This window comes from Pangasianodon hypophthalmus, chromosome 3 (genome assembly GCF_027358585.1).
Source record: "Pangasianodon hypophthalmus isolate fPanHyp1 chromosome 3, fPanHyp1.pri, whole genome shotgun sequence".
NCBI lineage: Eukaryota > Metazoa > Chordata > Actinopteri > Siluriformes > Pangasiidae > Pangasianodon > Pangasianodon hypophthalmus.
This window is the reverse complement of record NC_069712.1, coordinates 10,156,884-10,217,215: the sequence shown is the minus strand read 5'-3', so window position 1 is coordinate 10,217,215 and position 60,332 is coordinate 10,156,884. Positions and strand designations below refer to the sequence as shown.

The 60,332-nt window shown below is 37.1% G+C and overlaps 3 protein-coding genes across 6 annotated transcripts in view; 1 reads left to right on the top strand and 2 right to left on the bottom strand.

Annotated features, from left to right (window-relative positions):
* Window positions 1-5,161: 5,161 nt before the first annotated feature.
* hnrnph3 (heterogeneous nuclear ribonucleoprotein H3 (2H9)) lies at window positions 5,162-10,841 on the top strand. Its single transcript, XM_026934239.3, has 10 exons — window positions 5,162-5,304; window positions 5,947-6,060; window positions 6,190-6,345; window positions 7,297-7,440; window positions 7,856-7,994; window positions 8,474-8,664; window positions 9,355-9,566; window positions 9,662-9,797; window positions 9,923-9,979; window positions 10,106-10,841. Exons 2-10 carry the CDS (start codon window positions 5,973-5,975, stop codon window positions 10,180-10,182), a joined length of 1,200 nt encoding a protein of 399 aa, XP_026790040.1. The 5' UTR covers window positions 5,162-5,304; window positions 5,947-5,972; the 3' UTR covers window positions 10,183-10,841.
* Window positions 10,842-11,859: 1,018 nt separating this feature from the next.
* Window positions 11,860-31,376, bottom strand: rufy2 (RUN and FYVE domain containing 2). Of its 4 annotated transcripts, none has more exons than XM_026934220.3 (19): window positions 31,238-31,376; window positions 30,550-30,720; window positions 26,116-26,289; window positions 25,058-25,175; window positions 21,624-21,725; window positions 21,024-21,147; window positions 20,551-20,615; window positions 19,790-19,855; window positions 19,612-19,681; window positions 19,419-19,520; window positions 18,787-18,903; window positions 17,741-17,908; window positions 17,527-17,624; window positions 15,218-15,337; window positions 14,834-14,963; window positions 13,981-14,075; window positions 13,816-13,864; window positions 12,629-12,709; window positions 11,860-12,273 (listed from the first exon to the last, which is right to left on the bottom strand). In XM_026934220.3, exons 2-19 carry the CDS (start codon window positions 30,623-30,625, stop codon window positions 12,130-12,132), a joined length of 1,899 nt encoding a protein of 632 aa, XP_026790021.1. In that variant the 5' UTR covers window positions 30,626-30,720; window positions 31,238-31,376; the 3' UTR covers window positions 11,860-12,129. The 4 variants fall into 4 exon arrangements, with proteins under 4 accessions (XP_026790021.1, XP_053088633.1, XP_026790012.1 ...); XM_053232658.1 differs by lacking the exon at window positions 31,238-31,376 and adding an exon at window positions 31,137-31,152; XM_026934211.3 differs by lacking the exons at window positions 30,550-30,720; window positions 31,238-31,376 and adding an exon at window positions 28,017-28,551.
* An 8,804-nt stretch (window positions 31,377-40,180) lies between these two features.
* Window positions 40,181-60,332, bottom strand: part of tspan15 (tetraspanin 15) — a 36,054-nt gene continuing 15,902 nt past the window's right edge. Inside the window, exons 4-8 of the mRNA XM_026932787.3 lie at window positions 59,195-59,290; window positions 55,882-55,995; window positions 52,021-52,071; window positions 51,585-51,701; window positions 40,181-43,851 (exon numbers count right to left, since the gene is read on the bottom strand). Coding sequence (XP_026788588.1) covers window positions 43,699-43,851; window positions 51,585-51,701; window positions 52,021-52,071; window positions 55,882-55,995; window positions 59,195-59,290 — 531 coding nt within the window. The 3' untranslated portion in view covers window positions 40,181-43,698. The remainder of the gene's footprint in view (window positions 43,852-51,584; window positions 51,702-52,020; window positions 52,072-55,881; window positions 55,996-59,194; window positions 59,291-60,332) is intronic.

Genomic DNA, 60,332 nt, shown 5'->3' with positions numbered 1-60,332 from the left:
ATTACGCACTACACTATGGTCATCCGCTCAATTAATTCAGTGCGAGGCACCACTGGAGCTGACTGCATCATGAGTAGTCAATAAAAATGTTTTAAAAGGCTAAATAAATTATTTCTATTGAAATCTACTGTTCAAGATCATTATAGTCAGATGTCAGGGTAATGGCTCCTTTCTCTCTATCATACAAGCTATTGGTAAGAGACTGCAGGAGGAGCACACTGTGATTTAATGAAGGCAGCACACTGGCGTTGTGCCTGGCACCTTCAATAAAAATCTCCCTGGCTTCCTTGAAGAGGCTCATACTTAACAATGGTTAGAGCAGTTTATAGGCCTGCTGATGTCTGAGAACATAACCTACACTGCAGAGATAGAAGTCTGTATCAGTAAACAAACTACCAGGGAAGAACAATATAATTAGAAGATCTATTTTAAAATATATGTATTGAAATACTACTATGTGATTTGTATTGAACTGTATTTGTCCATAGGAACGCAGGGAGTAGCGCTGCTAACTCACACCTTCAGGTTCCTCAGTTTGATCCTGATCTCAGGTTAGGGTCTGTGTGAACTTTCTGTGTTTTCTGCCCATGTGGGATTCCCACCTCCCAGTAACATGGATTGCTGACTCTAAATTGCTCCTGGTGTGACTGTGTGACTGTGTGTGTGTGTGTGTGTGTGTGTGTGTGTGTGATGGACTGGTGTCTCATCCAGGGTGAATTCCTGCCTCGCACCCAGTGTTCCTGGGATAGACTCCGGATGCACCCTTAACTGGATAAAGCACTTAATGGAAATGAAGGAAGAATTCATGATAATGTGATATTTGCACATTTATTTTCATTAGATATACTGAAATGTAAGGTTTACTATAAAATTGGTAGTTTAACCACTGTCTAATCTGTAAATCCAAAAACAGCTCTTACAATTTTCTGTTGATATTTTCCCCTTTATGCTTTTAGTGGGTTGTCTATTTCCTCAATCTCAGAATAACACAAAACAAAGTTATTTTGTGCGTCTCAAAATGCAGCAACTGAGCGCCAGGCCATGATTTCTAATAGTATGTCTGTGTTTAAAAATACTTATTTTCAAAGCTCTCCTCATCTTCCCCACATACAGTAAAACACATTTAATGGACGTAAGCACATTTTGTGTAGTGTCTGCCTAATCTTACCTTTTTATGAAATATGGAAGTGCTGAGAATATAGAAAATAATAGTAAATAGAAAAATGTCACTTTACAAGAAAATGTTTGTCAAACAACAGCTTTACATTAGTGGTTCACTTGACAACAAATAATTTACATAGTTATGTTTTTTATTTCACCTAACAGTCAGTATCCAGGATACCTTCTTGTGCGCATGCGCACGCATGGTTGTCTAGGGGCATGTTGAAATGTTATATTAAAAAAAATATATAAATGAAAATATAACCTCAGCTCGTTTGCAACTGCTAATGTATTAAACCTGGGAGAAAGTGCGTTTCTCACTGGAAAAGCATTTAAGTTTATTTTAAATTTAAACGTTAAGTTATGTTCGTTTCTCAGGAACAGCAATGATGTTCCTGGGTCAATTTGACCCGGGGCATGTTTAAATATCCAAAGGTGTCATAAACCAAAAAATCTCAATAAACATTATTTATATCTCATTATTAACTCCATTACTAACCATTTCAATCAATATTTAGTGCAATGGTGTTCTTTACCTCTCATGGTTTAATGAGGATAATTTTTAAAACTTTTTTTTAATGTACATTGGAAAGACCCACATATAAAATACAACAGTTTTACATGACATTGATTTTTTTAAATTTTATTTTACATTTTGAAAGTTTTTCTTTTTATGGAGTGATGTAGATAAATTTACACGAGACACCTCTTCTGTTCAGGGTCAAATTGACCCGCTGACTTAAAATCAAGACAAATGAGTCATGAGGATTTGTATTGAAAGTAACCTTTATTTAAGCACTGTTTTTGAACCAGAAATGAACAAAATAACAAAACAACAAAATAAGATGTTTATGTATGGTATGTATGTGTCTGTGAGTCTCCACTGCACACATGTGACAAGTCGTCACATTGTGATAGTAAACACTATGCAATGTTTAGAACCAGAAATACATAAAAATGAATAGGTGGAAATGAACAAGGTGCATGTGTGTGCATCTATACAGCACATGAGGGACATGTCATCACAGTGTGCTTTGTGCAAATGAATTTTGCACATTTCACACAGGTCATGCTCATCTTGACATCATCAGATGGCTTGCCCAGCTCCTTGCCTTCCCCAGCTCCTCAAGGAAGATGCGCCTCTTGTACAGCTTTGACACATTCCACTCGTTTTTCGTCCAAATGACGAATGCGTTGTAGGGTGATACATCAATCATGTTGTAAAAGATGACCAGCGGCCAGTGCGCAGTCATTCGCTTGGTGCTATAGGAACCCGTGACTTTGTCCAAGTTGTCCACCCCACCTTTGGTGGCATTGTAGTGTAGAATCATACTTGGTTTCTGGTCCTCTCGTGTGCTGATTTCAGCATTTTTGTGCAAAGTGCTCATGAGCACAACATTTTTCCCCTTTTTGGGGCACTAGGGCTGTCATGTCTGTGAAGGCAAACATGGAAGACTGAGGGGCCCTGTTCTTGGTTGCCAGCAGCTCAGCAGGGAGTTCAGCCCTGTTTTTTCGGACCGTTCCGACCATTGTGAGCTTTCTCTTTAGAAGCTCCTGACCCAAGTTGTAGCTTGTGAAAAAATTGTCACAGGTTATGTTGTGCCCCCTAAGACCATGTGCCAGATCAAGCACGACCCTCATACCCTGATTCTTCTCTGGGGCTCCTCCAATCGGCTTTCCAGTGTAAACCTGCATGTTCAATGCATAGCTGGTGTTTGCATCACATGCTGCCCAGATTTTTATACCATATTTAGCTGGTTTGGAAGGCATATATTGCCTAAATGGGCAGCGACCTCTGAATGCCACTAGCCTTTCATCCACTGTGACATTAGGGCCTGGGTTATAGAGTAGTGGAAGTCACTAGGATGGCAGTGAGTCACACGAGTCACTGCCATCCTAGTGGGCCCTGGCACTGTCTTTATTATGTTTTCTGCAGACAGTTTTGCCTGCTGTGTATTTGGGAATGAAGACCACTGTATTTCACCATTTTTTGATGTGAATGTCTTGCTTGGAGGAATATGAATAGCAGTTTCCTCATCTGGTTCATAATCAGAATCATCAGATTCAGAATTGACCTCAAGATGGTCCTCATCTTCAGACACATCCTCCTCTATTTCACTTTCATGATCAAGGATGAGTTTCAGAGCCTCCAGGTCTGCCATCTTTTTACCTCTGCTGCTCATTTTGTAAATCTTCAGACAGAGAGTATATCATATGTAGCTGCAGAGTGTAATGTTGGTAGGACTCCCTTGCAGAGAAGCTTTATATGTTTTGCCCCTCCCCTGCTGAGTGTCCACTCAATGTGGGTGGAGTTTGCCCACGGGAACAGAAAAGGTTCCCGTCAAAAGTCATAACGACACCTGCATTCTCGCACTTTCAGATGAGGTCAAGAGAATAGGGAAAGAGTGTGTGTGTGTGTGTGTGTGTGTGTGAGTGTGTGTGAGAGAGAGAGAGAGAGAGAGAGAGAGACTGGGGTGAAAAATGTCTCACAGCTGTAAAGAAATAAATAGTATTTGACACTTCTGCCCCTTTTAGCCTCCACTTTCACTGTGAAACTGACCGGAACAGTATCTCTGTAATATAAACATGCAGGGGCAAATATGTGAAATGAACCATTTTCATTTTATATGTAGATTACACTTATTAAGCTAAGCAGAAGAAGTTTCATACTGAAAAAATACTTTTAACTATTATTTTTAGATTTTTAAACTTTAAAATGGGTCAATTTGACCCGCAACATAACAAAACTACACTTGGCTGAATAACCTGCATTACCTTTATCCATGTTAGCGTGAGGAGTTCAATCTCTGTGAACTACACCAACCTGCACCCACAGAGCTGCCTGACTGCACCAACCACCCGGGGCTAACGAGAAAAACTTCACGTCTCGCGAGATTTCTGATGATGGGTTGCCAGATTGTAGGAAACTCACAACTGAGATGGATTTTAAATTAACACTTAAAATTCTTCATTTTCTCGATCCACGAGGCAGCATCAAGAACTTTTCAACAAGACGTAAGGTTAATATATACAATACACACATTGTATGAATTACAGTAGCTCAGTGTTGCTTACAGCTGCTTTAACGAGCTCTACAGTCTGAAAAACAGCGCCACCCAGTGGTTACAAATGGTATTTATTTGAGGTACGTAACTACAGCTAAGGCTTGTCCTAGTATTCTAAGTTTAAATTGTAATTTCCATGGATTTAGATAAGAAATTAATACTTAGAAATAAACATTTGCACACTGTGATTATAGAACTATTGTTCCTGTTTTACTTACCAGTTTGCATTATGGTAAGAGGTATTAAAACCTACAGTATAGTTGCGATAAACAGTCCTTTGCTCGCAGCCTCTCTCTCTCTCTCTGTCTTTTATTTACAGAAAAACTGTAAAGTGTAAACATCTCTGTCATTAAGATTTTGAAACTTTGACTGTTACACTCACAACCGAGACTCCTTCCATAAATAGTAAATAAGGGGCTCTTAACAAAAGCGTCACTATATCAACGATTATATGTTTTATGCTGTTAGACAACACATTGTTATAAATCCATTTAGTATTAGTCTTAGATTATGTACAAATCCCTGTGTATGAACTGTTACTATAGAAACTATAACATTAGAACAAGCATATTAATATTAATCTATTGTTCATGTTACACCTGGAACTACCTGTGCTGTTATACGAAAACGATGCACACCTCCTGACCAATCAGACTGGAGAATTCAAGTACGCTGTGGTATAACAGGAACTAACTTGTCTCCCACAACATTAAATGTAACTATAAACGGATAAAAAGCATGAACATGCTACTAAATTATAAATTGTAATAAATTGTTGGCAATTTGTTGTAGTATAAGACGAATAAATCACTTTCAGGACGTGCTGTTATTGGAAAATAATCAACTTCAGGATGGTAGCAGTAATTTCGCTTCGCTCCGGGTCGCATCACGCCACCTAGTCGTTGATTATTTTCCTGTAACACAACTCCAGTATGTGTTATTATTCCTTACTTAATTCTTAGAAACGGGGAATTATGTAGACGGGTCTGGCAACCCTGTTAATGTTCTGCCGTTGGTAACTGGCTCTTCACTACCTGTAGGGAAAGGACAGGCTTCAGACGGCGGAGAAATATACCAGGTAATGTTCAGTATAGAGTTACTCTTCTGTTTTGTGTAGTTTTGTTGTATTAATAAGGTCTAGATACGGGAAAACATCGTATGAGCCAGTGTTAATCTTATTTGTTGCAGTATTTGGTGTGCAGTTTGGGCCAGTTTGCTAAGCTAGCGTAAACTAGCGCAACGCAGGCTTGCTAGCTAGCTAGCTAACTACTTCCTGTGCTCACAGAAATATAGTGTTTATACATTTCTTGGGGAAAAAAAACCCGCAACTTTGTCTAGCTCATGGCGAATTTGAGTGAATTGTAAAATTAACGGACAAACAGCTAGGTTTTTACTTGCTTGTGAGAGCTTTGCTGGGCCACTTTGAATGGAAATGGTTGGCGGTGAAAGTTTTTGGTGTGTATGACATTAGCTGGTCAAGTTAAACTAGCAAAGCTGAGTGAGATGAAAGAGCTAGTTAACTGCTGTGAAAACACGACTGAGCTTCATTAATAAGCCATAAAAATGTCATATATGAGCAACATATTTACTCCTGAGTTCTAGTTATTTGTTCTTCGTGATACAGAATGCATGGAGTCTAGCGAAATTGTTGCCCTGAAGCCTTAAAAGAATACCTCTCCACTGTTTTTTTGTGATTTGTTTGTTTGTGTGTGTGTTTCAGTGCCTGCGCTGAGGTCAGATATTAACATGTCTCACAGCGACGAGGGATACGTGGTGCGCATCCGAGGCTTACCCTGGTCCTGCACCCAGGAGGAGGTGGCCTCGTTTTTTTCTGGTAAACTCAGACAAAAGTCAAAGTTTGTTTCACTCCTGGGAAAGTGTAATTGTGATGGACTTGTCTAACCTCTTCTCGTGGAATCCAGGAAGCCCAGATGTCCTGACTGTCTTCTTTTCTGTCTTGCAGACTGTGATATTGTAGGGAAAGTGAATGGGGTGTGTTTCACCTTCTCCAAGGAGGGAAGGCCCAGTGGAGAAGCTTTCATCGAGCTAAAAACAGCAGAGGACTTTAAAAAAGCCCTCTCAAAAGATCGCAAATATATGGGTCATCGATATATTGAAGGTAACAGACACACCATTTCACGTGTTTAAACTGAAAACGTCTGGCCTCTTGTTTTGGATGAAATTGAAATGTACATGTACGGAGTTGTCAGATAAGTGGCAAAGAAATCAGATTTGCTTAATGTGTTTGCACGCAGTTAAGCGCGCTGATGATCACTACTGGCTGTTTGCTGTAGAATTTAGAAAAAGTCACTATTTCACAAGCGTCATGTTAATTTTTTACGTTAATGGTATTTGTTGCTCATGATGCAGCTTTTCTGAATTTGATTGTCAGCACGTATTCACTGAATAAGGTAACGTAAAGAAAACGTGACAGGATGTGCTGTTATAGGAGGATAATCAACACTAGGGTGGTGTGATGTCCCGAATTGTTCTGTTCACCTAACACCACAGCAATCTGACAAGGATTCAGGTTTTTTTTTGTACTAATTAATGAACAACACATTGTACTTTTTTAAAAATCATTTTACATTTACATGGCATATATGCAAAACATGTTCCTGTAATCGCTTACAGCTATGAACAGTCATTTCCTCAACAGCCCCTCCCCCTTTTTTTAAACCTCTATACTGATGTTTAAAAAATTCCACCTTATCAAAGTGTGTGGAGTGTCCAGCATACAAGTCCCTATGAATTAGCTATAGAAGTAATGTATTAGAATGAGCACATGTGTGTGTGTGTATATATACACACACAATGATTTGAATTTTAGCCAGCACTGTGTAAAAAATTAATCAACACCACCTGATCAGTCAGTTTGGAGAATTCGACAGGGTTGAGTTATAATCGAAATGTCTCTTTTAGAAGACTTTTTTTGAAACCTGATGACTGATTAAATCCATTTTGCTGTTAACATGACCACTTGAATGAAGTGCTAACTGCCCAAATCAGACTACGAGCGGATTATGAGTGTGCCTGTAAATGCAGTCACTGAGTGTATCACACTGTGCAGTGTTCAAGTCAAACCGCAGTGAGATGGACTGGGTGCTGAAACGCTGCGGCCCGACAGATTATGACAGCAGTAGCGGCTGCATGCTGAGGCTCAGAGGACTGCCTTTCGGCTGCAGTAAGGAGGAGATAGTTCAGTTCTTTTCAGGTATGCTTTCTAACCCAGGGTGTTGTTTTTTTTTTTGTTTTGTTTTTTTTCTTTCTTTTTTTTTTCTTTTTTTTAAGTTCTGTGATTTTGTGAGAGTACTGTCTTCTATAAACTCAAAATTTTTGTTAACATAAGACTCATGCATATAAAAGATCAACATATGTACCTTATACTTTCCCAAATGTTGATCTTTAATTTGTGACTAACATAGTCTCACTAATTAACATACCATGAGTAAATGTCAAATACACTTGACTGTTTAATTTGTACAGAACTGTTAGTGAATATGTTGCTAAGGATTAGTTATATGGGATGATTTAAGGGACTAAATTTGGGGGGACTTTCTTTTCTACACATGAGAATGTTGCTATTTAACATGTCCCCCTCTGTGGGGTTATTTGTCCTTGGGTTAAAGGGTTGAAAATCGTGCCAAATGGGATTACATTGCCGATGGACTACCAGGGGAGGAGCACAGGGGAAGCCTTCGTGCAGTTTGCCTCAAAGGAGATAGCAGAAAAAGCTCTGGGGAAACACAAGGAAAGAATAGGGCACAGGTGGGGCTGGCAAGACTGGGCTGGGTGATTAATGCTATCTGTAATGTGGGATTGGGGGTCATGCATCTTTATACATTAGAAAAAGATGATGATGTTGTTATTATAATGTTAATCTTGGCATGTTTCTCACATATTGTAACATGGGTGGAAAATGATCTAAGAAGGAGTAATCTATATGTGTAGCATTATCTTGTGTGTGTGGGGGGGGCATTAAACTGTATCCAAAGGAGCCTTTTTAGGATTGATTTTTAAAAGCTTTAAGGGCTGTTCATAGTAAAGTTTTGGAGTGAGAGTAGCATTAGGCCCTTTGTCCCTTCCTCTGATCTTTAAACATCCACTCATTTTTGTTTGCTGAGGTAATTAAATAAATCATGGGTTTTTGGGACATTGACCCACTAAGCTCTCGTCATTTCTGTGAATCAAGTGCAACATTTAATGTTTTTATGTGTTGCTAATACCCTGCATTTTAATAAACTCAGGTATATAGAGATATTCAAAAGTAGCCGAAATGAAATCCGTGCATACTACGAGGTCCCCCGGAGGATGATGGGACAGAGACCTAGCCCATATGACAGACCGGTGATGGGCCGCGGGGGCTTCTTTGGTCCTGGACCTGGAAGAGGAGGTGCTGTTCTGGACCAGATGCGCAGTGGAAGCAGTTACAGTGGTGGTATGTATTCAGTCAGAATTGGACTAAAAAGCAAAAGGACTGTAGTGAGATATGATATGAACAGACATGTGAAACCTCAGTCTAAAATATCATTTCAAATCCTATAAGCATACTGTTTTCATCCAAAATTTAATGTCTGAAGCTCACAAGGAAATTTTAGCATGCGTCAAACTAATTGATAAGCACTCATTTGTTGTAGGCCTGCATGTGGGTCATCTTTTTTTTTGCCCCCAAACTCAAACATGGATTCTGTGCCCCGAGACTATTTGATTAGATGACTCAGTTACATCAAAGGATGTTTGGTCAATAGTTCAATTCAGACTTGGTAAACAGACAACAGAAAGCAATTTTCACAGTGCCATGCTTTAAAATATTAATTATAAATGCATTGATCCAAATCAATCAATGAAATCCATGTTAAGATGGTGCCTTTGTCCTTATTCAGACTCATCTTAGTGCCTTTTCTTCTTGATTTGAAATTGATGCAGACATGATGTATTTCATGTTTCTAGGAGTTGGTTTTAAATGCAAAACCGTGTCCTTTGTATTATAAGATCTTTGATTCATTCTTAACCCAGAGAGAAACTAATAATGCTAAGGTCACAACATAGCTAAATAATGCTCACTTTGTTAATTTACATATAAACTCTATATCGAGGCTTTGAAATGTAACTTGCCTCTGTTCTCCAGGTTATGGTGGTTTTGACAATTACAATGGTTTTAACAACTACTGCTTCGGTAATGGAATGTTTGAAGAGCGTGCAAGGGGAGACCGAGGTGGAAGAGGAGGAATGGGAGGTCATGGCTACGGTGGCGGGGACACAGGCTCGGGCTTTCACAGTGGACACTTTGTGCACATGAGAGGCCTTCCGTTCCGTGCAACAGAGTCAGACATAGCCAATGTAAGACAGACCACAGGGTCCTTGTCACCTTCAGAACCTTCCTTATGACAAGCTTGATGGTTAAAAAAAAAAAAAAAATGTCTCTCTTGTTCTAGTTCTTTGCACCACTGCATCCAATCCGTGTGCACATTGATGTCGGACCCAACGGCAAATCCACAGGAGAGGCAGACGTAGAGTTTGCCACGCATGAAGATGCAGTATCAGCCATGTCGAAGGATAAGAATCACATGCGTATGTGCTTCCTGTTTTTGTTCCTTATCATATCTACAGTGTCCTGATTTTCATATCCATATTGCAATTTCAGAAATGGTGCATTTCTCTTCTTATGGTTTGCCTTGTTATTCCCCTCCCCACAGAACACCGTTACATAGAGCTTTTCTTAAATTCAACCTCCAGCGGAGCATCTGAAATGGGTGAGTATCACTTTCTCACTGCTCAAATTGATTGTGGAAAAAATGATACCTTTCTAACAGGCAGCTGTATATAATTATTCCTTTTGTTCTATTTAAAAAAAAAAAAAAAAAATTATGGATAATCAGGTCGTGGAGGCGGCAGTTACTATGGCAACTCTGGAGGCATGGGCTCTCGAGGAAGCGGGCCAAGGGGCATGTACTGAAGACACTGTTTTACAAGAAATGATTTTCACCTGGAAGTTGGAAAGTGTTTTTTCGTTTTGTTTTTTTGTATAGAGGCGTTTTCACATATTCATAGAAAATTGAAGCTGAATATTTTCCAGTCAGAATGGAGTTTAAAGTATAAATGAAGTATATAAATAAGTATATATAGGTTGACCAGCTACTGTACATTTTGCTTAAAAAATTTTATATCTTATTCTTCTGTGTTTGAGTTTTACTAGTGTTGCTTTATTTGTCATCTATGTAGCTCTGCAATCTCAGAGGACACTGTGATGGGCTGCCATCTAAGCCTTTTCCCCCCCAGCAATGAACATTATTTGGCTGTTAACTTTTTTCTTAGTTATGTTAAATGCAGAGTTCTTGTTTGAATTCTTGTTGTTCATATAATCATTTGTTGGCCGTTGCTTTTAATACTTCCAAAGTTAAAAATGTTGGTTTCAGAATAAACATTTGTTTTGTGTTCAGTCATTGCAAATATGTGAATGAGTGAGACCATTAAGACTGCTTTATTTAGAGATGTCAGGAAACTCACTTCTAATCTGTTGTATGCTGTAAAGAAATGGCCATTTCAGCCATTTAAACCTATGTTACAAATGTCTGTGAAATTAAAAATTAAAGAATGTTTATATTATTTGTTGAATCATGAGGATCAGTGAGTGGAGTCCTTAGCAGATCGTAACTAAGAAATTGCTACACTTCATGTAGCTTATTCAAAATTATAATGTATAATTTGGACACTTTGGGGAAAATGTGTATTCTAAGTTTTTATGGAGGAATTTATATAACGTACTATATATTTGAATGGATATTCTGGGTAGTTAAGCAGATAGTAATAGATCCTGCACTGTACCAGTGATTTAAGAATTAATTCAGCTAAATACATGCAGTAGGCAATTTCAGATTGGTTCTAAATATATTTTAGATGCTATAACGCTTAATTCTGAATGAAATTTGTGCTATAAACTTGCAAATACAGGCAACCATCTTGCCGGTGTTTACCTTCATGCATAACATACTATTCCTGAATTTTAGGTGTTTAATCTTAACCAAGTGTAAAAATAAATAGCATAGAGCACAGAAGCTGTAAGTATTTGCTTTAGTGATTAAAGAAATGTATACAGCTCCATACATTGTAATATGTGAAAATTTCATTTTAACAACTGTTTCCATAACAGTTTACAATTAAAGTCATTAAGATGAAACATAATAAACATTCAAGGCAAGTAGCAGTCTAGATCTGCACTTTTTGAAACATGTCTTGGCATCTAAGTACAGCCTGTAATTTACTACAGTGTGGAATAATACTTTGTTCAGGACGTTGTGATTGCTATTTCATGGATCCGTCCCAATCAAACTTGAGCAGCATTGAAAACATTAGTGCCTTATGAAACAGTTTTGCCTATGTGAGAGGCATGGTGCTTCTCAGACAGGCACACGTTCATTTTAATACAAAATAAACTTAAATAAAATCCCCACTGTATTTCCATAATACAGCTTTTTGCTTTCTTAACACTATATAAAGAATGTACTGTTCACCCTGCATTCCTCAGAGCAGAGACTGGAATGTCGTTCACCTGTTTGGAGTATTAGTACACTTTAGTGCTGCTTAGTTGTAGTGCTAAAGGCAGTTGACTATCTTTTTTTTTTTTTTTTTAAAAAAAAAAAACAAAAGAAAATAAATAAAAAATACAAGGACTTGAATCAGTATGTTCACCATACCCACGTCCTTCACTGGGCACTTAACGTTAAACAGCTACCTCACTTCCACGCTGTCCACGGGGAGTACTGCTGTGTGAAATGTAAACTTCAAACACTGGGAAACAGCCATTTTGGTCACTTGTGTTATAGCTTGACACATGGCAGGAAATCACGGCACTCCGAGTTAAAGCCAAAGCCGGCCGCATGGGCAGCACACACTGGTGTACGTCTTATGTGGCATTAGAAGAGCAGCGCTGGAGGAGTAGAGCATGGCACGTATCACACACTCGCACAGGCTTCGGAGAAGCAGGGAGGGGTAACTCGTTATCTGAGCAAGCATTGCAGAAGATTTCTCCGCAGTTCCTACAGTGATGCTGTGAAGGGAGGAAAGAGCAGTGATGAGCAGAATGATGCAAACAGCACTGAAGTCTTTCACTGGAGTTGCATGGCATTCTTTATTTTACTGCGGAAAATGTGTCAGAGATCTTTTCTTACTAGAGGTGACAGCCTAAAAGTAATTAAATTCTTAGAATAATAAACAGACCAAAGGTACAAAAAACATTTACGAATACATTGGTAAATCTTTTCACAGTTCACTACACTTAAAATAAATTTTATTAAATCATTTATCATTTTTATTAAATCACATATTTTTCAAGTACAACACATTTTTTGGAATGTAAAGAGAATGTAAAGAATAAAGATCAGGTTGTGGGTTGTGGCTCTGACCTTTCTCCTGGAGATGGAGAACTCTTTCTCACAAAGTTTGCAGTGTGTGGCATCTTTGTCCTTAAGCCATACCTGCCCACCCTAAAATTACAACCAGCATACAATACAGCCAATCTGCATTAAATTAAACTACAATTAGTAATACATCAATCCAATTGTCAATATTTTCTCATATCAGAGCTCTGGGTATTGGCCAATGCTACTGAGTAGTTTGATCATTTGAATTGTGCATGCATATTTATAATTAATACAGAATAAGTATTAAAAAATAATTTAAATCATGTAAATTATAAATTATGTTAAGATAAGTAATATTAAATGTCAGCGTGGCAAATTTTATATCTTGATCATTATTACTTAATTTACACATTACTGATGGGTCCGAAAGTTCAGGAACCAATGGGACATCAACTACATATACATGTGTTTGGATTTATATTTGTGTTTTATTTTTATATTTATCTTTTCTTACAGGTGAAAAATGGCATTAACACTGGATGAAATAGAGATAGTGCTTCTTGGTACTTGGTACACTCATTGGTTCCTGAATATACCCTGTATTATTATACTAACTGCCTGAAAGGAGACTAGGTATACAAATTAAGGCAAAAATATTACTTCATAGAAACAAAGTGTAAGTGAATAGACTAACAGTTCCCAATTAAACATGCAACTCATTGTATAGTGGGCAAAATGCAGGATAGTTACTGAGACAAGATGAAGTATACATTATAATCTGTACAGTCAAAATGACAGCCACGGATGAGGTAGAAATACTCAGAACCTAAAATTACCTAATAACATAATAGTCTTCCTAATACTGATCTCATAACAATGTCAGACTAAGATATGGACTAATTTAGTGAAAGCCAGGGATCAGTAGACATGGGAGTAAATGACCATCTTGGACGTTCTTGTGTTAAAACTATTTTTGACCTACGTGCACTGATCTGTATCATGTTAGTCATCACCACTAGGGCATGAAATGTGTCAGTGGCTCGAACTGCAAAATATGCCAAACGTGCTCCAATGTCAGTCCAGAGTTTCAGGCTGATATCAGCCTCAGTTCCTATTCTCAGTATCGGCTCTGTGAATCACTAGTTAAAGTTAAAACATGCGCTTCATAATCAATCACAATTCATACTGAATTAGATCAGAAAGGTCAAAAAGTTTGCTGAAGCATATACCTGAAGTGCTTTATTGGCCTCCTTTATGTCCTCAATTTTCAGTTTTGACCTAATATGAAACACAATTGGTGCAATATGGATCACAGTGATTTTCTCTTATGACACAACTAAGCTGAAGTGTAAACAATAAATCCAGGTCTAAAGAGTGCGATTATGAGAACTCACTCGCTGAGTTTGCAGCCCAGCTCTTCTAGTGCTTTTTCTTGTTCCTCACAAATCCCCTTCAGCTGTGTGTTCTCATCCTGCAATCTGTGAAACTCCTAAAACAGAACAACAATTTACACTTCATTACCATGAGCATGAGACTTGTTTTCATAAATAAAGACTTATGAGCATAAAACTATTCTCCACAAAGTAATAATTACTGTTCATATGAATGCATACTACATACATGTAAAAACTGTTGTAACTGTGGGTATTTTGCTGACATGGTTTGGCTACACTCGTCCCCTTAGAGGGAAGAGCCAGATTCTTCTGCCTGTAATTAAATGTTTGTATCATGATGGGAGTGGTCTCTTCCATGATGACTCCGCCCATATCTACAGGGCACGAGGGCTCACTGAATGGTTTGTTGAGAAAATGATGTAAATCATATGATATGACCTTCCAAGTCACCAGATCTCAACCCATTTGAACATTTTTGGAGATTTTGAAAGCACTCTCCACCACCACCAGTGTTCTTCCCTCCAGTACAGCCAGAGAATGGTTTTTCCTTGTCCATGTCACCTGTCTGTCAATTTGTCAATTGATTTATAGCGACTCTTCCCTCAAAGGGACAAATGGACCCAAACCAAGCCAAAATGCGCTCACGCCATCCATACTTTTTAGGTGCATCCACTTATTTTATCAGTATTTGCCATGCGTGTGTGTATGTGTATGTGTGTGTGTGTGTGTATAAACACAGCCGAGAACAAAAGCTAAACTCAAAAATTAATGCATCCTTTTACTCGCTTTAAATTTGACACTGTCTGTATTTCTAATCAACATGGTGACTTTCTTGGAAAGCATTTGTGTGTACCTTCTTGAGCACATTAATATGCTGTGCTTCAGCCCTCAGTTGGCTGACAGTCTCTTGTTCTCTTTCCAGGTCGTTCTGTAGAGTTTGTCTCCACTCCCTTTCGATTTTCAAGTCTGTTTCCAGCTGCAACCTACAGAAAACAGGAACATTTCAAATGAAACAGCTCATTTAAAACCATTTATATTAAGAGAGTTCTAGTATTTTAAATGTTTAGTAGTAAGTCAACACATCTGACAGGCTTCATCAGAATGTCAGTTGCCTTGACCTATTCCTGCTAGTTAAAATTAATATGTTTCACTATGTGTCATTAGAACCACACACACTGCACAGACTAAGAAAGAAATGGCTTTAATGAATTTTAAAAGTTTTAAAACAACAACTTACATCTGCTTCTCTCTCTGGGCGATCTGCTTTTGGAGGCTGTCTGCTTTGTTGGCAAAGTCCTGCTTGAATCTGCGCACTCCGTCCTCGGTGCTGAGTCGATCCCTCTCCGCTTCCTGCAATCTGGTGTAAGTCAAACCAACTGGGTAAAACTGAGGCTCCGATCACAAGGGTAAAGGGGGTGGGAATGGGATGGAACAAATAAGAAAAAAGATGGCTAAAACTCAACAGGCAAGCTACCTCATGATAGACCGCCAACAAATATGCCAAAAGCCAGATGAAAGAAAAAAAAAAAAAGCTGAATTGAAATCTGAAAAGAAGTAAATTAAAATGTAAGCGCACTGGGTTTGCTTTACATTCACCGAAGCAGTTAATATGTTTAGGTTTTACGTTAAAGAGTTAGAGAGTATGTTAAAGAATGTCTTCAATAAGAAACAATGGGATTAGCATTAGGAAAATACTCATCAAATAATTCACTAAATAAATCTTTATGATTATTTTAAAATGTCAAATTTATTGATGATCTGGATAAAAGACAAGATTATTCATAGTTTTGCCTTAAAATTGTACATTAGTACACTTGTTGTGTTACAGTGCCACAAGAAATAAGTTTGATGAAATCATTAATTAATCAAATGGAAAAAACAATATCCATTAAACAAGACCTAAAAAATGCCACTATAGGGAAGTAAAACCTGTTACTTTCACAATATTTATACTGCCAAATATGTTTTGTTACAGGAAAAAGAATAAATTTATCTTAATTTCAGAAAGAAATATCTTTAACAAGTTTGTACTGATGTTCTGTATCTGTACTGGCACATTTTACAAATGACATGGCAAGAGTTCGTGTCTGGCTGAGCAGATCTTTATCACTAGTTTGTTTAACACAGGAAGAGTTTTTAAAACATTATAATGAGGAGAGACAAAAAAATTGGTGTAAAATGACGGTGTTAAAATAGGGTAGTGGATGAGGAAAAAAGAAAAGAAAAGAAAGGGGAAGAACAAAAAGGGAAAGAGGATGTAAACATCAGTGAATTTTCATGTCATCCAAAGCTCTGAAAAGTCGTTTAGCAATGCATTCTTTAAATAAGCACAACCAAGATGGTGGTAAATCAATGAAGAAGAAAAGGGAAAGATGGTGTGTGTGTGTGGACAGAGACATCTCTGCTCTGACAGCATCACGCCACACAACCAAATAACACAAAAACACTAACGCATGAGTGGCCACATGGAAGAAAGAACTTCAGTACTAACATGAAAAACACAACATGCAGAAAGAATGTGCATGCCAGTCTGGCAGAAACGAAATGCTGGAGCCTCTTTAATCAGGTGCAGTTAGACTTACGCTGACCTTAAGTCAACATTAGCCTAACACACACACACACACACACACACACATATATATATATATATATATATCCAGAGGTGCATTGTAATTTTTTATATGTTTTATTGTTTTTTTTTTATAATAGTCTCATGATTAAAAACAGTTAAATGTTTCTGTATTTTCTTTTTTTTTGTTACACAATTTTTTTTTACGCAATGAAAGTGCTGTGTAATTGTAATATTAGCAGTAGGGCTGGGCAATTTTTTTCAAATTTCTTTCAGTTCGTACATAATGCAACTGAAAAATAACACAAGTTAACAAGAAATTTTATTAGAATGGACTTTGGAAAATGCAGATGTGCAAAAATAGTAACAGCACCATCTATAGCAACTAGTGCAAACAATCCTTCTAAACGAAGGATATTTAAATAAAGGACATTTAAATGAAGGATATTTATGAAGGAATTACCACTCACAAGGTAAGTTGAATGCAGTATTATACTTCACATGAACTTGTTCAACTGACTTCTCAAACCTGTACAAACTCCACATCTCTGAATGACACTTCCAGCTTTCTTTGCTATGAGCACAGTCCTCAGTGAAGTGCTGCTTGTTTACCTTGGCGGGGGTATTTTGTCTACGTGCGCACAGTGTTTTGGAGTATCATAGGCTGTAGGATGCGTTTATCACATTAAGAAGGCTGTTTTTGCTTCTTGTTGGTTAAAAATTTGGAACAGCATTTATAGATTTTTTAAAATTAAAATTAAAAATGTCTATGTAAACAAGTACAACCTCAATTATAACATTTTGAAAATACATTCAAACATTAATTTGCATTAATCGAATTAATTGAGAAAATCACCCAGCACTAATTAGTAATAGTTGTTTCCTACTGCTCAAACAAAGCTGTTTGCACCTCTGGAATATGACTTAGCATTATGCCAGACAAAATGTCATTCAGTATGATATTAAATGTCACTCACCTTTGCTCTAGCTGTTTCATCGTAGCCGTTATCTGATTGGTCTTCTCCTCCAGTCGTGCAATCATGTCATTCTTCTGCTTCATGCCATCATCAGACGTCTGGCGACAATTGCAGTAAAGGATTATTTTTACTGTGTGGTCTTAGGCTTCAAAGAAAAAAAAAAAAAACAATATAAACCTTTCACTTTTAGAAGTGAAAATGGTTGCAACATTACCTGCATTTTCTGGTACATTTCCACATTGATGGCTTTAACCTCGTCTAGTTGTTGCCGAAGTCCAATCAAAGTGTCCTGCTTCTCATGGATGTCCTTCTCTAAGAGCTTCATGGCCAGTTCCATTTCCTGCTTCATGCTAACCTGCACCACCAGCTCATTCTCCACATCCTACAATGCAGTGGTTTCACTAGTTATATTAAAATAAAATTGAATACAAGGAGATTAAAGGAAAAGTCCACCATGAAACATGTTTATAGTTTAAATTCGTGATGTTTAGTGATTCTGATGCTAATTTGTTGGTTGGTGCTGGTATTTTATTATTCCCGTGGGAAGTTAGCAAGTGTGTGTCACACCGACATTACAGGTAGACACTGCTACAACAGTTACGATGGTGTTTAATTGCAGAACAAATTTCACTGATCGCAAACATAAGTGATAACGGTCCGGTTACAGCAAATGCAGGACTCAGCGTCCCAGAATGCAATGCAGCTATATGATGCAGTTATGCTGATGTTATGTTACAGCAATGGTTTTGAAGGTGGTGTTTCTTATGAAAGTTGAATTTTTGAAACCCACCATGTTTGAGCAGAGTGTAAAGATATGGAGGTGAGAGAGCTGGACAGACTAAAGGACTAAAGCTCTGCTGCATCACTCTCTTTAGTGTAAAAGGACTAAAAAAAAAAAAAGACTAAATCCCACTGGCACCACTGTGAGCAGGTAGCTGATTGGCATTGTGGGTAATGTAGGCAACCGTAAACCAAAGTAAAATGGACCATGTCAATGAATGAAGCTTAAACTAAAATAGTCAACTCAGTATTATAAAATAAATCCTGGATGCCACTAAAGATCACATGTTCAATATAAAAATTTATATGCAAGTTGTTCAGGGTGCATGCTTCCTTTAAGTACACACTGTAAAATTGATAGCCAAAGCTTATAACTAAACCGTTAGAGAATACATGGTTGACCAAGCGTTTAATGTCACGATGTCCTGATTTTCAAAACATACTAAAAAAAAAACCACTGAAGGTCATTTAAAAAGAGACCTGCCGGAGCTGACACTCCTCCTTAAGCTGCCTCCGTGCCTCGTTGTACATTTCGTCCAGGCCCTGCCTAGACTGTTTATAGGTGTCCAGCTCACAGTTTACGTCCCCCTGTGTAACCTGTGCACAACAGAGCAGCATTTAACTTCAGACTATTTTCATTAAAACCACACAAATTGTGAGAGGCCATATTCCATAACTGTTATCATAAGCTACTTATTCAGTTTTTACCACAGTTTTCTCCCAATTTTGGTAATTTTACAATTCCCATCTACGAACTAGCTCTCCCCTATCATAGCTACCAACCAGGGAGGGTGAAGGCTAACTCGTTCTTCCTCTGAGACACTTGGAGGAAAGTACCATCTGCCCTCTTCGGCATACATGAGCTCACAGATGCCCATGATTGGCTAGTATCAGTGTAACTGACAAGGGACACAGAGTATGCCATCCCTTCTACCCAGAGAGCACAGCCACTGCTGCTCTCTTGGGCTCCTGGCCATGGATGACTAGATGAATATGGCATCTTTGGGATTTGAACTTTAACTGGCTTTGTATTCATTTAATCTAATTAAAGCAAGAACAACAATATACAGATTTTGTTTGCAGAAAAACACACAACACATTCAATGCAGTACCTCAAGACGGCGCTGAGCCTTCATGATAATTAATGAATTCTCGTTTCTTAGCTGGTGGTTCTCTTCCTGCAGTTTGATGATGTTGTTTTTTGCTATTGCCAACTACAGGAGAAAAACAAAACTGCTGAGATCATATCCGACTTCATAGCTGACATTGAGAATTATTCTACGATGTTACTGTAAGCCTTCCTACCTCCTCAATGAGTTTGGAATTTGATTTCTCTAATGAGTCCACACGCCCCTGCAGACCTTGAACAGTGGAACTAAGGTGGGGAAATGGTTTGTTTCAATTTTAAAGGACCTTAAATATTATGGATGAATATTATCATACACCTCTTACATGCTGATCTTACAGAACAATATATGCTTACTTGAGCTGCCTGTTTAGTTCTTCAACGTAGTTCTTCTGGTCCAATATTGCCGCAATTTGACCATTTCTATTTAAGCAGTGATAAAGTACAAAGCATTATTAGTCTGGTAATTTATATTTAATACTCCACTTTGAATGAAGTAAGGTTCTGTGGTTCTGCTCATAGTACAAAATGAAGACTGGACATGAACATCATATACACGTCATTAGAACTACACAATTAATCATTTTAAAATCAAATCAAACGAACTTGCTAACATTAGATAATACTGGTGCATTAAAACCCAAGTTCCCAAGCATTTCACTGTGTGGGCGCATACTCAGCTTGCTTGCTTATGTATGAATACATGTATGTATGTACAATGTGTAGTTATATTTATTTATTATACTTGCATTTATACTGAGTATTTAAAAGATACACTCAATATAGCGAAGTTAATTTTAATTTAAAGATTTCTACATTTAAATATAAGCTTGAATACAAAATTACAGACTTTATTAGAATACAAGAATATAGGCTTATAACGTACAATATAAGAAAGAAGGCCTGGTTTTTGGTTATGTAAAATGATGAAATAAAATTGCTTTGGCCCCAGATTTTGGTCTCTAAATAATTCTGATCAACAATCTTCAATTCAATATTAAACAAAATAGCCACAAAGGCCATTTTAGTCATTAATGTGTAGCTCTATGTCTTAATTTAGCATAATAATATATTAACTAGAATCTATATATTTCTGGAAGAATGAAATGACCTCTTACCTTTCTTCACTTCTGTAGTCATCAATATCATTTTTTAAGTACATGGAGAAGTCAATCACCCCAACCTGAAGAGTTCATATAACTTAATATAAGTTAAATAGAAAACTTATATTTACTTATGTAAAATATAATATTTTTATATTTACATAAGTAAATATACAATATGTTCTTTACATAAAAATGGCCTAAGTTTTCTACAGCAGATGGTGCTAATCTGCTTTTATATTTTCCAACGAATCTATAAAGGTTCCTAACATTAGAAATGCTTTCAGAAGCACATATTACCTCTTCTGCAAGGACCTTTACCTGTATCTGTATTATAAAATGTATTAACCAAATGAATTATGGTTTTAGGAAACCTAACCAAACTAACCCAAAACTTCTGGGCACTAGAAAATGTATATACTGTATATCAGATAGCTAATAATGTGGACCCTAGTAGAAGAAAACAAATACAAGAGAATTTCCCCTACTTGGGTGTCAAGGTCCTCGCCCTTCACACACAGGTTGGCATCGATGACGTTGAGTCCCACCAGGAGACCAACGATGACGGCTCCCTCCTCCTCCAGCATGACTGCTGAGCTTTCATAGAAATCACTACACAACACAAAACAGGGCCAACAATGAGCTTATGACATTGACTCATGCTTCAAAACAGCTTTACGGGAGTGGGAGTGGCAGCTTGATGACACACTCTTTGGCAGGAAATGAAGTGTCAAATCCTGTGCCGAGGAAAAATGGATTTACACTGGAGCACTTCAGACGTCTCTGCTATTCTGCACACAATGTCCAGTGTGATACTGAACAAGAAAAACAAGGAATTTATTTCACTGCTTTACATTTGCAATCCTCATGACTCCTCATTTACTGTGCTATTTGCTTTTCCTCTGCTCTCACTCAACAGCTGATAAAAAAGCTTAATAATTACCAGATGAGTGTTTTTTTTTTTTTTATAAAGTGTTGAACACACTCCAAGGCTTCCCCAGGACTTGGACACACAAAGTAAAGAAATTAAGGACATACTGTAGATTAAGGTCAGCACCACGATGCATGTAAAAGTTAAAGTTTGTTACCTCAGTATGTCTTTCCTGGTGATCAGTACACGCAGGTAGTCTGCTAATCTCTTCTGCATCAGTGCCAGACGCAGCCAAGCCCTCGCTCGACCCAGAGGAGTCCTGACAAATGTGCATACACACCTCATGAGGGAAAAAAAAACCCTTTTCTACACAATCCACAGTTACCTCAAACACTGTGTACTAACAAGCTAAGACATTTGGTGCAAAGTGTTGGCAGTTAGTAGTAGGAGTGAATGATATATTGGTTATATATAATATGTTGAATAATAATTGAGTAATTTACATAATTGGAATTACAGAAAGCATTCACGTCTGATGCCTTTATGTCCCATGTTTTGCAATGACACACAGGTGAAGGTTGTTCAAGTCTTCAGCAGGGCACAACAGACTTACAGCAACATGTTTAAGTAAGACACAGTGCAAACCACAGTCAAAACTTTCCATACCCCTAACCTAATTAAACATTTAAAAAGTGACATACATAAAGAAAATGAGGCTGCCAGCAGTAGCAAAGAAGAAAATAGCAGTAGCAAAAACAACACTGTCTATCCATCAGAGATAATACAATACAAGGAAATGATCTTCTTTCTCCTTGTATTAACTGCAGTGTATGTTTATAATAACGTTATGTCTGATTTAGTTGTGTCATAGCTATGTACAGTGCATCAGTGGGACATCTTTAATAAAAGTTCTGGCTTGTCTTACACTTTCTGTATTTTGTATAACAATTTTAAAGGGGCACTAAAGGAAAGTAACCGGTTGTGGTTATCAGCTCTAATAACGTGTTAATTATTGCCTCTCATTCTCAGCTCAGAAATCTTTATATAAATTTATCAATTTTATGTTACGACTCCTTGCTAGACATTTATTATGTAAGGAATAAAACACGACAGGATGTGCTGCTATAAGAAAATAATCAAAGACGGGGTGGTGTAATGTTACCACTCCAAAGCTGATTATTTTCCTGCAACAACGCATCCCAAACTGGTTTATTCCTCTTACGCCACAGTAATTTGCCAACGCTTACAATTTTTAATTTACTGACTAATGACACAATGTATGTTGCATCTGCTTATAGTTACTGTATGTTTAGTGTTAATGTGGAACATCTGTGAAACAAGTTAGTTCCTGTTATCACTCATCACATACTATGGCCGCTATAAAGAGTTGTTCCCTCAACAGCCTCTCTTTTTTTTACTCTCTTAAAATCAATAAAAAAATTTTTTTTAAAAAAACACAGCTTGTTAGGTTACAGAGAAACCCCAAAACCCACTGTCCTTAAGACTTTCCCAAACTGGAAAGTTACAGCTTTATTTCTGACTGTTACAAAGCACAAAACATGCCTCCGCATCAACACTTACACACATTATCGTTAATCATTTATATGGAGCATCTGCCAAAAAAGTCCCTGTGTAAGTTGTTATTCTAGAAATGACAATGTATTAAACCATGTGCATTAATGTTATAACCCTGTGATTTGCCTTGCAGCCAGAACTACTGTCAGAGCTGCTGTTACAGAAAATTAATTCACACCTTCTGACCAAACAGAACCAAGAATTCAGCAGTGCTGTGGTATGAAAACACTTATACTGTGGCATCTACTGACTATGTTACTGCGAATCATTCTCTAGATTGTGAGTCCAAATTTTACACATTCAAATTTAGATGTAGAAACATATATATAATTTTTTTTACTGAATGCGAACTCACCAGTATAACAGTTAAATAGCTTCATACAAAATAACTGGCTTGAAAGAATTATGTGGCTTTTTATGCTTGCAAGTTTCATGTGTGTCAGGGAAACCAAACTGACATTTACACTTCCCCTTTCAGTTTAATTTGTCTCTAAAGACCAGTCCTGCACACAGGAAAAGGACTGTTTTCCACAGATGGGTACAGGTTTCGGTTGCCTGCCAAGCTAGCTATTTTGATCTAAAATGAACGTACAGAGAATACAAGAGAACAGGACAGAGGACTTTAATAAGCTCTCTATATGAATATATAAATGACACATATAATTAATATTACATATTGTAATAATGTTATGTAATCGTAAACATATGGGCTGCTATATAATTTTATTTTACTACATTTTTTAAAACTTTCTAAAACAGTGCAATTTTCTGGAAGATACTGTGTTCAAAATGAATGGCAGCCCAGATATAATATTTGGTGAAGCCTCCCCTGAGAGAACAACAGCACTGAGCACTTTTCTGTGATGTCCAACAATATTGTAGACACTTATAGAGGAGTCCTGGCCATTCCTCCATGCAGGAATTTATATTATATATTTCTATTCTCAGTTTTGTGAATGTGGATTGTCCTGTTTAATTCAGACTGCAGGTTTTCAATATGGTTCTAATCCAGAACATAATGCTACTGCAGAGCATAGATTATGCATCCTGCAAACATTTCTGTGTTGATTTGGATGTATGTTCAGAATCATTATCTTGTTGAAGTATCTACAGCCAAGTCTTAACCTCCTGGCAGAGGCAACCTGCAAAAAATAGCCTGGTACATTTGATGCCATTAATCTTCACATGACCTCCTTAACCATTGGCTACAAAGCTTCAATGATGCATCACTATTATAACAACAAATTTGTTTCGGTGGCTTTCAAGTACTTTTCCTTTTTTTTTTTTTCAACTAATTATAACACTTTTTCATACAACAATAACCTAGTGTGACCAGCCAACCACTTCTCTTCACAACACATCATTCTAATTGCTGTTCCAATGTTGCTAGGAGACGTTCCGGCACTGAATTTTGTGGGTTGCTCTCTTTAAGAGTTTTTTCTTTTTTCATTGAAACCATTACAATTAGCTTGTTGTTATAGAGGCAGCATATAATAGTTGATTTTGAAGCTTTATTATTGGAACCACAATAATCAGCTAAACTGCGCTTTTTTTTTTTAAACATGGTCTTCAGGGGTCTTCTTTGCCTCCTCAAAGTGTGCTATGCCCCTGTGTCCTTTTCCTGGCAAATGTGTGACTGTTTAAGACTTCAAATTTTTTGTGATGGTATATAACGGTATTTAATCTGATCATATTTATATATCCATTATTTGCATTATCAACAATCTGTCAATCATCAGGGAAGAAACAGTAATCCTCATGAGAGTAATTTGTTAAGGGCAAGTAGTTTCTAAAGTTGCTTGAATGAAATTTTTAAATTATTGAATTCATTTTTACATTGTACCATATTTTTTGGCCCATTCTCCTGAAGGATACAAATAATTATAGAATGACTAGAAATTTGCACATGCAAATGGCCAGAGTCTGAAGTTGCTTTTCACTGAGCTATTAGTATTTAATCAAATATACAAACGCTAAATTAAATTAAAGCTATCGCCAAAAGCAGTGGTGCTGATAGCAATAAAATTCACTTTGCATGATGACTATGGCAGTGAGCGACTGTGTTTATGAGCGTACTTGAGGCCGGGTAAGTCTCGAACACTGGCTGCAATCTCCCCTGCCTCCGGGCAGAGCTTCTCCACCATCTCCAGAGGCCCCCACAGCGACTTGTTGTATCCAAGAAACGTCTTCTTCACTGAAGCAGAGACAAACTAGTTTATTGCACAGGACCAAATTCCTAATAGCAGAAGCACAAGCAAGTCACGAGTTCAATCTATCAGAGGCATCTCTTGTGAATCGGTCCAAACCCTGTGATTTCAGTGCTCTCTTAAACAGTGTATTCAATGTTTCCAGAGATGACAAAATAGGTTCCTATGATTCAGTACTTACTTCCTGGCATGACTATCTGTCCAATGGTAAAAATATTATTAAAAATAACACTGACAAAATTTGACTTGTGAAAATTTAACAAGAATACCTCATAATGAACTTTAGCTACAACCAAACTTAAAACATTTTCCGTTTCCAGATATAGGATGAATTAATGCGGCTTTTGACTAAAGCTTGAAACTCAGATTTCCATTTCTGACTAAGAAAAAACAAAGCAAATGCTGCCTCAATTACAACACAGAAAATCAGATAAATGTCCTCAACCCCACGTTCAGTACATGGCGTTATATCGTCATGGGTGCTCACGGCATAAACTGTAAACAAAGTGGCAGTTTTTCACTTTTAAATGAGTTATACTGTACATACTAGTATTTACTTCAGATTAACATACAGGCATATTAGCTAGTTAAATCTATTACGCTGACTGTACAGATTGCTGTTTTGAGGAGGTAAATATACATCACTCATATCACTAACATTAGCTGGCTAGATTGTTGCTAACAAAAGATGAACATGGAGGCATCCATGTTTCTTCCCACTTTATAGCTTGAACACATGGAAGTCCAAAATGACATCATTACAAATAGTGACTTCTCACATTCGAGTTGATCACAGCATTGGTCCAAGACCATCATGGCTTCTAACTGCAATTCCCCATTCATTGTAAAAATTATTCTGGAAAACTGTATCTGGAAAACTGTGCATTCGTTATACAGGGTGACGGGGTTCAGTGCTGACTGTTGTACCTTTAAGGCCATGCTTCAGACAGTGCTCCATGACCACAAAGAACTGCTGCAGTGGGGGATAATCAGAGTCCAGCGTACGACCAAAGCTCAGAGCCGACTCGATCAGCCCTTTAATGCTGAGCTTGGCCATGTTCAGCAAGTTGGCCCTTTCCATAGCCATAGGATCCCGGAAGGCTAGAAAACAAAGCAAAAGAGAACTACATTTGGATGTAGTTTAATAATAAAATGCTGTGTGACTGAGAGATTTTTAGTTGTTTAAGAAATGTATTATCAGAAACTAGAACAATACAAACCTCCGTCATGTGGCCAATCAGTAGCCAACTCAGCTGACTTAGCTAAAAGGTACACTTAATCTTTAACCTTTAGGTAGCTGTGTGTGTGTGTGTGTGTGTGTGTATGTGTGTGAGTGTTCGCTGATGTGTGAAGCAGTAGTATGCAGTTTGGCGTCACATGTACTTTTTCCTTGCCTGTTTTTATGCCAATACCTGAATCCCAAATAAACACATGGGAAATAATGCCTTCCGCAGTGCATTATACAGTCAACTGGAAAAGCTTCCATCCCCTTAGGACAACATGAAGCCTATTCACAGATGTTCCTTCAGTATCACAAGTAACACAATTGCTTGAGTATTCCTTTGTTAATATATTAACATATTAGAACAACATTTAGATATTAGTGTAACTAATCTCTAAAAAATGTGTCTTTATAAATGCCTAAAAAATGTCAAAATAAATATTACTGAGAGGATATACAACAGCTGTGTATCCTCTCAATAATATTTATTGCACAACCTGCACATTCTTCCTGATATTTCTGTCCGACTCTGCCAGATGTCAGACACTGCCTTCTTCACATCAGATCCAGAGATCCAGAAGGCCATGACAAGACTTTGCTTTTTTTCTCTTGGTTCTTTTCAAACATTTTTTAAATTTTGCGCTTTGTTTTGGATTACTGTTTTGTTACAGGATACACATTGTTTTTTTCCACTCAGAAACCATGTGACATGCAAACATTTTCATTCAACTGTAAGTCCAATAGATTGGTGGTTCTCAAAGCGGGATCTGGGAACCCCAAGGATCCGTGAAGCCAGAGGGTCCGTGATTTGTTTTTAAAACAGTAGTGGAAACCACAACCCACCATTATCAAGGTTATTATAATTTACTGAGCTTCTTGTATATAGTTTTTAGCTTATACAACCGGCCGTATTTGATCTGAATGAATTTATATACCACATCAAAACAAGTCAGCTTATAAATAATATTATTAACTAATGACTTCTGTGGGAGGAAGATTCAGTACCAAAAAACTCTGTATACAATAAATAATCAGAATATAATTGTTTACATAAGGAGCCTATTTGAATATTTTGAATTTTGAATAAAGCACTGAAGGGGTCAGTGGTATTATTTTTTAGTTAAAGGAGTCTGCAGAAGGTTTAAAACAGAGTAAATTAGTAATCTGCCTTTAACAGCTGGTTCAAGATGTCGTCATGCGTACAGATGTGTCCGAACACGCTGATTGGACAGAATCTCTACCACGTGGTATGCTCCAGCCTGACTACTCCTCATCAGCAGGCCGAGTCCCGGATGGCTCCATCCACAATGCCAAGGGTCTAAAATAAAGGCTTTTACACCCTGTGCACTATCCGCCCAAATATAAATGTTTGCTATTTAGCCTACTTTAAGACCTGTGTTTTGAAATGAATTTGACATATTTAATATTACATAACGTTGAAGCTCTTCCATTAAACGTTATTTGGATTTATCAAATAGGCGTGATTAATATTAATATTAATATAATCACAGCCAGAATAATACACAGTACAGCTTATACTGTATGTCTATCGCGCTTTTGTCCTATTTTTGATTTTTTATGTCTTCCTCGAAATCAAAAAACTCACCCTTGACACTCCATTCCTCTGAAAAAGGGCACACTTTAGACTCGGCCACTTTGGGCAGGACGTGAATTCCGCTTGAAATGGTTTCCGAGGCTTTCCGAGCTAAAGCGAATATGGGCGCCTGCCATCTCCCGTCTGTCCTGCTGCTGCTGCTGCTAGCACTAGTGCTGCTCACAGCCTTCTCACCGCCGCATTTACTCTCCTCCTGCAGCCGAAGAATCCCGAAAACCTGCGCTTTGTCTTTACCGGAGTCCGCCTCGGCCAAGGTGAGCTCCTGCTCTGCAGGTGCGGCCATCGCTGCCCGGGAACGCGCCTGTCACACGGCCGGGAGCAGCGGCGTCTTCAGCTCCCACACCGCGGCGGACATGTTACACGACGCGGAGAGTTAATAACCGACACCCCCTAAACCCGTGCTAGGAGACAACACACCTCAAACTACGACTTCTATTCATACAACAGCGACTGTGCGGACAGGGAAGCGCAGGATGAAGCGCTACATGGGAGATTCTGTTTACAGCCAGAAAGAGAGAGAGAGAGAGAGAGAGAGAGAGAGAGAGAGAGAGAGAGAGAGAGAGAGAGAGGCGTTCACAACTACAGCTCTGCGCGCTGACGTCACCCTGTAGAGAATACAGCGGGATCTGCTTCCCTCTGCTGCTGGCATCAAAATCAGCACCTACAGCACAGCACAAAGCCATCAACTGTACACAAACACTTTCCACAAATGTACACCATGTGTGTGTGTGTATAATATATATATATATATATATATATATATATATATATATATATATATATATATATATACACATACACACAGACACATATATATAGGGGGTGCCATTTATTATATATAAATTTGGGCCTTTATTACACAGAGAACCAAAAAGGACCATAACATTTGTGACCCCTACCCCCCACCCCCACCAAATGGTTTGTTCCCAAATGTGAACAAAACATGTTCAGTGTTTGCATTTTTAATCTTTTTTTTTTTTTTTTTTTTAGACTAATGTAGGTCAGGGGTTGTCAAATGCTTTGTAGCCAAAGACTGTAAAATAAATCCCCTGACCCTCTCAATTTAATTATTTACAAATATTATGGATATTTACTGGAGTTTTTTTTTTTTTTTTTTTAAATTAACAGAACACATTAGGCCCAAGTTGATATTATTTATAGGTCTGAGTCATTGAGTTTTGGATTAAACCTATTCAATTCAAATAAACTCTCAAACAGTCTAATAAGTGCAACAATAAATATAATAACGTTGTATAAGGCTGGGTTATGATTTCCTCCACTGTAACTAAAATCACTGGCTATGCTTCACAGATCCCACTTTGAGAACCACTGATGTAGGTAACATCATGCAAGCCAAACAGCTAAGCAATTACTCAGTTGCAGGGTTATTTCTTAGAAAAGTATATAATTTATGGAAATATGAAACACTTGTTTCCATGCCTGACAAAATACGGAAAATAAGAAACCATTCTGGAAAATAAAGTATGGCATACTATTGTCTCAGACACTACAGTTCCCTATTTTCTGCATTCATGTAGCCTCATTAGTGCAGATTCCATTTCATATTTTTATTGTTTTATGATAAAGGTAATGACCTTTAAAAGTCAGCACAAATAAGGAACTGACTTTTGTTTACAAATCTGGTAAAAGCCGTGAAAAGGATTGTAGAACTCCTGAAGGTAAATAACCCACAAAACTGTGTCAAGTATTAAAATACTTTTAGTAGTGTCTGTTGTATGACATACTTAAAAACTTTAAAAACGTATTTCTTTTCCTTAGCATTTGACCTGCCGTAGAGATAGTTCTATATTTGTTATATGACTGTTACATATATTTTTTTATTTTAGTTTTTGTATTTATTGTTGTAAAGCACTTTGGTCAACCTATGTTGTTTTTAATGGTGCTACATAAATAGCTTTGACATTGACATTGACATGCTGTTATGAAGCCTATTAAAATGAACAAATGTTGCTTACAGAGCAGCTGAATACCGTAGCAGAAATCACTTTACGGCTATTACTCACTGAATTACTAATAAACCAAGGTCTTTTGAGCCAATTTTGTGATGCATGCAGATTTGTTTAATCAGTGGTATTATTTAGCTATTTAGCTACATATGTTTGTCTGTGTTATGTGCTATCTGAATGAGTGCAATTAATCCTTAAACCATTTTAAGATCTTGTAACTGAGTGAGATTACTGCTTGTTAAACTGTATAATTGTAAATTATCCAATTTGACTGCTCTGAAATACATTGATGAGCAAACCTAATATGAACATTTTATAAATTATTAGTGTTTTCTCGGTTACTATAGTGCATGCAAATGATGGCTAGGGACAACAGAGAGACATCAGGCATCACTTTGAGTTAATGATCATAGCGTCCTCATTTGTGTTCACATGTGTCGAATGTAGCTGATAATCCAAATCGGAAAGTCTTTTTTATCTCACACTTGGATCATTTTCTCACACTGATTATAGATTAATAGTAAAGAGCAAACCAAACTTACACTGGCGTGTCTTACCTTGACAGTAGGCAAGGCGCTCCATGCTCTCGCTGTGGGTGATGCCCCAACGGTGAAGACTCTGAGGCGAGTACATGACTGCTCCACCTCTGGCCTTGTCCTTTTCCCACAGCTTTAATAATCCTTACTCAGACCTCAGCCTTCGGGATCCAGTTCACTGATTCCAGTGACCTAACACAAAGAACACTATTCTCTTTAAATTGATATTGCAGAAAATTCTCTGCTTTCTCATGTTACATGATGCAGCTTTCTACCTGAAGCTTATCCATACAAGTTGGACAAGACATAACATGTCTTAACTGAGGATTTTCTCCAAATCGCCTTAGCATAACTAAGCAGGAAATACTGAGTGTAATGTTATTATGAACAACTGCTGACTTGGATCTGCCCCTCAGCAGGACTTACATAGTGAACACCATGTATTCATGCTGCCCTGCCCTTAGTGTCATATGACTTGTTTCCTGCATCTCCTTCCTCATGGATTGGGATTAGCACAAATTTGAACTAGAATAAAAACATAGCATTTACACAACACCAGAGAGCTATGTATGGACACATGCATGTTTACATTAAACATGTATACAGACCTGGAAGCAATGCATCTTCTGTGGCCATGAAATGCACACAACCTCACACAAATCAGTCAGTGAAGCAGCACACACACACACACACACACACACACACTTACCGCTCTCAGGCTGAACCCGGATGCATGAAACTGGCTCTGTTTGCACTGCCTATGCAATGATGGAGCCTCATTTGCTGCAGTAGAAGTGGATGATGGGGAGGAGACGTCTCCTGCTGGAACGCAGCACAGCACGATGGGGGAGAGCACCAGCATGGCCGGAGGCGGAGCTTCACTCCCACTGTAACAAGGGGCGGGCAAACCAAAGGGGCGGGGCAACAGTGCGGGCTTGCCAGCCAATCAAACGAAAGCTCTGTTATTGCGGAAGTGGAACTGACAGAGTGACGGTGCACTACATTTGGTATTTGTTTAGCTAAGCACAAAAAAGACAAAACAATGTTTCGAAGACATTGATAAAGGAAGAGAATTATTAAACTATTTGTGTTAGACTTCTATTTGTATCTGAGTATTGAGAATTGTTAAAGAGTGTATAATTATTCTTAAAATGAAATAAATAAATGAACAGTAAATCCACACTGCTACAAATTGTCCAGTAATGCTATACAGATTTCGAGGCTGATTACAGATTCCTTCATATGAATCCAATTTGGGGCAAATGGAAAAGCTCAGACATGTTAATAATAATAGAATAGGTTAATGTCTGTTGGCTGTTCAAGTCAATCAGCTAATTGAACTCTGATCTACAGCATGAATTGAATTGAACTGAATTTAAAACAGCCAAAGTGTACAGTTTAAAGTACTGCACACAGAGACACACCTATTTACATTTGTCTGTGTTTTTATCTTTTTCAATTAGAGATAGACAGAATGTTATGTGTAGCCTATAATCAGTTTAAATATTAGTTTTGACTCTGGACAAACCTAACTTAGTAGGTGGTGTGGCATTTGTAATCCAGAAGATGGCAGTGTTTACCAGAAATAAGATTTTAGCATTCACAAGAAAAGCCCATTTTGGTACTTATGCCATAATATCCTGTATTACTCTGCCCTAACATTGTGTATACTTCCTACACTAGGACTCTTACTGCAACTGTTGCATGCATTTTAAACAAGTCATGCAATTGTTTTACCACCATTTTAAGCAGGATTTCTTTTCACTACCTCTTTCTCTGCCCTGATCACAGGATGCCAACAGAGGCACACAGGCTCCTGACATCCTGAGGCCAACAATGTCTTGCTCCTGTCCTGGAGACTACACGTCCCTGCCTGCTTTACCTATAAAATAATGATTCCAGTGATAACTCATTTACTGAGATTTTTATTGATAACCATCAACATAATATTCATTACACACAGCTGGAAACATTATATAATACCAAAAACCCAATTCCCATGAATTACCCTCAACAGGAGGATAGGGTCGTGTGGTGAGTCTTCATCCTTCATCCTCTACCTCATCCTTGGCTTGTGCACTAGGGGGTAAAGGCACTGATGATTATAATATTGCTTTGAGACAATCAATACTGTTAAAAAAAAGTGTCATAAATAAGCATTAGTCTGAGTAAGAAACTATATTTAGACCATTTACACATGGATTAAAAAAAAAGATAGACTTTGGTTTTGACCTCAGGTGTCATTAATAAGCACTAAACATAGCAAATACTGTATGTTCACTATTTTGTGTGTGAGCAGATGTAGACAAGTGAAACGAGCAAGTTCTTGTTTCTTTTTAACTTTCACCTGTAAGATAGCAGATTGTAAAGCCCAGAGCTACTGATATAATCTGATTTTTACTGAAAGGACATTAAGAAATGGGGGGTTGGAAAAAGCAAGAGCTGATGAACAGATTCCATCTGTTTAATCAGTCAGTCATGATTTTCAATTGACTATTAGGTGTAGTTCTTATCTGACTGCAGTGAAAGCTTGCAGCCACGCTGGCCCTTTGCTGATAAGCTTGAAGACCCCTGATCTAAACCCTCCTAAATGTTCAGGTCTGAATATTAATAATTGAGAAAATAATGTGTGGGGTACTAAAAGACACTTTGAATGACCTGAATTAAGGACCAGCTGCAAGCTTACTACAGTATGTATGTATGTATGTATGTATCTGTCTGTCTGTCTGTTTTTACTGAGGAGCTATTAAAACCTAATGAGCAGGATTATGATGGGTGAAATGTTGACAAAAATAAGAAACATAACTATGATTGTTTATAAGATTTACACATTTGATAATTCTGAAATGCCTAATAATGACTAGAAGAAATATCGTTTGATACCTGGCACCTGTAATAGCAATTTAGATTTAAATGTAAATGTCTTGTTTCTGTTATCTCGTTATGCGCTGATCTACACGGTTCCAACATGCTTCAAGATTTAGCACCAAATATTTGCTTTAAAGCAAGAGTGCATACACTTGATTCCCTGATCTAACCTGTATGCTAAAGGCTGTGGTGGATAAGATAGCAGCTGTGAAATGTTTAAAATGTCAGCTTGACTGGATAAGAAAGTTTCCCAATGTACAGAGAAAATCAACAGTACATGTATTTGGATTTCTATTTGGTAATGGCACGGACATGATTGTTTTGTTTTTTTTTTTCAAGCAATTTACCAAAGTCAGATAGATTGGATTGCCTTCTGCTAAATTGCTAGAATACTAAATGTGGTCAATTTGCAAACAAAAACATCTAAGAGCCTGCACTATGGGTTTGCTGCCTATTTAAATCACCTCTTGAGATCCACTTAAAGTCATGTTATAATTCAGAAGGTGCAGAGGAAACAAGGGATCCCAATCATTTTCACTCCTTTTTTTTTAAAACATGAAAACACATTTGATTGAAACTGGAGGGTCCTTCAGGCATTAAACCTAGGGCATTGGTTTGATTACACTTGGACTCTCTGTTCTAGTGTTGTGATTGTGTTTAAATATAAATAGCATTGCTCTTTCACACACACACACAAATTAGAATGATAATTTTTCACAACTCCTCTGGGTGAGGTAGTACAAATATGATTCTTGATTAGATACTCCTGTGCCTCGTTGTAAATGTGCAAGGGGGCAGAGCTGGAAATCATAAGTAACCTTGGAGTTTCTTTTATTTATGCAGGCACAAGGGATGGCTGATGGGTTATATTTAGAACCTGTGCCTAAAACATCACTACTCTTTCAATATTATATTCAATACTATATATTTATAATCTCCTGTCAGTGGATTTGTCAGTGTGAAAGGTCAGAGGCAGCAGTCACCCACTTTAAATGCATTCAGGCATCTTCCATGATATTCAACAGTTAATTATTCCTACAAGTATTATTCAGAAGTATTCAGATAGACTGTCTATTGCAGACACAAGCAAAAGCTAATCCCAGTCTGTATTTCTGTTCTGTAATGAAAGGATGTAATCAGTCAGTTTTCCCCACAGTTATTTCCAACACCAAATATTCTAAACCGAATCCACACAGACACAGAGATAATAGAGACCACCAAACGTCACCACTGAGAATAGATTCATTAAGCTGAAGTGGAAATTTGAAGTTCAAGACTCAAAGAGATCTGCTGGGATCAAATATTAGAGAAGACAGCATCATTATTTACTTAAAATGTTAATTACTCTTGAGATTATAAATAACTGAATTTCTTAATTGAAATGTAAATTGGACAAATGTCAAATAACTAATAACTAACTAATAACTGATCATTATTAAAAATGTTTAACTGAAAGCCATTCATTTTGTTTGACGAAAGACTAATAGGGAGTGATTTCCTGAGGTTGAGAAGGGAATTCTTTACTGAGACAGTATTGAGCCTTATCAAATTAGCAGAACACAAACTTCATTAAAATAAACAAAGAGCCTCAATGGACCATATGGAACTTTTTGGATCTGGTCATTAGTTACTGTTTATTTTATTTATTTGTTTATTTATTTTTTTTGGTAATTCTGTCTAAATTTATTGGCATCCTTCATGAAAATGAGTACTAATGGCTGTCTTAAATGAACATTACAACCTTTCCCATTCCAATTTTTCACTCAATAATTTCTTTGTTGATAAATTGTGTATATATTTGCAGTCATTATAGAAAGATGTAGAAAGATACACCCAAGATTCACCTTCTGGCAGAGGCAACCAGGCTCTATCTAATATTTTATAATATTCTAAAATACCCTGGTATATAGCATAATTTATGATGAAACCATTATTTATGAAAACCTTTAGAGTCGATGCTAGAGATTTCCAACTGCAATGTTTGTGTGATAAACCAACACAAGGCAGACAGTCTGGCAGAGGAAGCAAAATATATTGAAACTTGGCAAAATCCATGAATGCATCCATCTTCTTTAGAGTCACAAATCTATAAAACATCAAGGACTCAGCACCAATAGTGATACTATTTGCTAAACATGCTGATAGTGTTCATGGCCAAACAAACAAACACACACACACACACACACACACACACACAAATAAATAAAATCAGTTTTGGTCTCATCTGACAACATGCAATTTCATTTGTAATGTTCAGGCACTACATTTAGTGGTTTACTCTCAGAAAGGGCTTCATCTGTGCAACTCTCTCAAACACAGAGACGTGTAGCCTCATATTCATACCATACTCATATTCAGAGACTGTGTAACTTCATATTCATACCACAGAGAAACAAGATATGGGCAAAGGCAATGTTGGCAGCAAGGAAACCATTGTTGTTCATTCTCTTCGGTACCAGTTGCTGCAATAAAGCCCATTCCACAGAGCTCTGGTGATATTTACAACCAAAATCTGTCTTGAAATGGAAAGTTCAAGTGTTTTTCATTATTAGCATTCATTCTAGTCAGCATTAAAGACTAGAGCTGGGCAAGTTAACGCATTAATTAATTAACGCGGACAATTATTTTATCGTGTATTAACGCAGTTTTTTAAATTACTACTTTATTTCGAAAGTCTGTTGCTCACTGGCTCTGAATACACATACAAAAAACGATGGGTCACCAGAGGGGTGGGATGTTGATCAGTACTGGCTTGGGAAGGGCGTCATCACGCAGCTCAACCAATGAGAGCATTTGGGGTGGGTCTAAGACTGCTGAAGCGCGTGCATGAACCAGGAAAACCGGAACAGAAACATGGAGAACGGTACCGAACTTTTACATGGACATTTTCAGTTTAAATCTCTTCCCTGACATGTTCAGAACATGTTCATTTATAAATGTTAACTTGCTGTTGCTCTGAAGGTGTTATAATATTATGATTGGGGCTCTGGGCTCTGAGCATAACTTGTTTTTCTATAACAAACTAGACTAAACGTTAATGCCCTGGCAGATAGCTTTGGTTTTATATTTAATTTGATTACATTAATGTTTAAGTTGAGATTTACAAGAAATATTTTAAATTAAAATTTTTAACTGCTACTATGTAAAGGGAATACTGCTGTAAAAAGCACCTTATCTGTTTAAAGTGTTTGCAAACCAAATGTTATTGCACTTTTGTATATATAGCAGTACTTTTAAAATAAAAGTGCACAATACACTACTTTTGAATTGATTATTTAATATTACGCTTAACAATGCGATTAATCGCAGAAAAATTATGCGATTAATTGCGATTAAAAATTTTATTCGTTTCCCAGCACTATTAAAGACACAAAGAGTGTCTAAGCTGTAGCTGAAATATTCACAATTCCACCTTTATTTTAGATTCAAAAATACCATGAGGTTGGTTGTAAAGTTTTTTATGGCATTTTTAGTAGATTCTATCTCATTATATAGCTCTTTGAAATTTAAACGTATTAATTTATTGTGTCAGAGTGAAAATTGTGAAGTGAAATTATATGAAATATGAACTAAATGTAAAAAAAAAAAGGGGGGGGGGGGGGGTCATTCTATAACTCTGCCTCACAAAAGTTGTTATATTTTGTGGAAACGAATGTTTGTTGTTGAAATCCCCTTAAGGCATGTTTCAGGAATACAGACACTTCTTATTTTGCCTAACCTGTGTCCTTATCTCTGAAGGGTGGAAGTATATGCTTGATAAAACAAAAAAAAGCACTGTGTCCCACCTTCCTGGCTGTTGGATGAATCCCAAAACACACCAACTGCATTCATAAATTTGTCCAATTCTTCTTTTCGCTGAGAAAAACACATTAACACATTTACTCCTGCTGCTGTAAGACTTTATAATGAACACTGCTGATTTATTTATTTATAAACTCTCATTGCAGTATTTACACTCACATTTATGTGCAATATCAGTGTGCAATATTTTAATGTGCAATACCGTCACACTACTGGCAAGCTACACTATTCTCAACCAACCTGTACTTATGTGTATACACCCCTCTCCCTTTTTTTTTGTTTTGTGTTAGGATTTTTGCTTTAGCACTATTTAAGCCATTTATGTACAGAATAGTTTTTAATCTATCTTGTTCTTGTGTGCATACTCTTTCTGTACTGTACCCCTGCTGTTGCTAAATGCAATTTCCCCACTGCGGGACAAATAAAGGAATATCTTACTCTTACTTACTCTTATTAAAAACACTAGACATCAGGAGGACATTTGGGACAAACGATTGCTACTTACTTGTGTCCAAAAGAAACAGAGTATGTGTAGGACTGCAGAAATGAAATTGATTGTTTCACGTCTTGCAAATATAAATCCTTGTCCCTGTAGGGCAGTGGTTCTCAAAGTGGGGTCTGCGAAGCATAACCAGGGGGTCCTGATTAAAAAATATTCTTACAACCCATCATTATCCACATTGTTATATTTATTATTGAGTTCTTATAATCTTTAGCCTGTTTGACTGCTCACTTGAATCCAGTGAATTTAATCTAAACCTCAATAACTCAAAAACAAAGTGGGCCTATAAAAAATGTCAGCATGAATCTAATGTGTTCTCTCAGTGGAAAGTCCAGGATTAAAAAGCTCTATGACTCCAATAAATAACCACAATATTTCTGTACACATTTGAATAATGAGTCTAATATTCAAATAGTAGAATTATGTTCATAATATAAACCTGGACTGAGTGGGTTTGTGATCTTAATTTTACAGTTAAAGGGTCACTGACTGCAAAAAATTGAGAACCCGTGCTGTAGGGAATGCAGTCAGTATTGCATATGTCGAATGTTAAAATATTTACTACTCTGTATGATTTCATCAAATCAGAATAACAGTTGTAGTAGCAAATAGAAGACCAGCACCTGGGAGGAGTTCGTGTATAGGAGTCTTATCCTGACCCTGAACGCAATGTAAAATGTGTCTGCACACATACAGGTTGCTGTAAAATACACAGCAGTAATTGTTTGATCCTTTTCTTTTTAGTGTCATTTACAGCTCCACTAATACATGAAGAGGTTTAATCTAATCTCAGAATGCAATCACATGACGCTGTTTGATAAAGCTTGTTCTTTAATCTAAATGTACAAACAGCCTGGCATCACTGCAGCATACGGAAAGCAAACATGATTGTTCTCTTGCTCTTGGACTTCCTGGAGCACGACATCACAAGCACAGCACATTTCAACACTGTAATGTAAACAGCAAATTGTAGCAAGTATGGCAGACAGCCACCCACCCACCCAGGTGACCTCATTTCCTGTAGATCTGAATCCTGTGGGACACAATGGCATCGAGAGGCCTTGATGCACCAAACAGGCAAAGGTGAGTCATGTTCCCATGCTCCTGTGAGCTGAATGGGAGAAGGCTGACTTATGAGGAGTCACCCAGGGAGCACTATTAATGTCAGTGGGAGTTGATTCCCATATCCTGATGCCTGGGGAGGCAGATTCATTATACGCTGTTAAACAGTGGGGGTGAAGAGGAGATGAGGGCCGGAGTTGATGTGCAGCCGGATAGCCCCTTGGCTAATTAGAACGATATCCCAACCTCCCATGAGCGTGACCCTTATAGACACAGACACCGACAGGAACAGTGCCCTTTTGTTCACTTAAGGGAGAGACATGCACAATTTCATATGATGAGAGGAATTGGGAGTCTGCAATAATATGAAAAGCATATCTCTTTACTAGCTGTGCTTCAGTGAGATTATAAGAAATTTTGAGTAAGTGTTAAAAAGGGGATTTCACTTGACTTCTATAAGTCTGGCTTAGAAGTTCAGTTATATATCGCCTAAAGGTGCTGGACAGAACATCATATGTATGGTTAGTCTTCTACAGACACTAAAATCAGCTGTTAAGCATGATTAAATCTTGAGGCAGGCAGCTTTACGAGGTGATTTTTAACATAATAATATTGTTTCCCCCAAAATACTGGAATTAAGCAAAAATCTTCCATTAAACACTTCCTGAAATGTATTGTTTGCAAACATTAAAGATATTACACTGTCAATGCACAGTAAAATGAGTAGTGTTAGTTATACTGATAAACTCTTACCTGTAGTTTTATCTAATTTACGTCATCATGACTCTGTATGAATCCGACAGTCATGCTTTAGTGAGTGGACAAACTTTAATGACAGTGTCTATTATTTTTTATTTATTATTGTCTAGAATATTTATTGTTTAATAGAGCACAAACAAGTGAGAAAATTAAATAAAGCAGAAAAACACCATTCAGCTGCTATTATTTGGAGTGTGTCCTTGAAAAATCGAAATTTATACATGGGCATCCTCGATGCACAGTGCACACAGCAAGTCAATCACAGCAAATAAGAAAACCTGCTAAAATAACCACAAGCATTCATTCGTTCTCCATTCTGCTTATCGGCATGTTTAGGTCATTACACCCTGTGGGCTTATACGTAACACATTAAGATGTGATATAAAGAAAATGCCTGTAACTAAATATTAAAACTTATTTAAAACTTTAATTCCCCCCAATAATGATATTCAAAATGCTATGATATTCTTCAATTCATATCAACACTCAAGTCAAGTCAACTCTATATGTAAGAAGTTTAAGCTTAAAGTAAATAAGCTTCAAAATGAAAGGTAAAAATTGTTCTTTTCCAAAAATATTATTACTCTTATACCACAGCAATTAACCAATTATTACAATCTTTAATTAATTAAAAAAAAAAAAGACACATCATACTTTTCATCCATTTACTGTTGTAGAAAATCTGTAAAACAAGTTAGATCTTATGATCACATATCTTATAGCAGGAATAAACAATCATTACCTCACTTTTTCTTAAAGGTAATATACCTAAAACAATGCACTTGCTAAGAAACTCCTGTCCTGAAAACTCCTGTAGCATATGTTTTATTTTATTAAATAACAGAACATTTTAATATGTTTATTATTAGGCTTATATCATGTGGAGCATCCATCCCTCTGAATGAGCTGTTACTCAAGAACAATTGCATTAATATTAACCTGAGATTTAAATTATTGCCAGCACTATTGTCAAAACTGCTGTTACAGAAAATTAATCAACACCTTGTGACCAGTCAGAAGTGACAATTCAACAGTGCTGTGGTATAAGATGACATTAAAATCCAACACAGTGCTTTATATCACTTTCTTCAATAAAACAATTACATGTTACTGCATTATTTTTTGTGTATTTATTTATTCATCATATTAAACATAGAGAAGAACACAAAGCATAGTTTATATGTTCATTCAATTTCAGCTAGATTAAGACTGTTGATTAGAGGCAGACAATTAAATCAGTAGAAAAAAAACAAATTAAATGTTTTATAATTTCATATTCATCCGTAACCCGTATGGCCAAAAATACAGATATTTAAAGAATAAATAAACAACTGAAATCTGTACCCTGTTTTTATTATAACAAATACACTGTATAGAATCTAGCTTTCCCCAAGTTTTCCCCGAGTATATAATATACACTTCAATATAATAGTATGCAGAATTATGGAAACTTTTTAAAACAAAGTAGTGAAAATTATAAAAATCAAAATAACCCCCAGCCGATTTTACAAGAGCGACAAATGTCATTAAATGGTCATTACAGTACGAATTAAACAGTGGCAAAGGTGCTGTGGCGAACGAGAGCGAGTGATCATGCAGGTTTAAACGTTTGCTCGGATGTATATTAACCTCAAGGCTCTGAAAGAGAACGGAGACAGTGGACCATGTCAAATACACCATATTCAGGGAGTAAAATGGTCAAGGCCAAATACACTGAACATTTAGATATGTTAAATGAGAATAATCAGGATTGCTTAAATTTGGAGCGTAGTATGTATGATGATCTAAGAAAACCTTTCCCACTGTGAAATTAGAAGTCTGAAATCTACATGAAACAGAAATGTTTCCCTTTGGCATCACAAGTATAGTTATAACATTTTAAAATCTGGTTACCTCAAAAAGTGAAGATGGAGAAAATTTCTGAGGCATGGTGGATAGTTTGATCTGATTATGAACTGAAATGATTAGATTTAGGCACATTTTCTATGGCACGTAACTATCCAACAACTTGATTGAAGCCTGATTGTGCACTGTGTGAAGAAATCACACTAAGGCAACATTCACATTACCAGCTTCATTACACAATTCCGATTTTTTTGCTCAGATATGTCCATCTTGACCGTTCACATTTGCAACTGTAAGTGACTTATATATGTCTTTAATGTGAAAGCACCCATCTCTTGAAAAGTCCCACATCAATATCAGCATTTTATGATTCACATCAACAAAAAAAGGTCATATTTGTTATGACAATCCATTATAGTAGAACAAGAAATAAATGTGCTAGTAGCATGCACCGTAATTTGCTCTGGAATTCAGAAAAACAGCTCGTCTGATGTACATGATGTAGTTGAGAAAGCGTTTTTGCAGCTATTGCTGGCATTGCTGTGCCGAGAGTGTGTGTACGGGAGAGGAGGTGGTGGAACTGCAGTGTGAAGAGTATTTATATGAGAGAGGACTTCTTTAGCATTGTAGCCACATTTGTTTTTGGCTATGCTTTTCCACTTCTTAGGCAATTGTTTCGAACAGTACTCAGTGTCAGTAGCAATTTATTCAATTCCCGAAATATCAAGGAAGTCACTAGTTTCCCCATCCTTCCACTGAATATAGTCACTGGTATTGGGAACATCCACTGGGTTTTCCCAGACTGCCATAAATGTAATGCAGTGAGAGTTAAGTGGTAGGTTTTTTTTCTTAATGTTTTAGAAAGTGGTTAAAGCAAGATACGCCACTTACAGTACTAAGGCTTACACCAATCAGCCATAACCTTAAAACCACAGATGGGTGGAATGAATAACAGTGATTATTTCGTTACCATGGCACCTGTCAAGGGGTGGGGAGAACAGTCAGTTCTCACGGTTGATGTGTTGGAAGCAGGAAACAAGGGCTAAATTGTGATGGCTAGATGACTGGGTCAGCAGAGCATCTACAATACAACAGGTCTTGTGGGTGTTCCCAGTATGCAGTGGTTAGAACCTACCAAAAGTGGTCCAAGGAAGGACAACCAGTGAACCAGTGACAGCCCATCTGGTATGATCCCACAGAAGAGCTATTGTAGCACAAATTGCTGAAAAAGTTCATGCTGGCTATGATAGAAAGGTGTCAGAACATACAGTGCATTGCGGCTTGCTGCTTATGGGGCTGTGTAGCAGCAGACCAGTCATCGTGCCCATGCTGACCCCTGTCCAGTGCCGAAAGTGCCTACAATGGGCATGTGAGCGTCAGAACTGGACCACAGAGCAATGGAAGAAGGTGGTCTGGTCTGATCAATCACAGTTTCTTTTACATCATGTGGAAGGCCGGGTGCGTGTGCATCGCTTACCTGGGGAAGAGATGTCACCACAATGCACTATGGGAAGAAGGCAAGCCTGCTGGGAAACCTTGGGTCTTGGCACTCATGTGGATGTTACTTTGACACTTACCACCTACCTAAACATTGTTGCAGACCCCTTCATGGCAACGGTATTCCCTAAGGGCAGTGGCCTCTTTCAGCAGGATAATGCGCCCTGCCACACTGCAAAAACTGTTCAGGAATGGTTTGAACATGACAAAGAGATCAAGGTGTTTACTTGGCCTCCAAATTCCCCGGATCTCAACCCAATCGAGCATCTGTGGGATGTGCTGGGCAAAGAAGTCCTATCCATGGAGGCCCCATCGCACAACTTACAGGACTTAAAGGACCTGCTGCTAAGGTCTTGGTGCCAGATACCACAGCACACCTTCAGAGCTCTTGTGGAGCCCATGCCTCAACAGGTCTCTGTTTTGGTGGCAGAAGGGGACCTACACAATATTAAGCAGGTGGGTTAAATGTTATGGCTGATCTGTGTATACAAAAAACATAATCTTCTGAGAAGCAAACCTTTAAACCTTGATATCCCTTATTATAAAAGGCACAATTTGATGTGTTGAAAACGTATAAAAGTGTTGTACAATGTATAGTGGTTCTTTTATTTTTTTAAAAAACATATGAATAATAAAATTATTCTAAAATGTTAAATATTCTATGTAATTATCTACTTCTAAAACCGAATACAGTTTATTTGTCCAGTGCAATTATGACAAAATGTCAAAGCCCATTTGAATGTGAAAGTAACGCTTGTGTGTGGTTCATGGTGAATAAGACCATGTACTTTAAGCTGATGCTCTTTGGTTAGAGTGTTTCCAAGGTCAAAGTTCACTTAGTCAAACAGAGGCATGCATTTACAGCACTTGGCCAGCTTGCCCTGTTTCTTGGCTTCTCCGTTTATCAGGATGTCCTGATAGTTTCCGTACTCCTCGATGGCATCCTCCACGCGAGTGATGTACAGCCAGGTCACAATCACACCAAAGAACTGAAAAAGAAAAAGAGTAAGTTAGACACAACTACTGTAGCCATGGAGATGTTAAGTTGGTTACGATGGCAGGCAGACTGGCAAGTCTGTAGATTCAGGAAAGAGAATTTGGTTCTGAAATGTAAATTTACTGACATACTACTTGTCTTCTCTTGTTCATTTGCTTTGCAAGGAAAGAAACAGAAAACCAGATAATATTAATAATAATCTTTTATATCCAGACCTATATCCTAGTGAGGGAATTTTCCATTTCTTTGCAACTGTCGATTAAATTCAGGAACATTATCTAACTACTTTATTATTAAACCCATTAGGCAAATATATACCATGTTATTTATTAATATTGACCAGCAGGTTTTCATTTCTGAACTTTTTACCCACAGAACCTAAACTGTGATAAAGATCTGAACACTGTGATAAAGATCTGAACATTTTGTATCATATAACACCACCTTTCCTAGTGTTATAAAAACTGAAGTTCAAAGTTGACCTTACTTGTGTTAAAACTTTACATCCCTTGTTATAAAAGACTAAATGTGATCTTTGGTGAAAATGTATAAAAAGTGTTTACAATTTGTAACGGTTTACTTTTGAAACCGATATCAATACAATGATCCTGAAATGGAAAATATTCTGTGAGTATCTCTTATTCACTTCTAGAACTGAATATAGTTTTATTTTTCCAGTGCGACTATGACACAATTTATCCAAAATGAATAGATAGCCATTGTAATATTTAATGAGATTTTTCTTTACTGTTAAACCTTAGACCTAAGAAACCTACGAAATAAGATGGAGAAACTTACTATTCTTGTTAGTAGTTGATAAGTTGCTCTCCAAAATTATTGCATTAAAAATGGCACCCCGTATAAAATATTAACTATTCCAAAAAAAAAAAAAAACCAAGGGACGCAGTTTTTGAGATTATTAAGCTTGAAAATATAACTGTAATAAGTATTCCAGATAACAACATTGTCATTTTTAGTAAAAATCTAGGGCTCACATGGATCAACAATGACAAACCGCACACTCTCTTCTTAATATTGTTACCTCGTACTTGTTTCAAGGTAGAAAATCTCAAAAGGTTAATATTAACAGAGTAACCCTCAGATGTAAATATACCTCAAGTTGCTGTTTCTCAACTTGGGTCATGGTACAGAAAGAGCTCAGTCAATAAGCCATGCGTAACTTCATCGCTGATACAGTATTCAGCAAATATAAGCTTTAACTGCGCACAGACACGCACGCACGCACACACACACACACACACACACACACAAAACATATGACAGATTTATTTCATCATAGCCTGGCGCTGGATATTGTTCCTGTATAATGATAAAAAATTGATTTTTTTTTTATAATACAAAAAAATGAAAGTTCATCCAATATATCTGACTAATGTTCATGTCCTTATTGCATATTACACCTCAAAAGAGTTTATATCTTTAATACATTAATAAATCTACACATTTGGAACAGTACATAGATGGATCATAGATGGATCAATTTTACTGTTTGTCTAAATGATGATATACATAAAACATTTTACAAGGTTAGAAACAAAAAGCTGAGAATGTTATGAGTATCATAAAAAATAACTGTCTTGGAATAGTATTATGCTCAGCTTTATGCTTGTATACATATATATCAGTGAGTCGAACTTCGTCTGCGCACCGGAGAGAGACACTTAAAATTCTTCAGCCGTTTCCTCGTGATGGCAAAGTGCTCATCACAGCTTATTCCTTGCATCCTTCCTGCCTCATTTCCTGTGAAGTGACTGCCTATGGTATACTCCACCGTGTTTGTATTCCACCAACATACCGAGAACTGTAAAGTACTGCAATTTGAAATTGTATTTGCAGAACACGGAAACATGAAGTGCAACACCCACAGTCATGGGAATGTCAAGTAGTCAAATCTATAAGCATACGATAATACACATCTGCCTCCATATTTAGTGCCGTGCAATGATGATCACTTCATAAAGCGTTCTTTTAAAATCAGAGTTAGAGTGATGCACGGCAGACATCTGCACCCAGGTCTCAAAGGGAGGTGTTTATTTAAAGTGCTAATCTGATGGAACATCAGCACTTGCCCCCTTTTAAGCAGAACAGCCATTTTACTTAAAGTGCACTTTGCTAAACCAGGGTGTTACATAATGAGCCTATGAGTTTGAACACAGCTGGAAACACTAGCTGAAGTAATACTAAAATAAGTAGGATGATGTTTTTATTGGAGACAACCATTCAGAAATTTTTGAGCAACTGCAATTAGCTGAGACAAGGTACACATATAGCAGTGTATGTCAACTGGAGGGTCATGGTCTGGATGTGGACCCAAAAAAGAATTTCAGCGTATCAAACTGAGCACTCGAAAAATACTATAGCTGAACCGAACAATGTATGAAAAAACTGTTACGGATTCTGTAGCAGATCCTCCGGTGAGACTTGTTACGGATAATCACATTCATTTATGCAAATTGTCTAGCTGAAGGCAGCTCATCAAGAAAGGGAAGATTTTTATAGATTTTTTCTTTTTATTTACCCTGTCTTGTCTGATTAAACTGTTTAAAGACAATTGCACAAAGAAATATGCATTTATTCTCCACTTTAAGTTCAAACCAGATATCTCATCCATTTAGAGACCAGAGTGCTAGTCAAAATCCAAAAGGTGTGAAGCCATAAGCTAATTCTAATGGGTATGCATGGAAAGTCATGTTTTATCTGGACCTTTGTAAGCAAGGAATTTTATGTAGCTGAATGTTCTGTATCTTAACCACTTGTTTTTGAATAAACCTGCTATAATGTTTCATAAAGTGAAAGTTGGTAGTGATAATGAACACATAAAAAGAATCACTTAGGACTCCAGAGTGGCATACCAGAAAAATATTCGCTTTCTCGTGGGGAGGTTGTCAGTTCATTGTCATAAATCACAGCAATACCACACTTACTGGTGTTACTCTTGCCCATGTTGATTAGAGCGTCACTAGCCAATCATCTGTCTGTCAGCATACGTAGATGGAAGCGTGCAGTTAAAAAAAACAATTTCTGAGATAATAAGATACAACTTTGGTGATGTTCTTAATATAACCCAAGATTAATAATCTATTGTCATGCCAACATTTCTAACTTTGGTTTTAACAGATAAAGAAAGAATGTTAGAACCTAGAAAGTTAGTATTTCAATTTCATCCTGGTTCAGTAGGAAAAAAATGACTGAAGGTCATGACTGAAAGTCTGAAGGTAGAATTAATAAAACTGTGCTGAGACATTCTAATAAATTGAAAATAAGGTATGTTAATATATAGGATCTTCAAGCTTGGTACTGAATATCTAGAACATTTTTGTATACACTGATCAGCCATAACATTAAAACCACCTGCATCATATTGTGTAGGTCCCTTTGTGCCACCAAAACAACTCTGACCCGTTGAGGCACAGACCTCTGAAGGTGTGCTGTGGTATCTGGCACCAAGACGTTAGCAGCAGATCCTTTAAGTCCTGTAAGTTGCGAGCTGGGGCCTCCATGGATCGGACTTGTTTGGCCAGCACATCCCACAGATGCTTGATTGAATTGAGATCTGGGGAATTCGGAGGCCAAGCCCATGGTCAACCCCATGAACTCTTATGTTCCTCAAACCATTCCTGAACAATTTTTGCAGGGTGGCAGGGCACATTATCCTGATGAAAGAGGCCACTGCCATTAGGGAATACTGTTGCTATGGGTGTACTTGTTCTGCAGCAGTGCTTAGGTAGGTGGTACATGTCTAATTTGTGCTACAGTAGCACTTCTGTGGGATCAGACCAGGCAGACTAGCCTTCACTCCCCACGCGCATCAGTGAGCCTTGGGTCCCCATGACCCAGTCGCCAGTTCACTGGTTGTCCATCATTGGACCACTTTTGGTAGGTTCTAACTACTGCATACCGGGAACACCCCACGAGACCTGCTGTTTTGGAGATGCTCTGACCCAGTCGTCTAGCCATCACAATTTCGTCCTTGTCAAAGTCACTCAGATCCTTAGGCTTGCCCATTTTTCCTGCTTCCAACACATCAACTTTGAGAACGGGCTGTTCACTTGCTGCCTAATATATCCCACTCCCTGCCACTGTAATGAGATAATCAATGTTATTCACTTCACCTGTCAGTGGTTTTGATGTTATGGCTGATTGGTGTATGTGCAATTTCAAGGTATTTAATCAATCACGCGATGATGTTCAGTGTTATGGGCAAAACACTTGCAAGGAACCAAACAGGGCACAAACACACATCAAAATCACTTTGACTTGTCTAAGAGAGTGCTCAAGGTAATATGTGCTTTGCCACCTAATAATGATCATCCAGCTGGGTCAAGATTTTGAAAGGTTTTATATGAAACAAGTTGACCAGAATCCTCAATAACAAAGTGCCAGTCTGCAATATCACACAGCTTCTCAGTTTCTAGCCTTCAGTGATGACACAGCAGACACAACATTTAGACCTATAACCTTTTAGCAAGAACAAAGTGTTCTAGTGCTTTAAAGAAGGATGATATCATCATCAGCAGCTAATAATAGTAAGATAATAATACTATATTTACCAAAAGGAAAAAACAATTGTTTTGCAGTTTGCCAGCAGAGTCAGAAGGCATATAAGGACTGTAATTAAGTTACCTGCTTCACATTCACAGATCTGAAGTATTATGTTTGTATTCGTGTCTTAAAGGTTTAGTCAAGCAATTACTAAGACACCTTTTTCCAGAGGATATGTTTATGTGATAAAGTTATCGCTCAGGGTTTGAGAGATTTAGTTAACACTATGTTGAGCTGTTGGCCAAGTATTGAGCACTTAGTAAAAAAAAATAAAATGTCCAAGGTAGTATCATAAAGCTAGAATGACTATTACTCCACATTTCACTTGGTGAAAGTATTCACTTGTTTAAGTTACTGAGACAGCCACGTCTACACCTTGTACACCTTGACTCTGCATTTTAATCTTCATATCAGAAGATTCTCTTAAACCAAAAACATTATATCATTATAATAGGCTAATGATTAATTTATTTAAGTGTTTTTGCCACAAAGACAAAGAAATGTAGCAGTGTTAAGGCATAATCATTGAACAGACAGCCAAGCACTAAACGTACCATTTCTGAAGATATTTCTCATACTTCATATAGAAAATAAGCATAAGCATCTTATTCTAATATCAGTTACTCAAATGCAGAAATGTAAAGATCTGTCTTTCTACAATGCCCCTTTGTAAAATGTGAATAGAAATTAGGTTATTAAAACACTACACCTGATACTAAAGTAAAGAAACGTTCCTTTCATGTTTGCTAATTTGTCTTCACCTCAGTCGGTTTAATGAAGCGAGGAGTGAGTGAAATATCTGAGCACTGCTGTTGCTGTGAACAATGGATTTGCATGAAAGCACAATAGCCTTTCAAAATATCTTTTCATCAACTTAATCAGCTTTGTCTAATCAGCCTCTGTGGCACAAATGTTAATAGGGTGAAAAGCTTCATATCGTTACTAATTCTGATACTTAATTACGCTATATTGTATTGCTGTAGGAGCTAACATTCGTGCCATGGATCTGAGAATATTTTCTACTCAAATCTTCAGAGCCCAAAAAAAAAAAAAAAAAGCTCGCAAGGATATTATGTAAGGAATAAAACATGAAGGGGTGTGCTGTTATAGGAAAATAATCCAAGATAGGGTGTTCCGACATGAAGCTTTTACCACCCTGAAATGGATTATTTTCCTATAACAGTACGCCTGAAGTGTTACTCCTCTTATAACACAGCAATTTGACACTGATTAAAAAGATTAATGTATTAATGAACAACACATCATTCTTTTTAACCATTTATAGTCACACCTAATGTTGTGGAACATCTGTGAGACAAGTGAGTTCCTGTTATCACTTACGTTATAGCATCTAACAGTTGTTCCCTCACCAGCCTCTCTTTTATTCTCTCTTGAAGCTAATAAGACAAAAATATGCAGCTTTTCATGTTACCAAGATACCCAAAAGCACAAAGCCCTCTGTCCTGAAGACTTTCCCATGGAGGAAAACTTACTGTTAAAGAGCGCTGACACTGGAGACTCTTTATCAACATGTCTTTTTTTGTTTTTTTAAAAAACCTGTTTATACCACAGCGCAGTTGAATGCTTAAATCTGATGCGGTTGGGGTTGGGGGTAGCAGCACGTGGCTTATGCCTCGTGCCACATCACACCCCCTTTGAGTGCATTATTTTCACATAACAGCACAACCTGTCATGCGTTATTCTTTACTTAATGAGCTGTTACTATAGAAACAATAACCTTTAGAACAAGTACATTAATATAAATCATTTGACAGTTGGCATTACTATCCGAGCTGCTGTTATAGAAATTTAATTAACACCCTCTGACCAATCAGAATTGAGAATTAAACAGTGTTGTGGTACAAACTGCAATAATAAGTAGGTGCTTATGTAAGGCTTAACAGAATTTAACATCAATCCAGAAGGATTTATCAGTAAGTACAAAGCTGAAAGAAGAGGATGTGGGGAATTTTAAACAGCACATTTATGTTTGTGTGAGAGTCAGCAAACTATTTTGATAAACCTTGGAACCCATTAGCTGATTTGAGCCAAATTGAATATATTATGTTTGAATTACTACAATATTTTCAGAAGCTTTTAGTTCTAACATCATTTTAAATAGAGACATTTATTTTAATGTTATACACATTTACTGGTCTTTACCAAACGAGGACGAGTTTCAGAAACATGCCCAGAAATCATAAATGACAGGAAATCATTATAAACACTCCTTCTTATACTTTCATTAGTCTAATCTAATGCTTTCTTTGCTGTGAGAGATTCATATCTGCATACGCAAGAGGCTATACTGAACTCTCATCTTTCTGAAAACTTTAACCACTGAGATACCATAAAGTATCGCTCTGGCTACTGATTATTAACTGAACATCTGGTTTTGCAGAGTCCAAAACTTATGCTGTTTATAAAAATAAATAAATAAAATAAAAAGTACAGAATATTTTTTTTCAGAGCCCAGGCCCAATCTTTCTGGATCTGTATTGCCCTCTGACTACTGATTGTCCAGATTTCCTGTGTGAAAATTCCTCTTTCGACTCAGGAAAGACAACAGTTGGACATTTTGATTTCCATTTAAATTTTATTGGCATTTTGTTTGGAATTCTAAATTATTGCACAGGATTTTTCAAATTCAAATTCTTAAAAGTGTGGCTTTTTTTCTGCTTTTTGTATGTTTGATTTCCTGAGGCAGGATGTTGTTCTTTTTCTTAATTATATACTTACTGAAGTCCAGAAGACTTTAATTTACTTCATCTGTCAGAAGTCAGGTTAGTTCAATTTATTCATGAGACAGACAGGAGAGAGAAGTTAGAGTTAGTAGTTTTCTGCCCTGCATTGTCTGCACATGTTTAACCATGCTGTTAATTTTTACGTTTTTAGGTTTTTTAAATTACTTTTTAAGATTTCTTCATTAGTTTGTAATGTATTCAAATAAACAGAATATGTGCGAGGTTCTTACGCAATTCTGGCTTTTTGTGTTGAGCATGAATAATAATAATAATAATAATAATAATAATAATAATAATGTCAGTTGTCAAATATGATTCCATCATTAAAATAAGAGAATTCATCAAATCAATTTATCCTTTTATTATTTTTATCGTTATTTTTATTTGTTTGCTATGTACTGCTAAATCTAACTCTTACCTGAGGAAGTAAAATACCAAGTAGGAGTCCAGCCATGGTCTTGTAATTATCCATTAACCAGAGAAAGACAGCATCAGTGCATCCTCGCACATAGATGATGTTTATGAGGTCAAGTCTCTGATGGTATCCAAACAGGAAGAAAATATTTTACCATTTCAAACAGCCATAATCACATCTACTACTTTGTTCGAAATAAATTCAATAACACATACCACTTAGCCCCAATAAGTGCCAGAAGCATAGGGGCCTATTAAAACTGCATAAATGTAAACTAGATAAACTTAGCTGACATTCAACAGCTGAACCTATGAATTTTACTTTTAATTGTATCTGTAAATACAAATCCAATTAAAACCCCTGTACTCTCTTTTCCATTTGACTGTGAGAGAGATATAGGCAATTGTGAGTCAGTATCATTCTGAGTAATCAAACTTACCTCTTTTTCTAGGACTTTGTACCCACACAACGTATTTGTAACTTCATTTGGCTGAAAAACAAATTAAATGCACATTAGCACCAACAGAGACATGACAAAACAAGAAAAGGCTGCATAGTAACATTAAAAATGATCATTCTAAGCATTGCTGATATTGTACTATATGAATGCTGAAGAAAACTTTTGGCTCTATCTTCTGTTCACTGTTTTTTATATCTGTTTTATATCTCTTCACTTTATCTGTTTACACCCTCATATTATCCCTTATATTAAGACACTAGTACATTCTTAAAACTTCTCTTATGATGGAACTTGTACATATTTTAGTCATTGCATTTCATTCTACTTTATTAGACTCTTAAGAATTTCAATTAAAGCATTAGCATAAACTCCTTTACCACAATGAACATTCAGGAGATAACCACTAATCCTACAGAGTGCTACAAAGGTAAAACAAGAAGAAATAATGTGTTCAAATTAACAACCAGGAAGAAAACCGTCCACATTTCTTCAAACTATGTACAGAAGTTTGGCTTGCAATCAAAGCACCAAGCCTCTGTGCCATTATTTCACTGTCCATCCAACATGGTTTTAGAAATACTTGCAGTTCAATGTTAAGAGGAAACTCTCAGAAGCAGCTGGGGAACGATTCTTGCGGTTCTTCCACACTGCTCTTTAGAGAACTCCCAGAGATGTTCTGCTAGACAACATTTTCCAATCATATAGCTGGCACCCTTTCAAATCCATTACTATAAACTCTGACTTAATTTTCACTAAACAGCATTTATCATATAACTCCTGATATTTTGACATTATAAATATTTGGTTAGACACAACATTTTTATCTACACAGGAGCCACAGAAGCTATTTGAAAGGAAAAACCTTTCGACTTTCCTTCTGTTTGAGTGTTGGCATGTACACCGTAGGTGTGGAAAACACGGATTTGGTTCAAAAGTGCTGCAGCAAAATCAGTATAATGTCTACTTATTTAGTAAAAGTAGAGAGCAAACACAAACACAACAGCATGGGAAAGCAGATTCATCAGCTACCACCAAAAAGTGCAAACATCGCAAACATCTGAGCAACTGAAGAAGTAGTATAAGAACTGTATGTTCTTTCTCAATTTTATATACACATACATAGAAGCATGACTTTCAATGATGCTTCAAAATAAACCTAAATCATACAGTAGCTTTAATAGGTTCTCAATATTTGTATACACAAGTGTTATAAGTGCGATTCATAAAAACATACTGAAAAAGCATATACAACTGGGCTTTCTTTGGGCTGGATTTTTCATATCTTAAGCTAACAGTAGTAAGCAAGGTCAATGTGAAAGTTCTCCAGGTGGAAACACCTTGCTGATGAGAGAGGTCAGAGGAAAAATCCAGACTAACTCCCTAACTTAAAAAACCAATCTTTTCAACCATGGTGAGCAGAAAAGTATCTCAGAATGCATAACACATGAAACCAGTCTGGCCATTCTACTCTGCTCTCTCATCAACAATGCCATTTCCACCTGCAGAACTGCCACACGCTGGAAGGTTTTTTTATTTTTCGCACCATTCTGTGTAAACTCTAGAGACTGTTGCGCATGAAAATCTCATATGAAAACCATATATGGTGGCTGTCTGACACCAACATCCACACCACTGTCAAAGTCACCGAGATCACATTTTTTCCCCCATTCTGATGCCTGGTCTAATTGCATGAATGAGCAAGTGTTCCTATTAAAGTGGCTTCTGAGTGGACACCTGACCATCACACCCATATGTGATTCTTCCCTAACTGTTGCCACAAAGTTGGAAGCACACAGTTGTAAAGGATGTCCTTGTACAGTATGCTGTAGCATTACAATTTCCCTTCACTGGAACTAAGAGGCCCAAACCTGTTCCAGCATGACAATGCCCTTGTGCACAAGGCGAGCTCCATGAAGACATGGTTTGCCAAGGTTAGAGTGGAAGAGCTCGAGTGGCCTGTACAGAGCCCTGATCTCAACCCCACTGAACCCCACTGAACAGCTTTGTGATGAACTGAAATGCCGACTGCAACCCAGGCCTACTCTCTAGACATCAGTGCCTGACCTCACTAATGCTCTTGTAGCTGAATGAGCACATGCACCAAAACCTTCCCAGAAGAGCAAAGGGGGACTAAATCTGGAATGGGATGTTTAAGCACAGGAGTGTGATGGTCAGGTGTCCACATACTTTTGGCCATATAGTGTATTTAGCAATACAGTATTTAAAATACATTGGGTGAAAATATACAGAAATTGACACAGTATATACACAATGTACTGTATACTGTATGTAGCAATATAGCAAAAACAGGCTGAATAATAATAGGTAATGCTGAAGGATGGAAGCCATGTTTTAGATCAGGCTGGAGTTACATAACCATACAACAGGTACAACAGTGCTGACAGACTGGGATAAAGTGAAAGTACAGCAGGTACTGAAATGCAATCTATAATAAAGGCCATCTGGGGGAAACAAGAGAACAGAGGGAAAAAACAACTGGAACTGGACATCAATTTACATGACTGAAGGAGAGAGAAATTTCAAAATATAAACATATTGTTCGCAGACAGAACACAAAGCCAAGTAAAAGACTTAAGAGTCTGGATCAGTAAAAAAAAAAAACAGCAGGCTTTGTTGGTTTCATCACTTTGATATACTTTAGAGAAATAAGGGCTAAATCTAGTGCAATCATCCAATCTGTGCCTTAACACACAGTGATGGTGTAAACTATCCATTAGCTCAGGGTCAATTGTCCATTACATTCATTAACAAGTAACTCAAAGTGCGTTAATAGTTCAAATGAGGGTAATGATCTTTATCCTGAGGGAAAACTGCTAAAGGCTGCTAGGAAAATCATTCCATGCTTGTCTCTAAAGCAGCACCAAAAAAGGAAGTCATTTTGGGACTAACAACGTTGCACTTGGAAATTCTGAAGCTCTTGTACAGGTTTTTTTTTTTTCTTCTTTTTTCAGCTAGAGACCCTTTCCTGTGTCGCACTGCTTCTGTGGGGTTCTACGGCAGCTTCAAGTACACTGTGTTTTAATGGGAGGAAAGATTAACGCTCACTGGACAACAGGCTTTTAATACAGACGCCGTGCTTCTGTGAATAGGTGAATAGGAGTGTGGGCGAGTGGGTTTTGCATACAAAAAACATCTCAGCGTTTGTTAGACAGTGCTCTCTTCAGCTTGTCCAAAATATTGTAAATAAATTGCAAGTCTAAAGTTATGTTTGATCATTTTTGCATTCCCTTCAGAATTTTTTTGTTAAGTTAGTCACCACACTTTTCGGTGAAAAGCTAGCCTATTTTAAAAACCTATTTTAAAAATCAGCAACTGCCACTGCCACAAACCAATTTATTTCATGATCATAATCCAACTATTCAAATATTATTCATAGTCTTCAAATGTTATTTAAGATATTATTGGGCTATTCTTCTAATATTCTGGCTATATACTGGAGCCAGAACTTTCCACTGACAAAACACATTCCTAGTTACACATTTTTTCAGGCTTAGCTTAAACCCAATCAATCCAAGCAACCAGTTAAACAAGCTTACTTACTTTACTTACCAGATCCACTGCGTTCCAGTGGGGACATAGGGCAAAAGTTAAACAGGCTAAGAACTCAATGATAAACACAATAGCTGTGAAATTGGTGGTTTGTGATTTCCATCACTGTAACACAGTCCGGACCTATGAGCTATGCTTCGTGGACCTCAGAGGGTCACCGGACACAAGTTCATGAACCAGTGATTTAGAGGACAGCGGACATGCAAAGATATATAAAATGTTTAAATCTTAAAAAAACACTTCCAATTGTGGATAGTGAAAGAGACAAACCTTGCTATCACAGCATGTATAAGGTACTCCACAGGCCAGAGGTCCTGGGGCTGAGCAGTTGTGGTACATGTTCACCGCCCAGTCTTTGTACTCCGTCCCACCACAGCATTTGAACTAGAGGCAAAATAAAATCGCATTTGTCATCATAAATAAATATTTCAGATCAAAACCTGAGACGGCACATATTTTTGATGAAAAACACTAAGAATCTTTGATAGTGTCAAAGAAATGTTCCAGGACAGTTGAGCGTTAACTGGAATATCCAGGCCTCTTTAAACCCCTGTGCTACTGTGATGCTTTTCTGTGCTCCAGTGTTAGGTGCTGTAGAATTATTACACTGCCAGAACACATCACACAGCTCAACACTTCACTGTAATGAGTAACTGGTAAGACTGTCTGAGTGAAATGAACCTGGGTCAACAAGGCATGATATATGAAAGGTGAAATGAATTATCTCTCTGCTGCTTTGTATTCATTTATGGAGCCAAAGTTTGCAGGGGAAAATAAATGAATAAATATCAGTTCTCTCTCTCATTCCCTAGAGCATCATAATTCATATGCCAGTCCCTCATCTCATCTGAACAGAATATACTTGGAGGCGATTATTTAAGCAATCACAAAATCCTTTCCAACTAAAGTCTCTGCTGTGGCACATGGGTGATAAATGAATAAAAATGAACAGCATCAGCATTACTACAACTACTGCAACAACAACAATATCATCATCAGTAGCAGAAGTAGTGCTAGTAGTATTTTGTTCCAAAGACAATAATTGTCCAATTGAGCTTCAATATTAGTCATTCAATAAAACACTTCAGGACATGCTGCCTTGGAAAACCATCAACTTTGGGGTGGTAACAGCAGCCTCGCATCAAACCACATCACATCACTGCATTGTTGATTATCTCCCTAGAACATCACACCCCAAAGATTTTATTTCTTTTATAACACAGCAATTTAACAAAACTAACAGTTATTTTATTTATTAAAGAATGGCACGTCATGCTTTAATCTGTTTATAGTTACATGTTGTGGACTGTCTCCAAAAGAAGTTAGTTCTGTTATCTCTGATATTATATCTGTTGTAAACAGTGGTTCCTTCACCAGCCTCCCTTTTCTCTCTCTCTTGAAGTTAATCAGACAAAAAAAAAACAAAAAAAACAACAGTTTTTCATGTTACAGAGAAACCACAAACACAAAGTCCTCTGTCCTGATGACTTTCCTGTGCATGAAAACTTCTAGGAACAACTTTACTTCTGACTGTTACTAAGTGCTGACACTGGAGACTCCTTTTAATAGTGCTAAATAAACATCTCCACACAGAAAACACCATATGAATAATTACAGTGAATGAGTTGTTACTATAGAAACAATAACATATTAGATTTGCCTTGCAGCTGGATCTACTGTCAGAGCTACATGCAAAAAAAAATAAAAAAAATAATCAACACCTTCTGACCAATCAGATCTGAGATTACAACGATGCTGTAGTTTAAGGCAAAAATATTATATCCCAATATTTAGGTTTGTTGACAGAGTGCTGGCAAAATGCTAGAAGTCTTATGAACAATTATATTCAAAGATACTTATCATCTACAAAATTTAAGTATTTAACATAGATATTTTAATATGCAATCAGCTCTCAATGTTACAAGTACTGATGATACCTGCAATACCCTTAGAAAAGTGTACTGTGCTGTAATCTATCACTATAAGATTATAATACGATCATATGTCCCAGCCCTATTTAACATAATAAAAAAGATGGATGGGACGAAGCTATAATATGTTTTGTAATGAAGCAACTTCACTGAGAGCTTCTCTGACAGATTCCAAAAGCTCTGACAGATTACAAATTGCCATCAACTGCTACTCACAGTTACAAGCTTGTAAATTGAGGCCAAGAGGTGAAGACCATGCGGTGCCCAGGGAGGATTGCTATTTATTTTCTTGGCAGGAAATTCAAAACAGGTGAGTAGCATCATACCATATTCTGACTTGCTCTAAAGAATGTGTATAAAGCACTCTGAAACACTGTAAAGAGAAATAACACTGGTGTGTGTGTGTGTGTGTGTGTGGTTAGTATCTGAAAGGAGCTCAGACAGGCAGAAATGCCAAAAGGCTTACGTTTAATTTGAAGCCCTTTAAAAAGGACAAATGTGCATAATGTGACGGTTAACAGGCGTCAGACATGAGCCTGAGAGGCAATGATTATACAAACCACTGGCAACTGAAATAGTACATCTCTATTTATTCAAACAAGGCTTACTATCTTTGCATAAATTGAGAACAACTAAAAGATCACATCAATTACTATAACCACACTGGCACATTCAGATTCGTGCACTCGAGCAGTGAGCAGACATAATGCTGAAGTTTAGGCTGCTGACATGCAAAGAACTATTTCAGGATTTTATGAATGCACCATGCTGCCTTAAGAAACCTACATCCAGCTAGGATAAATGTACTGTGCAGACATTTCTACTGTGCAGTATGGTTTGCTCACACAGGTCATACTGAAATAGGTATTACAAGCAGGCTTTACTAGCTAGTAGGATATTACATGGACTGTTTCTCTGCATGTGGTATAACAGTTGATTTGAACAATCAGAGATACAGAGTTACTCTAAAAAAAAAAAAACTCTGGAAAAATGCACTCAGTTATATGGTAAGCGGCACTTCGGAACTTCCTCGTTCATACAGGATGTGAAAGAGGGTCTTTAAAAACCTGCTAAAATTAGTGTACATGCTGTAAAAGTTGCAGGAAGAAACTTTATCCCTTACTGTATCCAAGGTGACTGTACTGTCCCTTACTAACTCTACACCTATTGCACAATCAACCATTCCAGAAATCATTAAGATCAAGCTTGATGCAAAAAAAAAAAAAATCTTTCAAGTACGTTAACTCGACTATGATGTTTACTGCCTGCAACGGCTGTTTTCTGATTTGGTCTTAGCTACATTGGAGCACATCAGTTGCAGCCTACATTTTAGCATCAAAAGCTGTAAGGTACAATACAAGTCTGAACATGTCATGATGGTCGTTTCTCTGACATCCATCAATAGCTCTCAAATATTGTTCAGAACATTCTGCAGACAGGTGAGCTAAGGGTGAAAACCTAGTGAGAGGTGGTGTTTATTTAGCTGTCAGATGATGAGCAATCTATTAATATCTCTTTAAAACACTCAGTAGCTTTGAGACTGTCTCTAAAATAATCATGCTATTATATTTATGGAAAATAAACATGAAGACTACATTCAATAAATCTAAAAATCAATTAAAATCAAATTTGGACTATCTATAAGCTCTTACCTTCCTTTGAACAAAGTCCATGATGTTTTTGAAGTCTAGATCATCGTAGTAATTCACCATGCCTTTACGAACATTTTTGTTAAGAAGATCCACTGTCTGAAATAGAAAAAAAATACAACTAAGCCAAACTGCACTAAGGTAATGAAAACATTTTGACACTTCCAGACACTTAACCTCTTTTACTATTGCAAGCAAGGGTGACTTTTTCGTTCTCTCATAAAGCTGAATATCAGTCTTTAAAGGTAGCTAAGGTAAAGGTAATTATCTGCTCCATGCGTGCATGGCTGAAGCCATTAAACTCTGAAATCAAAAATGGCCCAACATTCAAACAATTTAATTTACTATTAAGTATTCAATATCCTTCATTCTGTCCTCATTTTGTTACACTGAAGCCTTATTTTATAATGGATTTTTTGCTCCATTTTTCTTAAACGAATTTTTACTAATGAATTCCTTGACTATGTGTAACGGCAGGCTTGACCTTTACTATGGATGATGACGTGTTTCATGAATGCATATCGACAGTGATTGGCTGATGCAGTAGCAGTTTTTGCGGTAAATAAAATCACAATGTACAAGGTGGAAAAAAAAAATTGAAAATCATGTAACTGTTCATACATCCAATATATTTTCAGAAAGTTGTCAGCATAGTCTATAAGTCTTTAGCGTATTAATGACAGGATTTGTATTTTAATGTACTTAGCAGACTATGTTGTAGTGCATCCATGGCTGTGTATCTATCTAAATCACTGTCTATCAATTTATGAAAAGTGTCACAGTCAGTAGCAATGATTGACTTGTTAATAACAGGTGTGTTTAACCAGGGTGTTTATTGTTTGGTGTAAAACACAACTTGTAGATATTTGTAGTACAATATGCATAACTGCATTTTTCATGTGGCCAAGTAGCTCCAGCGGAAATGCATTACTTAATAAGGGAGGGTGACGGCACTTACAACTCTAGAATCATTGAAATCCCCCTGCATGATACATATGTAACCCTAAAAATGGTGTTTACATCATGATTTTAATTTTAGTTTTAACAGGAGTATAAAAAGCGTAGTAGTCACACACTACTTCATCCTAAGATGGCACTCTCTTTGAGCACATTTCAAACCTATTGCACTTGAAGTGAGAAA

Coding starts and splice junctions, on each gene's coding strand:
- hnrnph3 (XM_026934239.3), top strand. CDS start 5,973: ATGTCTCACAGCGACGAGGGATACGTGGTGCGCATCCGAGGCTTACCC. Junction 7,995..8,473: donor AAGGAAAGAATAGGGCACAG/GTGGGGCTGGCA, acceptor TAATAAACTCAG/GTATATAGAGATATTCAAAA. Junction 9,980..10,105: donor CAGCGGAGCATCTGAAATGG/GTGAGTATCACT, acceptor ATGGATAATCAG/GTCGTGGAGGCGGCAGTTAC.
- rufy2 (XM_026934211.3), bottom strand. CDS start 28,308: ATGGCCGCACCTGCAGAGCAGGAGCTCACCTTGGCCGAGGCGGACTCC. Junction 25,176..26,115: donor TCTGAAGCATGGCCTTAAAG/GTACAACAGTCA, acceptor TCTCTGCTTCAG/TGAAGAAGACGTTTCTTGGA. Junction 12,274..12,628: donor TCTCCATCTCCAGGAGAAAG/GTCAGAGCCACA, acceptor CTCCCTTCACAG/CATCACTGTAGGAACTGCGG.